The following is a 72089-nucleotide window of genomic DNA, read 5'->3' as shown; positions in this document are numbered from 1 at the left end:
CGGGGAAATGAAATTCGTACAGTGAAGGTGCTTTGGAACGAGGAAACCCAAGAGATGACATGGCAGCTAGAGGATTATATGATAAAAGAATACCCTCATTTGTTTGAGTAACATCTTAATTTTCGAGGACGAAATTTTTTTTTTAGGGGGGTAGAATGTAAGACCCTAGAACCTCAAGAATTTACCAAGTTGTAAAAAGTTCAAGTTATAATGTAAAATGGAATGCTGTCAGGTTTGACATGGTTTACTATTTTAATTATAACGTTTTTTAGAAAATATCAATTGAGTTGATTCTTGTTTTATTGGAAACTAGACTCAAAGAGCTTCAATTTGACTACTCATACGCATATTTTGGACTTCGGGAAGGGGTCCAACCGAGCTGGGGAAAACATGACAGTGTTGCTGTCCAGGGGCTAGCGTCCAACCTTAATTTTAGGTGTATTTTTACAAGTTGCGATTTTTTTTGGAGTGGGTAAGTTGTGTTCTGCACTAGGAGAACATTTTGGGACCCTTTGGAGACTTTCCTACCATATTTTAGGGCTGAAAAATGGTTTAGGATGGTCCATTGGTTGTTTATTATTGCTAAGGTAATATTTTTTACCAAAATAGTACGGTTTATGCCAATATTACCTTAGCAATAATAAACAACCAATGGATCATCCTAAACCATTTTTCAGCCCTAAAATATGGTAGGAAAGTCTCCAAAGGGTCCCAAAATGTTCTCCTAGTGCAGAACACAACCTACCCACTCCAAAAAAAATCGCAACTTGTAAAAATACACCTAAAATTAAGGTTGGACGCTAGCCCCTGGACAACAACACTGTCACGTTTTCCCCAGCTCGGTTGGACCCCTTCCTGAAGTCCAAAATATGCGTATGAGTATTCAAATTGAAGCTATTTGAGTCTAGTTTCCAATAAAACAAGAATCAACTCAATATATATTTTCTACAAAAAGTTATAATTAAAATAGTAAACCATGTCAAACCTGACAGCATTCCATTTTACATTATAACTTGAACTTTTTACAACTTGGTAAATTCTTGAGGTTCTAGGGTCTTACATTCTACCCACCTAAAAATAAATTTTCGTCCTCGAAAATTAAGATGTTACTCAAACAAATGAGGGTATTCTTTTATCATATAATCCTCTAGCTCCCATGTCATCTCTTGAGTTTCCTCGTTCCAAAGCACCTTCACTGTACGAATTTCCTTTCCCCGTAACTTCTTTGTTTGAACTTCTAACACCCTTATTGGTCTCGCTTCAATAGTAAGATCTTCACGTACTTGAATGTCATCTGTTTCCAAGACATGAGTCGGATCGGAGACATACTTCCTCAGCTGCGACACGTGGAACACATTATGCAAGTTCGCCAACTGTGGTGGTAATGTTACCTCATATGCTACTGGTCCAATCCTCCTAAGAATATCGTAAGGACCAAGAAACTTTGGTGACAACTTCCTTGATTTAATAGCCCTACCTATGCCGGTAATCGGTGTCACACGTAGAAACACATGATCTCCTTCGTTGAACTCAAGAGGTCTCCTTCTCTTGTCTGCATAAGATTTTTGTCGACTTTGTGTTGCACGCATCCTGTCTTGTATCAACTTGACTTTTTCTGTTGTTTGCTGCAACAACTCGGGACCTACTGAAATTGTTTCTCCATCCTGAAACCAGCACAAAGGTGTCCTGCACCTTCTCCCATACAATGCTTCATACGGTGTCATTCCAATGCTCGCATGAAAGCTGTTGTTGTATGTGAATTCCACCAAAGGCAAAACCTCACTCCAACCTCCCAAATGATCCAATACACACGTTCTCAGCAGATCTTCCAATGACTGAATAGTCCTTCCATTTGTCCATCTGTTTGAGGATGATATGCTGAACTCATTCTTAACTTTGAACCCAAAGCCTCTTGCAATTACTGCCAGAACCTTGACGTAAACCTTGGATCCCGATCTGAGACAATTCTATTTGGTACACCATGCAATCTCACTATTTCCTGAATATACAACTCTGCCAATTTCTGCATTGACATTCTCAGGTTGATTGGCAAAAAGTGAGCACTTTTCGTTAATCGATCAACTATCACCCAAATGGAATCATGACCCTTCCATGATCTTGGTAAGTGAGTTACAAAGTCCATTGAGATGCTGTCCCATTTCCATTGGGGAATATCCAACTGTTGTAACATTCCACCTGGTCTTTGATGTTCTATCTTAGCCTTCTGACATACCAAACAAGAAGATACAAACTTTGCCACATCCTTTTTCATCCCACTCCACCAGAAAGATTCTTTCAAGTCTTTGTACATCTTAGTCATACCGGGATGTATGCTAAGACGACTCTTGTGTCCTTCTTCTAGAATCATCTTCTTCAACTCATCCTTTGCTGGAATGCAGACTCTATTCTTAAAACGAATAATACCATCTAATCCCAAACTGAAGTCTTTAGCTTGATCTGTTCCCAACAAGTCCACCGTATCTTGTAGACTTGTGTCTTCCTTTTGTCCCACCTTGATCTCTTCCAAGAAATCATTTGTGATCTTTAAATGACAACACCAAAGGTGATCTTGGCTCAGCTGCAATCCCAAGTTCATATCTCTGAACTTCTCTATTAATTCAAACTCCTTCACCATCAAAGCTGACATATGTATTCGCTTCCTACTCAAAGCATCGGCTACAACATTTGCCTTCCCTGGATGGTACTGTAACTCAAAATCAAAATCCTTCAAGTACTCCATCCACCTTCTCTGCCTCATGTTCAACTCCTTCTGATCGAAGAGATACTTCAAACTCTTGTGATCACTAAAGATTTGAAAACGTGATCCGTAAAGATAGTGCCTCCAAGTCCTCAGAGCAAAAACCACAGCCGCTAATTCGATGTCGTGCGTTGGATAGTTCCTTTCATGCACCTTTAACTGTCTCGATGCATAAGCTACTGGTCGCTTCTCCTGCATCAATACACAACCGAGCCCATGGTATGAAGCATCACAAAACACTTCAAAAGCTTTAGAAGTATCAGGAACTGCTAATACTGGAGCACTTGTCAACCGTTTCTTCATCTCTTCAAAACTTGTTTCACACTTGTCGGACCATAAGAAAGGTTGTTCTTTACGAGTCAATTGCGTCAAAGGACCCACTATCTTGGAGAAACCTTCGATGAACTTCTTGTAGTAACCAGCTAGGCCCACAAAACTTCTTACTTCTGACACCGTCTTTGGACGTTCCTACTTTAGCACTGCCTCCACCTTCGTTGGATCTACAGAAATTCCTTTGGCAGAAATCACGTGGCCAAGAAACTGTATTTCCTCCAACCAAAACTCACACTTAGATAATTTCCCAAACAATTGATGCTTCCTAAGAGTTTCCAACACAATCCTCAAATGTTCTGCATGTTCTTCATGATCCCTTGAATATATAAGAATGTCGTCTATGAACACAACAACAAATTTATCTAGCCACGGTCGAAATATTCGATTCATGTAATCCATGAATATAGCAGGAGCATTGGTCACTCCAAACGGCATCACCACATACTCGTAGTGACCATAACGTGACCTGAAAGCCGTCTTCTGACTATCCTCTGATTTGACCAAGATCTGATGGTAACCAGACCTCAGGTCAATTTTTGAAAACACACCAGCTCCTCGCAACTGATCCAACAAGTCATCAATTCTTGGCAGTGGGTACTTGTTCTTAATCGTCAACTTGTTCAGCTGTCGGTAGTCGATGCACAACCTTGAACTACCATCTTTCTTCTTTACTAACAAGACTGGAGCTCCCCATGGTGACACACTCGGCCTGATAAACCTCTTCTTCAGTAGTTCCTCAATTTGTCTCTTCAGCTCTGCTAGCTCTGTCGGAGCCATCCTATACGGAGCCATAGACACTGGTCCAGCCCCTGGTACCAAGTCTATAGAGAACTCCACTTCCCTGCTCGGTGGCAACCCTAGTACTTCATCTGGAAAGACATCCTCGAACTCTTCCACTACCGAAATACCCGTTGTCTGAACCTCAAAACTTTTCTTCTCTTGAGCTACCAGTACAAAACACATGGCCTCATCACTAACATCCTTTAGAACTTCTTTGGTTGAGATCAACTCTAAACCATTTGAGTCTGGAAAAATTAATCGTTGTCGTCCACAATCAAGAAGAACGTGATTGGCGGTCAACCAATCCATTCCCAAAATGACATCTAAGCCTTGGAGAGGTAAGGAGATTAAGTTCACTTTGAACTTGCGTCCGAAGACTACAATCGGGCATCCAACACAGATTGAACTGGTTGAAATCTGACCCGATTTTGGTGTAGAAACCATCAATTCATACCTTAGATTACTCACCAGTATACTTAAGTCTTTCAAACAAGTAGAAGAAACAAAGGAGTGCGTAGCTCCGAAATCAAACAATACATGCACACGTTTACCAAATAAAAGGCATGTGTCAAGGATGAGATTACCTGGCTTTGCAGCCTCTTCACTGGTTAAAGTGAAAACCCTTCCAGTTATCTTGGGCTTCACGCCAGAAGAACTTGGTTGTTGTGGTGCATGTGCTATCTTCTTCTCTGGACAAACATGAGCGAAATGTCCTGGCTTGTTACACACAAAGCACCTTTTCTCTTCAACCTTCACTCCAGAGAGCTTAGGACAATCCCTCTTGTAGTGCGCACCACCGCATTCAAAACATTTCACGGCTGTTGGCATAAGTTGTTGGGGTCGCTGATATGGTTTCTTCCATTGCTTTCCTCTAATAAACTTGTTCTTCTGAGTCTTGTCAACTCGGTTTCGGTTTATTTCCAATAACTCTACCTTTTTTGTCTTCTCAACTAAGGCTGGAAACTTCTTGATTTCAAGAGGTACAATCATTCTTCGCAGGTCATATCTCAGACCCTGCTCAAATCTTTGACACTTCCACCCTTCCGTCATGTGCTGACTATAAAAACGGATGAGATACTCAAACCTATCGATGTACTCTTGCACCGACATCCCATTTTGACGCAAGGCCAAAAATTCTTGCTCCCTTTCGATCTTGGCACTATTAGGGAAGTACTTTTCCAAAAACTTGTCCTTGAAACTGTTCCAAGTAATAGCCTCTTCATCAGATTCCATCAGTCGTTTCATACCATCCCACCAGTACTCTGCTTCCTCTTTCAGTATGAAGGTTGCGTAATCTAGTTTTTCCTCATCTGTGCACTTGATCACATGAAAGATCTTCTCAATGTCCTTGATCCAAGCATCTGCTTTATCTGACGTAGTCCTTCCATTGAACCTTGTTGGGTCGTGCCTCAAAAAGTCATTCAGCCTCGAATAAGTCCTCGGTTCCTGAGTGGTATGCTGCCTCTCCATTGCGTTGATCATCCGATCAACAGCCCGATTAAAATCATCAATTGGAGGTGTTTGACCAACATTGTTAGATCGACGTGCCATGTTCTACCATATACGTCAAAAGAAATTAATTTAAACACAAGTCAAAACAATGCATATCTCTACCTCTCAAACCAACGCTCTCCAAAAGAGATACAAAATCATCACAACAAATCACAGAGTCACACAACAGAAGTTAACGAGCTCACTTCACAAAAGCCCCAAAAGATTTTTGAAAACCATTGCTCTGATACCAAACAGTGTAACACCCCAAATTAGGCGTTACAGTTTATGTTCCATAAAATACATATAAATTTTTTTTTTAACACCAACAAAATATTACGTTCTTTATTACAACACAAGTCTTCTGAAAATAAAATTGCACACAGTTCATAAACTTCTGAAATTTAAAATTTCACACAGTTCGGAAATTCAAACATAGATTTATTTTAGAAATTCCCCCTGTCTCCTTTTTCCCCACAGATCTCTCATGTTCTAAGCAAGTCCAGAACCATCTGCTAATTCATCTGAAATAGTTTCTGCTCCCGTATAATATCACACATTATACGATCATTGCATTCACATATACAAACACAAACAGTAGGGTGAGCTAACCAACTCAAGAAATATACATTATCCACAATCTTACTAATATCACAAGTGTGGCAATCAGTCCAATACATGCATCTCGAACATACTCAAGAACAGACTATTATATTGATACTATATAATATTTCTCAAGTCAGAACTATCAGTACATTTACTAAAGTCAATGCAACATATTATTAACCTGCCTACTTACCAAAGCAAAGCAGTCAACAATCCTTCTGTCTACTTACCAAAGTAGTATAACCATGTGATACTGACTACTTACCAAAGTAATCTAACGAGGTGATCTACTTACCAAAGTAGTACAACAAGGTGATATTGTCTACTTACCAAAGTAGCACAATAAGGTGACATCTACTTACCAAAGTAGTACAATAAGATGATATTGTCTACTTACCAAAGTAGCACAATAAGGTGACATCTTCTACTTACCAAAGTAGTACAATAAGATGATATTGTCTACTTACCAAAGTAGCACAATAAGGTGACATCTTCTACTTACCAAAGTAGTACAATAAGATGATATTGTCTACTTACCAAAGTAGCACAACAAGGTAATATTCCGCCTACTTACCAAAGTAGTACGGTTTATGCCAAATTAATCTCTCATTATCACACCTACTTACCAAAGTAGCGTCCGACTTCAAACATCTTCCCTCCCGACTTACCAAAGTCGTAGGAAAATAAATAAATTTCGAATTTACAATTATGACAATAATTCTTATACTACCCATCAAATTTTACCATAAACTTATTTACAATTCACGATTTAACTCAAATAATTATTACCAACTCAGTAATATTCAATATAATTTTATATTCTAATATAGAATATATTATATTACTTATCTTCAACTTTTCAAAAATACAATTATACATCCAATTTAAGAATATAATTATTCAAGAATTTATCCAATACAAATAAATTTACTATTTCGTGGAAAGATTACTCTTCACTCATAACAATAATTAAAATCTGAACCAATCAGACTAACAAACAATATGTTTAAATCATATGGTAAAATTTTCAGTCCAATCTAATGGTTAATGAGGCGGAAATCACAATTTATGTATAAATGATCCAAAAACATAAATTAAGCAGTATTGAGATCCCTGAGAAGATACGAAACTGATATCTATAAATCTATATCTCCGATTTAAAATCTGAACGGTCCAAGTATGACACTATCTTTTACAAACAACATATTAGAATTTCAGGGTAATCCAACGGCTAAATAACTAGATATGGAGGTTTTACCGAGGTAACTCAGAGACAGAAGTTTAATTGGTTCTCGGTTAAACTCAAAATGCAGAATTAATTCCTCTAAGCACAGACATCCAATTCCAAATCTGAACGGTCAAGATCACCTAATATGTCTTATGGACTACATACTAAAGTTTGGGCTCAATCTAACGGTAAATGGAATATATATGAAATATTTACCATTATAAATTAAGAATAGAATTACAGTGTTCATCAAATATTTCAAACTTTCGAAATTTCTTTCTCTAAACATAGACCTTCAATTACAAATCCGATCGGTCAAGTTATAGTAATATGTCTTAGGAATCATATATCAAATTTTTAGGTTGATCTAACGGTCAAATAGGTCAGAATCTATATTTTACCGAGACAACTTAGTAACAGAACTACAGGGTAACTAATTTACTCAAACTTGAAGGATTTATTTCTCCAAGTACAGACTTCTATTTTCAAATCCGAACGGTCAAAGTTTAGTAATAGGTCTTAGGATTCACATATTAAAATTTTAGCTAAATCCAACGGTGAAAACAATTAATAGAAATTTTTCACCACAGTAACTTGAAAATAAGAAATTATAATCATGAAAACCAAATTTTACACAAGTCAATATATAACTACCATTACCAAATTTTAACACATTCATACTCATATTCATGATCATAACAAGAAAGGATTAGCTCCCCTACATCAAAATCAAGCAATTGAAACCATACTCCTAACCACAAAATTCTAGAAATTAAGTTGAGTTAGCTCCCCTTATCTCATGAAGACTAAAACACCTTAAACTCTTCTTCAAAGAGAGCAACTCCTCTCCTCCTTGCTATACCAAGTCAGTCTCCACACTTAGGACACTTAGGATTTTCATTCACCTCCCACCAAGGACCTCTCTACTCTCCCCCAAAACTCCAAATCTGATTTGGAATTAAAAGAAGATGCCTTAGACAACTAAGGACCCATGCACTTGGCACTTAGCAATAATAAACAACCAATGGACCATCCTAAACCATTTTTCAACCCTAAAATATGGTAGGAAAGTCTCCAAAGACATGTGACACCTGAGCACTGACGAGGGCGGGGAGTGAGGCCGGTGCAGGGAGAATGGTGCAGGGGGCACAGACAAGGAGCGGCTCCTGGCAGGCTTCTAGTGGAAGGGGCACATGGATGAATCGAACATACACCGGAATGAGAGGGATCTGGAGACTGTGTAGGTATGGGACTATACGGTTGAAGGATAGCTTAAAGGGATTGATTTGGCTACTCACATCACCAAATGCATTTGCTTTTCGGTAGCCTGACTCATAAGAACTCCATGGTTAAGCGTGCTTAGCCTGGAGCAATTCTGGGATGGGTGACCTTCTGGGAAGTCGATGGTCCCTGTGAGTTGCCGGGACATTACAGATGGTATCAGAGCCTAGCCTCTCCCAGTACGGTAGACAAAACTTAGGATTTTTATACGAATTAGAATATATTATAGCGAAACTTGTTATTTATTAAGTTTATTGTTTCACCGGCTATCAAACTCTATGTTAATGTTTAGTTTTACATTTAAGATTATATGTCTTGACCTAAAAAAGATATTTTAAAAATTTCATATCAACTAAAGAAAAGACCAATTTATAATATACAAGTACATGAAAATCTTTATAAGTTATTTTCTAAGATTAAATTACACTTAAACTATTTTTAACAAAGTACATGAATCCACTAAAGAAAGGAAAAAAATAATAATAAAAGAATCAAAAGTATAAAAGAATCAAAAGTAATATGTAAAAAATACTCATACATTTTTATTTATTTATTTATTATTTCATAAACGTAGAAATTAGAGGTTGTTTACTTTATTTTAAGTGATAAGTATAATTTAAGACTTGAAATAAAGTTTCAATTAAAGTTTAAATATGTAAAGAATCTCAATCAAGCAGAACAAGGTAGAAAGGAAAGCATCGAAGCATAGAAAGTGGATTTTACTTTCAGTAAAAGACTGTGCCAAGCTTGGATCTTAATTTGAATTTAAATTTTGAATTTGTTTACTATTTTTCTTGAGTTTGGACGAAAAATATTGAATATAAGTAATTATCTTGTGTCTTTGTAAAACATTTTAAATTGAATTAAAAAATTGTAAATTTGTGAGAGTTTTGTCTCTTAAGAGCGTAGTTCTTTCTTTCTTTAAGTCTTACTTTAAAGTTTTAACAAATTAAAGTAGTAATTTATTCTCTCACTTATCTTGAGCCTAACTCTAATCACATGTTCACCAATTCAAAGCTTCAGCAGGAATATTCTTGTGTAAATGGAGCGGAAGACTCATTAAGTTTGGTGCTTGGTTAGATACCAAGATGATAAAAGAACCAGATACTTATAAGGTCATTGAGGAATTTTGTTGCATGATGACAAAGACTCTAAAAGAATGGTACCACAATTTGGGAACTGTTAGAAAAAATTAGTTCCATGAGCTCAGACAAACATCAATAGTACTTGAAACACTCCATGAAGAATTCATTGTTGACGACACCATCATTAATAAAAAACTGAGACAAGAATTTTTTGAGATGAAATGTTGCTTAGTCAAAAACAGCAATTTAGAAAAACTATAAAACATTATCAAAGGAAATTGTGTATGAAAAAACCAAGAAAAATCAAGAAGACAAGCAAGAAAATAAATGGTAAGAAAAGAAGGTTAAGCATTCAAAAGGATTACTTAAAGAAAGGTACTAGAGTAGATGTACAAAAGCAAAAACTACTAGAATATAAAGATGGTGCTTCTTGTTTATGGCAATCTTTAAGCAAATGGAGCATTAATCCACTCTTTTATTTAGCATCTTTAGCGAGGACTTTAGCTGTTGTAAAGTGCAATAAAATGCACAAAACAGAGATCAAAATGTTCAAAACAGATTCACCAATCAAAATAGTGGTAGTGGTCAAATGCACACAAATTTTCAGCACTTTTCTAGGCTCTCTTTGATACTTCTTTTGAGGCCTTTGCTTAAAAGCTTTTAGTACTTCTTTTTTCACTCTTTTAAGTGCAAAAAAAAAGGTGAAATATTTGTTTTGAAAGCTCAAATAAAAAGAAACACAAAATAGAAGAAAACCTACTATAATCAAAATAAAGTTCGAAAGTTCAACATGACAATAGAATTCTTTTTATGAACTTACCAATGATCTAATGGAAAGTATGAACCTAAAACTGTAAAGATAAGGCACTCAAAAGATTGTACATGATGTAGTTTTGAAATTCAAGTTGTATATATTTTTTTGTGATTTTTCAAAGCACACACTAGACGTAAATGACAATAAAAGAACTATACATGACTTTAGACAGAATGGGTGGATTAAAAAATAAAAATGACTCAAAATGTTGAAACTGACCAAACATATATGAAAAAAAGACTCAACAAAAAACTTAAAAGCACACAAACGGTAGCCTAAACTACCAAAAATATTGAAAACGTTGATGACAACATTATGCCAGTTCTGACCTTTGTTGACTATTTTGATCATAACTTTCTCCACAGAACTTCAAATGAAATGATTTTTTTTGTTTCTCAAAAGACTTTAATTTGACTATAAATACGTATTTTTTGGACCTTTGAGCTAACTCTAGTTTAATTTTGAAAATTGTAAATGCTAACTACAAAGTAAAGACGGTTGATTTGGACCATTTCAAGATAGTCACAACCAAACAATAAGGAGAAAACATGAACAACACAAAATTTAAACATAAAGATAGAGACCAAGATACTTAGCTCTTGAAGAACCTAAGCTCTTGATACCAAACGATGACAATCCTCTAGCTAGGATGAACCAAATCTAGAAGGAAAGTCATTAAAGATGACCATGGATGAAGGGGTGGAAAAGTGATTTGGATTTCAATGGCTAAGGGTCTTGACCATGGGTGATTATATGGTGTTGGATGATGTTTTTAGGGGTTCTCTAAGAGAGGTTGGGCCAACTCTTAGAGGAAGGTGATTAAATGATGAGTTGCTCTAGCCTAAGGTGACCTAATAAGAGTAGTATGACTCAAGTTTGACAACATAACGTTACTCTATTTCAAAGGTAATTACATAAAGGAGAGACACCTCTATTTATAGGATAAGGTGTCTCAAAATGGATAGAAACTTAAACCTAAAAGGTCCATCTTGGTTAGCTTGGAGAAGAAGGAGAAAATCCTCTCCATTAAGAGAAGGACAAGTGGCAAAAATCCTCTCTAATGAGAGGGGGACATGTGGCCAATAACTAGGAGGAAAAACTCTCCAAAGGAAGAGTGACAATGACATGGATGACTCATCCCTCCTTGTCCACCAAGTTAGATGAAACTTTGACCCCTTGGTCAACAAGCCTAAAATCATGTCCCACTTTGGTCAACATTAGGTCTTGGCCCTTTGTTGACTAGAGGGGTCAAAACCCCATTCTACTTGGCCCAAAATACAAGGCCCAAATAAATCCTACACTACTAGGCTCATAATACAAAGCCCAAATATATCCTAGACTACTTGGCCCAAAATACAAGGCCCAAATTTATTCTTACTCTACAAGCTTCATGATGGCCCAAGAGATAAAGTTTAGGCTTATCTTCCATAGATGAATTCAACTCTTCTTGAAAGTATTTGATCATGCCTAAAGGGTATGCTATCAATGTCTATACTCAATCTCAATTATACTAATGAAGTTGAACCCATCTATTATGAATAAAGTTCTATAGATGAAGAAATTGTTTTTCCACTCACCACATATTTTTAAGAATCTCTCAATTCAGATTCTTGGATAAGAAACATTATAGTATATTCTTTTCAAGAAATGCATCCTATTTAGGCTTCACCACCACAACCTTGCATAGAAATCCAAATTCTTCCTTCCAAATATGATAAAGCCATTAAAGTCATTGTTTATTTAGATACAGGAGCACAAAAATCAATGGTGAATCCAAATATCATGCCTAAAGAATTCTAAAAGAAAGAAGTATTTTATTTTGTTGTTGTTGATGGAAAATTTTCAAAACTAACCTTACAACAATAACTCCCATTGAAATCAAGTTCTTCCTTGACTATATTGTCTGGTCAAAGGTAATTGATAGCAAACTACCAAACAAACATATATTAGTAGGAATGAATATCTATTATACTACCCACAAACTTAAAAAAATTCATTATGCCAACATAAAATTCAAAAGGGAGTTCAAAGGTAATTCGATAGTCTAATGTTTGTTGATGCAGCTGAAACTAAAGTTTGAATTGCAATTTTGAAAAAGAGAGAAAGGGCTAAAGTGTAAATATAGGAAATTTTTGGGCTTCTCTGTAGTTTTGGAAAATTAAGAAGGGCGTAAATGAAATTTAGGAGACAATTCAGTTGATATTTTAAAGACAATTAATTAAATCTAGAAATATCAACAGAAAAGATCTTTTAAATATTTTTACAATTATCTAAATCTTTTAATTATTTGAAAGATATAAGATAAAAGATCTTATCAATAGAATATTCAGAGTTCAAGCCCAATCAAGTCCTATATAAAGAGACTAAGAGGAGACAAAAATCATAACTCATTCATTCTCTCAAACTCCTCCATTGGAAGCAATCATCCATCACTCCTCTCATTTTATTTTACCGTGTGTTTCACTAAATTCATGGAGGACTAAACTTTTAGGGTTATTCCACTATAATTTCATTATGAATTTTGAGGTTAAGTTGAATTAATGAATTTGTTTTTTTTTTATTATTGATTTGAGTTATTCTTCTTCTATGTCTTTCATCTCTCAATCATATTAAAAGCAATTATTTTTGCATCATAAGGTGTTTGAATCTACATGCATATTAATCATATGAGTTCAAGGGCTTCCAAGTTTGATTGAGAATTTACTTTGATTGAATTTAGGAACTTTCATATGATTAAATAGGTTTTTGCTACTAATTGAGAATGTACTTTGATTGGTGGTAAGAATTTCAACTATAATTAATTAAGAATTTACTTTGATTAATTAGCTTTTAATTTGATTAGGAAATTTAAGAATAGACATGGTTAAACACAATAGGATTTGATTGAGAATGTACTTTGATTGAATTCATTGTGAATAATTTAGAAAGGTCTTGCATTTGATTGAGAATCTACTTTGGTTGATTGTATGATCGTCCTCAAGTTAATTAAGAATACACTTTAATTAATTTGAAACTCGAACAATAATCAATTGAACAATGATCTGTGGATAACTGATGATGAATCTATCTTGGAAAAGTAGTAAAATTAACCTATTTCATTATAATTATTTCTAAGTACTAGTTCTTTACTTAAACTCAAACATTCTTCAAACATTAATTCCATTAGCATAGTTTCTCACTTTTATTCTTGAGCATTGCATACCATTCATAAGAGTCAAATATTGAAAAGCAATTATGTATTTGTTGGGAGACGACTCAAGGTTACTTTCACCCTATCTACTTTCTTTACTACTAACTTGACAATACTGAAGTTGGCTTGAAAATTAGTATTAATTTGATAGCTTCAACGACAGTGTATCATTACCAACATAGCAAGGCTATTCTCACTCATAGAAGTTTCATGTGATCTAATGGGCATAAAAGATAAATTAGCCATTATGTGTGTGGATAATCATGAAGAGTTTTCTCATCTAAGACCTTTATGGAAAAATTCAAAATTCTTTGTTCAACTTCATTTTAAGCTCAATGAAGATGTCAATCCTACAAAGGCCACTCATCTAGGAATGTCCCTTTTAGATCTACAACTAGCCATGAAGGAATGAAAGAGCTTTTGAAACATGGCCTAATATAACCTACTCGGTTCAATTAAGGTTGTTAGGCTTTATATGTTGAGAAAAGATAAGAAAAACTTTGTGGGTAGAAGAGGTTAGCTATTGATTATAAACCTCTTAATCATTTTCTTAAATATGATAAGCTTCCTACTCAAAAATCATCATCCCTAACCCACCTTACTTAAAGAAGCCAATCTTTTCTCCAAGTTTGACCTAAAATATGGATTTTGGCAACTAAGGATTGGTCCAATAGATAGATATAAAACAACCTTTTTCCTTCCTAGTATCTAATACTAGTGGAAAGTAATGTCTTTCGGGCTGAAAGTAGCTTCATTGCTATTTCAAAAAAAAATGAAAAAAAATTTTAAGCCTATTTTAGATAAAAGCATCATATACATAGATTATATTCTCTTGTTCTCCCAAGATATGAGTTTCCCACCAGAAATTGTTAGAAAGGTTCTTTGAGATAACATATTAGCATGGTATTATGATCTCAAAAAAGAAGATTCACCTAGCCTAGAGAGAAATGGATTTTCTAGAAACGCAGTTCTCACAAGGAACATATTAACCTCAACCTCATATTGTTGAAGAACTCCTAAATTTTCGAAATTAGAATTTGATTATCAAACATTTGGGTATGATAAGCATTAAGCGCTTAGCTTTAATTCTCTTAGAAGTTTTAGGCATAACAACCATTTAGCACAACGTTTGGGTGTTTTTCTATTGTTTAAGAACCTAAGTGTTTTCTTAAGGTTTTCTATGTTAGGGATTCAGGTTCTAAGTTTTGTGTAGGTTTTCTAAGTTGGAGATTCAGGTTCTAAGTCTTATGTTTTCATCCTAAGTTATTTTCATATTATTATCCAATTCTAATGTTATTTGGTTAAACTTCAAAATATGAGAGCATTTAGGAACATAGACGATTTTGTCTTAACAATAGAACCTATGGATGTTTTTCATATTTTGTTGGGAAGACCTTGGTTATTTGAGAAAGAATCCTTACATAATGGTCATACCAATGAAATAATCATCTCTCATAATAGAAGAAAGTTTGTACTTCATCCTGTCACACCTTCTCAAGTGGAAGAGGATCAAGAAGAAATGAGAAGAAAATTTGAAAAAGAGAAAGATAAAAACAAAAACAAAGAAAGTTCCAACAATCAACGTTTTAAGTGCCAAGAAAAACACAAGTCTAAAGATTGTCCCAACAAAAGACTCATTATGTTAAGCGCCAAAGGCTTGTGTACAAAAACAAAAGAGGTCTTATTACCATCTTCCTCAAGAAGCATGGAAAGACATGACTAAATAAAACCTTGTGCTGAAATGGAAAGTCATTTCAAAAACAAATACAATCAACACAAGGCAAATAAGAGATTAAAAGGAAATGCTCCTAAATTCCATTATCTTGATTATTCATTTGATCAAAGGTGTATGATACTTGGGAGCTATATGCTTTGGATGATTGTTATAATAACACTTACCTTGTCTCTTGGTTTTTATAGAAGGGTATTTAACCAGGGAGAGAAATCCAATTATCTCCCAAAAGGATGTTCGCATAACAATTTGAACATTTGAGGACAAATCCTTTTGAAGAGGGACGAAACAATGGCATAACATTAGCCATGGACCAAGCCCTTTCAAGAAGAAGCAAGAGTCATCTATTCAAGGTGAAGCAAAGTTCTTTCTCATAGGAAATCATGTAGGTTGAAGAGTAGTGTAGGTTTCTCAGGTCATGTATTTCGTCCAAGTAATGTAAGTTTCTTTAGGCCATGCATTTTGGCCAAGTAGGTAGGTTTATTTAAGGCTTCTTTTAAGGCCTAGTTAGTGTACGGTTTTTCCTTAGTTGGACATCCAAACCATGTGGAAAGTACGTGTGATGTGTCATGCTTCCATTGAAGAGGATTTTGCTTTAATAGTGACCACATAACACTCTAGAAATGGAGAGGATTTTGTTTTATGAGATAGCCATATGTTCTCCCCTCATTGGAGAGGATTTGTGAACACTTGGCCACTCCTTAGAGGGCCTCATTTTTGGCCAAGGATTGCAAGGTAGGGTAGGCATGCAAAGTTTATGCTTTTAGGGTTTTTAGGAGACACCCTTAGCTTATAAATAGAGGTGTCTCCTCCCTTGTATTCATATTTGATGTTGAGTAATGTTTTCTTGTCCATTTATGGCCATATTACTCTTCTTAAGATTAAGAGTAGAGCAACCCATGAGACCCATTTAATCACCTTCCTCTTAGAGTTGTTTTAACCTCTCTTTGAGCCTTCAAACACCACATCACCATAGTTTTCGCATTTCTTGGTCCTTCCCTACCATATTTTTGTAAACACTCACCTAAGGGACCTAACCCCACAACTTCTCTTCTAGCTTGGACCACCTTTGTTTAGAGGGTTGCGATCACTATGGCCTTGGTTCTACTGAGAACCGATGCCAAAAGAATCCCGAAATATTTAAAAATAAAATTTTTGGAGCTACTTTTGACTTTTGGCTCACACCTTTGACCTTGGTTCTTTGTAAAACCAAATCAAAAGGGGTTTATGGCACCGATTCTCTAAACAACTAAGGCCATATGAGCGCTTCAAAATTTGAACAGTCTAAAGTTCATTCTGCAAGGTACAAAGTCAAAACCCTTTGACAGTAGTTCTACAAAGAATCAAAGCCATAAACCTATTCGAAATGTAAAAAGTTTGACATATTTCTCCACAAGAGGTATGTTAGGATCCTATGACATCAGTTCTAAGGTGAATCAATGTCATAGATCCTAATCAGTGTGTTTTGAGTTGAAAAGTTTAAATTATTTATATGATCCACCTTTAGGCTTCGGTTGTTTAATAACAGAAGCAAAAAGGAGAATATGACATCGGTTTTTTCTAACCAAGGCATATATGTTTGCAAAATTTGCAAAAATGTTACTCCGCCTTTTTATGCTTCATTTTCATCAAAACTGAAGTCTAATAGACGAGTTAAAAGTCATATTTTGTACTAATGCACAATTTAACTTTTTGTTTTGTATTTCTTAACATCTATTTGGTCTAATTTGTGCTCTTTACACTAGTGCAGTCAGGGGAAACGACAACGGTTATTTTCGCCAATAGGCAACAGTTCTTGAACCGAGGCATATACAAGCGAGGCAAAAAGTAATAGACTTTTTGCCTTGGTTCTAAACCGAAGCATAAAAGGGTAGGATTTTGCCTCGGTTCATAGTTAACTGAGGCAGTAGATTTTTTATTTTTTTAATTTTTTATTTTCGTAGGACTTTATGCCTCGGTTCCCTCTGAACCGAGTATGTCCCCCTCTACTGCTTCGGTTGGCAGCTTAACCGAGGCAATAGAGTCCTTTTTTGTTTTTTTTTCTTCATCCGCCAGCCTTTCTGCCTCGGTTGTGACCTTAATCGATGCCATAGCGGTGTTTTATGCTTCGGTTATGGTCTCAATCGAGGCATATTTCCCTATTTTTTTTAAATCCAGGTCTGTTTCTACTACATTCCCAATTGCAGCAACAGACCTGCATATAATTTTACAGCCATAATAGTCCAGAATAATCCAGAAGCGTATATTTTGAATGAAAATTATATTAAAACATAAATACATTCAATGTAATCATAAATCAACTTCTTAGAAACATAAATCAATCCAATGTAATCATAAATCAACTTTGAAGCATAAATCAATGCAATGTTCAAAGTTAAACTAATAATAATGTACAAAAGCATAAAACAACTTAGAAACATAAACTTATAACTTATTATATCCTAATATCTACTACATACTATTATATCCTAATATATCCTACATACTATTATATAATTAATTACATATTTAGCTAGTATTTTCCTCACGAGTTTAAGTGACTTATCTAGAATTGGAGCAGTCATATTGAATATATGCATAAAACACAATGATTTCAATTAGTGTATATGAAATCTAAACTATAGAGAAAATAAAATAAAATCGTAAATATTACCGTTTGCCATCCACTGGTGTAATGTGCACGAATAATGGTCATCATCCAAAATATGACGTAGTAACCACATTCATAAAATGTTAAGTAACATCATTGGAATGGAACAAAATGTAAGAAAGTATGAACTAAAATACCAAACCTTAAGGACAACCCATGCAAGCTTTTTAGATGTAGCAGTAGATCTCCCAAATAACATCATATGTGTTGCAAGGGAACTATTAAAAAACATTGCTTTAACATACATTTATATAACAAAGAAAGTTGAAACATTGAGGTTCTTACTAATCTACTACATGTCTAGGAGGACTGGGAGGAAACTTGTGTAATGAACAAAACCAAACAGCAGTGTTCTCTAGTATGGAGATCACAAGTAGCTGCCAATGATGCCTGAAACGGGAAACTAAGGCTAAGGCTAATAATTTTTTTATTGAGTCTCAAACGGGAAACTAAGGCTAATTCAAAGCAATAATATATTCAACCAAACAAATAATTACATATGCAACCTACAATATATTCAAGCATAAGAGAAAATTTTAAGAATAGAAACCTGGGAGCGTGAAAGCCGACCAACTATAGAGAATATCCGCTTTTAAGAAGCCGGTCAACTATACAATATCTTGACAAAAACAAACAACATATTAATTACTATCATGATTCCTAAAGTTTATTTCATCACCAAATCAACCAATTTAATACAAACAATTCAAATTTCCATTCCCCTAATTTATATATCTCTAATTAAATCCTCTCCATTTAATTTAATCATCTACTTTCTATCATCATTGTATATATTCAAAATCACTTTTTTCAATTTTTTATCTACAATGTGACAAATTTGAAGTTTAACTTATTCATTGTACACCAAGTCATCATGATGAGAAAATTCACATTGTACACCAAGACATCATACATAATTTAGAATCCAAACCAAAACATCCATGTGTTCAAACATCATACAAAAGTAATTTATTTAACAATTACATTAACTTAATTTAAAATTTTAGCACATGAAAATCATCTATGCCAACATGCAACCTAAATTTCATCCATGTGTTTCCCACTTCCCCAACACGCAAACTACTTCACCAACCCAATATTAAATCAAAGAATAAAGAATAGGGGAAGTAAAGTACTTGGGAGCGTGGTAGCAAATGGCCGACGACGCAACAAAGCTCGCGAGACAGAAAATGGAGGCAGCCGCTTCTAAAATTGAAGCAGCAATGCGGGACAGAAATGGAACTACCAAAGCGCCAGACAAATGGAGGCAGAGGCAACAACGAACCCAAAACCGAGAAGCACCGAGACGGCGATGGTGGCCCCAATGCGCGAAATGGAGGCAACGAGAAAAACCTAGCGCGAACAAGAGCGAAAAAAATGAAGGAAGAAGAGTGCGAGAGCAAAGGAGGAGGAAGAAGAGTTCTACGAGAGCAATGCGACGAGGATGAGGCACAACGAGGAGGAGGCATGCCTGCGACGCTGACGAGGAGGTGCGACGAGGAGGAGGAGGCGCGACGAAGGTGGCGGCACAACGACAAGGAGGCGCGACGAGGGCATTGGGGACAGCGAGAAGGAGGCACGACGAGGCTGGTGACACAGAGTGAAGAAGGCTGCGACAATGGTGAGGTGTTTGCAGGGAAGAAGAAGATTGTTCATCGAAGGAGGAAGAAAACTGTTCGCGCTTCAAGAGTAGTAGTGTAAAAAATGATATTACCCTGGCTCCCTCTCTTAACCGAAGCAATACAACCCTATTGCCTCGGTTCCCTTGCTCACCTGATGCCTAAAGGTTTCAGAAAATGGGAATTTTAAAAATAATTTCAAACTATGCGCCTCGGTTCGCGCTTCACCCGAACCAGAAGCACCATACGACATCGGTTTACCTCGAACCGAGGTAGTATCGGTTGATGTTTTATTAATTTAGAACCTTCAGCTACGTGGCTAGACATACTACCTCGATTCTGAGCATAACCGAGGCAATACGCCTTCTACTAAACACGAGACAGTGATAGTAGTGAATAACAATGATTGTAGAGGATTTGGTAGGGCTATATGCCTCAAGTACTTCTGTAAACCGAGGCAGTATCCGCTTTCTCAAAAAGGTGTCAGTTGATAAGTCAGACCTTTATGCTTTTTGTAGGGTTATATCTCTCGGTTCCCCCTGACAACCGGGGCAGTACATTCTTTAGACATCGGTTCTTTGTGAACCGATACATATATGTTCAAAAAAATTACAAGATTGCCACCGTGTTTTTATACGCTTCGGTTTGTCTGAAACTGAAGTGTAATGTGCAAGTTTAAAACGTCATTTTTTACTAGTGTTATGAATTCATTATTTTTGTTGTTATTTTTTTTATAATCAAATTGTGATTGGAATAATTGACTTAAGTTATTATTTGTATAATCTGCTTTCATTATATGTTTATATGCCTCCTAAACTTTTAAACTTTTAAGCATCGTATCATAAAAATGTTTGAAAAAATATATATAATTATAGATGAAAGAGAAATGTTCAGCATAACCTTTTGTCACGCATTGGTAATGTTTGACAAAAACATCACCTTTCCAATGTCATTCACCAAATCACATATCTAACTATTGGAGAATTATAATTAAAATAGGATCATAATTCATTTTTAAAGTAAGTTCATATTAAGATATACCACCATCATCATTGAATATAAAAGACATCACCGTAAATATTCACTATTTATATATGAGAACATATTGATTGGTAAAATTAAAATATGTCAAAAACCTATGTCAAATTAAACTTAACGTGTACTTTGATACTTAACAAATTGAGTATCATAGTTGTATTGTTTTTTTAGCTAGTTTAGCACAGGGACAAGATAATAAGAAATTGTTGTTGTTTTGGTAATTAATATGAAAAGAAACATAATGCATAAAACTTAATTGCTAGGTTGTGAAGAAAGAAAAACATATTATCGTGATCCTCTCATTAAACTAAATTTATTTAACATTAGACTATTAGTATAAATATAATATACATAGAAGAGAAAGGAGACAATACGATAAAATAAATTAATTATGATGATCTAACGGAGAGAGAAGATCTTCTTATACCAAGTGAAATAGTTAAAATTTAACATTTATAATATTTATATAGATATTTTATATCTTCTTATCTTATGACAAATTTAATGTGTGTAATTATTTTTTTTCTCTTGTATGTATGTTGATTTATTAAAAAACGATTATAAATCTTTTTTTGTGAAAAAAGTTATTTATGCATTAGAATAAATAAAGGGGGTATGATCTCTTCCATATTATAGAAATTAAAAATTTATCATCAAAGATATTTGCCTGTTTATAAAAATAAGTCATTAATGTATATAACTTTTGGATAACAAATTTTAACTATTGCAAAATTTCCTCCCTTATTTGTTGAAACGAATTATTTGGGCTTTAGAAGGTGATTGAATATAAGATATAATACCTCTAGAAATAATAATACTAACGTTATATTTTACATTTTAACATGAACAACAGTAATGTTATTTAAAATTTTAACAGTTTTTCTGTATTAATTTTTATTGAAATTATTCAACGCGATTTTTTAACTCTTTTTTCATGTTAATGTTATCTTCGATTTTGTTAAAATCAGTGATTTTATAATTAGTACTAACGTTATAACAAAGTAAATAACATATGACAGTGTAAATTACACTTTGTTTGTAAATATTAAGGATGATTATTATGTGAAATTTTTATGTTAGTATCACTTTCTAAATAGTGTCAACATGTCAACATCAATTTAACAAAAAAAAAAAAAATACAAGAATGCTTATATTTAAAAATAAAATTGAAAATTTGTATTGAATAATTCTGACAAAAATTTGGAACAAAAAAAATTATTAATACCTGAATTAAAAATTGTTATTTCAAAAATATGAAAGTAAGTGTAATATGTAACATCTCATTTCAATAGTATAAAACTACCAAAATGAAATGTTACATAGATACTACAAGAACAACTAGGTAAAATAAACCTCATTCAAAGAAGAAATATACTTCTATAGATCTATCTAACAACTCATCTGTTTCTCCCTCACCTCTAGCTTGAATAACTGAAAAGTTGAATCCCTAAGTTCACACCATTAGGTGATCATCACAAAAGAGAAACAAGATACAAAGATAGATAACAAAAAAGCAAAGGTAAGCTAGATACAAAACAATACATCATAAGTTTAAAGCAATTCATATAAGAATCATATGTAATTTAATCCAATCCAAACATCTTAACATGCAAAGACCTAAGTCGACTATCCAGACTTAGAATGAATATCAAGCTATGGCGGGTTGTGCACTTGTGGTGACCTCTACTGCTTTGCAAAGCCATTGCCAATGGATTTCACCCTACTACCCACACAAGGTTAGTCTGTTACCGCACAATAGGCCTCCAAGTAGCGCCTACGCTAGGACTTCCTACTACTCTCACCACATGTATCAATCCTCTCTATTTGAGAATGAAAGATCATTAGAGTGTTAGGATAACCCCCAATACTGAGCTCCCTGTATTCATTCTAAAACACTTTAAACCGTATTGAAGGAGTTCCTCCGTCGAACCCATGTTACCAACCATGAAACCATTTAAAACCAACTTAATCATGCATACTTCCACAATTGAATCAACACACATGTTATTAATAATCCTATAATATCATAGATACATTCACACCATTTAAACAATCATAAAATAGCTCAAGATTAACTCAAATAGAAACATTAGAAGAAAAGGTACAAATCTATTTGCTGAGCGACCACACTCGCTAAGCAACCTAAGAGCCTTCTCGCTAAGCGACTTAGCTCGCTCTACGAATCCACAAACAGTGTTTCCAGACCCCAACCTCTCGCTCAGCGACCCAACTCGCTGTGCTTAAACAGAAACAGTGGGTTATGCTCACTCACCTCTCGCTCAGCGCATCAAATATGTTCGCTCAGCTAAAGCCCATTCGCTCAGCACACCAATTTTGTTCGCTCAACGAGACTGCATAATTCTGCAGCACCAAAATTGCTGAATTTGCGCATTTCAATCATTCCTGACCAATTTTAAGCACCTTTTCCAACTTCTAGCACTCCTAGATTGTATTATACCATCAATTAGACTTACACAACTTCATACAAACCATCCTCAACTCATTTTTAAGTGACTACTACAAGGTTCTACTCCATAATTGACCAAAATCTCACTTTATAGACCCAACTTGGATTCTACTGGTTTTAGATTGTTTTTAAACAAGTTAGGGACTCTAACAAGTCCCAACACACTCAAGAACATTAACCAAAATGACTAATTACTCACAAAACCCTCAATTCAAGGTTTCACTCCACTTCCTAAAAACAAGTACTAGACTAATGTAAACTATATCTATACAACCCATACCTTCTTATAACAGATTTCCTCCCAATTTGACACTTAATTATGATCCAAAATAGCTCTTAACCAATACCAACTGCAGCAAAATAAATACATCAACCATTTCTCACCATTTCCCTATCAAAATCTCAAATTTGAACCAATTAACCTACAACCAAGATTACCCTTTTTCTTCCAATAATACAATCCGCATCAAACACTTCCTCAACACAATTTCCACATCTCAAACACACATACACATAGAATCAAATAGTTTTACAACATACATCATCACACAAATCATCAATATTACCCAATTAACTCAATTATCACTAACATCAAACAACATTTTCATTCAAACAGTTTAATACTCATATACTATCAAACTTACACCACATACTTCAATTAAAATTAATTATCTAGCTTCCCTTACCTCTAAACCAACTGTCAAACCTCACGAAACGCTCCGCTGATTACTTGAACCGTAAGGAATACCTAGACGAACCTATGAAACACGAAATTAAAAACGGATAGAGTTCTTAGAACTCTAGATGAATCAAGAACATGTAGGAGATGCATGATTACACATGCAACACTACAATATTCCTCTAAAATAGATTTAGGAACGAAAAGGAAAAAAAGGGAGTCGAAACTTACTTACTCTATTGAAGAAACAGATCGGTTAGATTTGTAGACCTTGTTGTCGTGGTCGATTAGGTACTCAGGAGTTAAAACTCTTAGAGAGAAGGTAGATAACTCTAGAAAAGTAGTTTCTAGAGAGATAATACGTTTTAAAATAATGAAACTCGTTTATAAAAAAACTATTTATAATAACACTGTTTAATAGTAAAATAATTGAGTCTCACTATTTTTAGACTACCACCACTTCTAAAAAATACCATTTTATGGAGTTTTACATAATATCTCACGAAAATAAGATAAACTGTGTAATTGTTTAGAATTTCAATTTAAAAAAGTGAAAAACTATTTTTTTAGAACTAAAATGCCGCCATGCTAAATGAGATACTATTCAGTAATTTAGATAATGACAGGTTATTTTGTAGAAGAAAAAAAAAACTTTTTTTCTGGAAAAAGAATGTGTAAATTAATGTGAATGATGCATTCAACTATTGGGCCATGATGAGTTGATGACCAATGCAATTAACAGTAGTTTCAACATATGGTGGCAAGAAATGAACCACTTTTATGAATCTAAGCCTAAACCTAATCAAAAAGGGGAAAGAGTGATGCACCAAAAGTAAAGCAACTTAGAAGCACTCCAAAATTTTCTCAACATTTTGAGAGTTTGTGATAAAATCTATTTAGTTGGTGTCCTTTGAAAGTGGTCAATAATTGGTGTTGAAGAGAAAAAATTGGTTGAAGTTGATTAGTGGATAGTGGATAAAAAGAGGGTCCTTCAAAGATTGACACTATGATGAATAAAAATCCCTTTTTTCTTTGGTCTATTTAGTGGGAAACGTGGCTCCATGTGAGAAGAATGGCCCCGTCAAAGGGATATAATTTCTCCATTCCTTAAAGTAGAGAGATGCATTAATTCGGTGCCTTCATTTCTTTCTCATATATACAAAATAGTGTTGTTTTTTTCTTTTCTTCTCTTTTTAAAGACAAGTTTAAACAAATTTTCTTATCAACACTTTTAAAAAATAAAAAAATAGAATAATTTTATGGATTAAAAGGTTGTAGGAGATATATTAAATTTTTGAAGTAGAAATATTGGAGAAAGTCACTACGTAATTAAGAAAATTTAAATAAGAATAGTCATTTTTTTATCTTCACCTAACGTGCAACTCCGAAGATTTGGATTTGATGAATTGTGAATTCATCGATAACGTCAAAACCTTAAATCAATATATTTGTATATATTTGTAGATGTTTCTCCTTATATATTACTTATTTGATCTATCTTCACTTAAAAATTGAAACTTTCCATACCAAATTTTAATTCCTTACTAGATAACTTCTACAAATTATCTTATACCAGAATTAATTTCAATTTGAATTTAAGAAAAGGTTCACTTTATTTTTTTTTCTACTTTTTTTTTCTCCAAAATGTCTATAAAAAAAAATTCAAACATATTCTTAGTTTACGATTTGAATAACTCATTAAAACTATTAGATTAAAGGTTGCCAGGGAGAAAACTTATCCATAAACAGAAAGAAATACCCAATCAATTTCTTAATAAATTAAAATTAATTTATATACAAACATTTAAAAAAAACTAATAGAAAATATGTTCTACAAATTAGCTTTTAGATAACCTAAGTTTAACATTTTGAAAAGCTTACTACATTTTTTTACTTTATATATATATATAAAGATTTGTCTAAGCATATACCCTATTGTGAAAAGTAAGTTTTTAAAATTATTTAGGACAAGTTTGATGCATGATATAATTATTATGCCTATTATATGTATAATAGCAATAATGTTGATTGAGGTGGAGATGTTGGCATTTGAGCATCATGGCATTTGCAAGTGAACCCAAGGAATCTTATCTAAATGCATATCATTTGTTCGACAAAAGGCCAATATGATTCCTTACAATGCCATTGGCCATTGACACACATGCACTCTTTTTATGGAAGTAACTTTTTTGTTTTCTGTTTTCTGTGTTCTTTTCCTCTCCATGGGTTATGGAGCAAATGGCACAAACAGGTTTTCATTTCTTTATAAAAATATAATTCTTTTTTTTTTTCCTTTTGGTGTTGATTGAGAAATGCAAATAGTAGGCATATTAGGCATTGGGATTTGACCTAGGAGATGCAATGTTTTGGTGTTTGTCCCCTAAAGTGTGAACAATTCAGCAGTCAAACCCCACTAAACTTTGAATTTGGGTGCCCCACCTACCTTCTCTGTATAAATCTCCCTATGCCTATCTCTCCCTCACTTTCTATTCTGTGTCCAGATGCCAAAACTATCACTTTCCTCTTGCTTGTTGCTTTCCGTAACCCCACAATTACCCACTGCATTCCCACAATAATGACAAAAAACCTGTAGAAACAAAATTCTATTTTGAATAAAATAAGATATGAATATAGGTTTATATACACAAAATACCTCTTTGATAAGAAGCTTTTTAGAATGATACCAAAAATAAATTCGCGAAGATTTAATCAAAACGCATAATATCTTACTAGTATAAAAATATGTGTATATTGAATCTCCTGAACACCTCCAACATCTTCACCGTTGCATTATACAGGAAGAAGAGAGAAATTATAGAAAAAAAACACTCATTCCGAAAAGTTTTTTCAAAATGTACTTCATGTGTTTTGGAACTTATTTCATATAGTGGCAATCTGAAAAACATTATATGTGTTTTTATTATAAGTATATGTAATGTAACATTATTTGGATTACGGTAAAAAACAAAAAATTTCAATTGCGTTTAATTTCATCTCATGTAAAATTATTGAATGCAGTAAAACCAATATCATTTTTGTAAAGTTTATTAAAGAAATCTCGTTTCTAAAAGCTTATTCTAGAACACAACTCATGAGTTTCAAAATTCTATTTTCAAAATTTTGTTCCAAAAATCTCGTTTCCAAAATTTTGAAATTTCGGAAGCGTGTTCCAAAATTTTTTCAAAATATGTAAGGAAGTTACTTTACAAAAAATAAAATGTTATTTTGAAAATTTTAAGGGGTGCATGAAGAAACTGTGGGATTGCAGAAAGTAAAAGATTTTCCTCTTTAGACTATCATTACTAGCCCGTTACGTTGGTCCAGTTACCTACACAAGCCCACAATTGATTACAATAAAAGGAGGCTTTTTAAGGTCAATTTTTTACAACATGGAAGTAAGAAGCAATTTACAAGCTCGAAATTAGGTTTCACTTTTGTAAGAGAAATGATATTTTAGGTTTGATTTTTATGAGAGAAATGGAATTTTCACGCCGAAAAGTTAAAAAACTGAGTTAAGAAGGATTAAGAGGTTTAAGTGTGATTAAGTTCAAAATTAAGAACTAATCCTAAAATTAGGAACATTGTTTGTGATTATACATCTAAACATTGAGAAGAGAAAAGCCAAATTTTGGTGTTTGAGAAAATAAAAAATATAAAGAAATGTTAATTACGACAATAAGAAAAGTGTAAGAAAGAACTGAAAATAATATATCAATAATCACAAGTTTGTTAAATTATGTCAAATATTTTATTAATGGATATTAGATAATCAAATATTGTGTTAGTAATAATTTGTGCATATTTATGCACCTGTTATTTCTTTAATAGATGAGAAATTATAGGACCGTTGTATGTATATATATGTTGCCTTACTCTTTAAAATAATATATCAGAATTATTCTTTAAACCTTCTTAACATGATATCAGAGTTATGGTTAGAGTCTATCCTAATGATATTTGTTGTTTGTTGCGCATGTTATTTCACCTCCTATCGGGCTGTTATCGGACCACTCATTAATGTCTAGTCTCACGCTCGAGATGATGTTTATACCTCGGCCTGAGGGGGGTGTTGGAAGTCTCACATCGACTAGAGATAAGACCAATTTATAATGTATAAGTGGGTGCAAACCTCACCTTATAAGTCGGTTTTGTGAGGTTGAGTTAGGTTTAAAGTCCACTTCTTAATATGATATCAAGAGCCAAACACCAACATCCTCTACAATATATGAATTGGTTCTTTTTTATTGAATCTTTCTGATGGCTTCTTCCGATAAAAATCAATCGGAGAAACATGATTTTGGGACTTCCGCTGCTTCTAAGAACCATATTTTTACTACTGTTGGATTTATGACCAAGTTAGGTATATCTAACTCTGCTCTTAATCTTTCTATTGTTACTAGGGGTAGTGATTGAATAATTGATTCAGGTGTTACTGATCATATGACTTATAAACCTCATAAATTTACTAATTTTCCCCTAATTATTCTAAAAGTGTTATTATTAATGCCAATGAGTGTCATCTCCTATTGAAGGTGTAGGTACTATATCCCTTTCACTGTCCTTATTGATTCTTGATGTTTTATTTGTTCCTACATTGAACTGTCATCTTATCTCCGTCAACAAGTTAACCAAATCACATTCCTGTGTTGCTTTGTTTTACCCAACCCATTGGTTTTTCTAGAACATCCATTCCAAGAAGAAGATTGCCAGTGGTAGAGAGAGTGAAAGACTATATTGTCTTGAAAATGTGTCACAACAAACCCATAAAGGAGCGTTGGCTTATCTTGCAAATGATCACATACAAGATAAAAACAAAAAGGAAATTTGGTCATGGCATAGACGATTGGGACATCCCTATTTTGGTTATTTAAAAAAATTATTTCCATCATTATTTCATAAATGTAATATTTCTGAATTTTTTTTGTGAAACTTGTGTTAAGGTAAAACATCCTTGTGTTGTGTTTCCTTTAAGCAAAAAAGAACCGATTTTCCTTTTTCATTAATTCACACAGATGTTTGGGGTCCTGCCCCACAATCTACACATAATGGAAAAAATGGTTTATCAGTTTTGTTGATTATAAACCACAAAAAAATGGAGTGGCTGAGAGGAAAAATATACATATATTAGAAGTGACAAGATTACTTTTGATAGATGTTAATGTCCCATCTAATTTATGGGGTGAGACTGTGAGCTTTGTCGTTTATTTAATTAATCGAACCCCTTCTAGTGTGCTTAACTTTCGAAGGCATTTCGATGTAATATCTGATCATTGTATCCCCCTCCCATAATTTATTTACCACCTCATGTTTTTGGATGTGTCATATATGTTCACTTACACACACATCAACGTACAAAGCTTGAAGAATGAGCGATCAAATGTGTTTTTGTTGGGTATGGGTCAACTAAAAAAGGTTATCATGCTTACCATCCACCATCAAAGAAAATTTATATCTCTATGGATGTGACATTTAATGACCTTTTTTGTTGATTCTCCACTTTAGGGAGGCAATGAAAGTGAAGTGCATAATCATGATGTTGGTATGTTTGATATCTTAGATATAAATTATATTGTGAAGATAAATTATCTTGTGAGGATCATTCTGTAGGAAGTGAGTCAATCTTAATATGGACACTTCTTTTCCAGATAATACAGTGTCTTTTGATCATAACCAATTGGCTCAATCTTCTCCACAAGTTCGGCTTGACTCTTCAGAGGTATCTTCTGATCCTATCTCTGATAATACTAATGTAGATGAAACTAATCATGAAATTATTTCTCTTGGTTCTACCCTTGATATTACTAATTTAGATGAACCGATAATGAAATTGATTCTTGTCTGCATGAGACCACCAACACACTAAACACTGAGTCTACTACTGTTCAATATCATCTTCCACCCCGTTCTAATCGTGGTCAACCTCCAAGCCAAAGTGAACTATCCCATTAGTAAATATGTTTCATCTCACAAGTTATCCTAGTCATCTGCATAATATTTATCTTAATTATCTTCAATTTCTATTCCTAGTAATATACAGGAAGCTTTGGCAGATCCTAGATGAACTAGAGCAATGGGGTATGAGATGACAACTTTAGAAAAAAACAACACTTGGGATGTCCTTACCAAGAGGAAAGAAAATTGTGGACTGCAAATGGGTATTAACAATTAAGCATAAAGCTTATGGAACTATTGAGAGGTATAAAGCACGATTTGTGGCTAAAGGTTACACTCAATCTTATGGTGTAGATTACCAAGAGATGTTCGCACCAGTAGCCAAGCTTAACACTGTAAGAATACTTTTGTTGCTAGCTGCAAACCAAGATTAGCCTCTTCTACAATTTTATGTGAAAAATGCTTTTCTACATGAAGAAATTTATATGGATTCTCCACCGGGCATGACATATTCAATTAGAATGAAAGTTTTCAAATTAAAGAAGGCTCTATATGAATTAAAACAATCCCCAAGAGCATGGTTTGAAAGGTTTACAAAGTCTATGAAGTCTTTTATTAGCTATAAAGTAAGTAACTCTGATCACACCTTATTTTTGAAGAGAGGAAAAAGAAAAATTACAGCGTTGATTATATATGTTGATGACATGATTGTTACAGGAAATGACGAAGATGAGATCTCTAGTTTACAACAATACCTTGCATCTAAATTTGAGATGAAACAACTTGGAAACCTCAAATATTTTTTGGATATTGAAGTAACTAGATCAAAACATGGTATTTTCCTATGCCAAAGAAAATATACTATTGACTTACTATCGGAAACTGGGTTGCTTGTGAGCAAACCAATTGATACACCAATTGAACAAAATCATAAACTCTTTCGATGCTCAAATTCAACAAGCATAGACAGAGGGAGATCCAAAGACTGGCAGGAAAATTAATTTATTTGTGTCATACACGTCCAAATATCACCTATGTAGTGAATGTTGTTAGTCAATTTATGCATGACCTACGAAAGCTTCATATGGATGTTGTTGAGAGAATTTTGAGATATTTGAAGTCTGCTCCCGAAAAAGGAATTTTGTTTTCAAATCATGGAAACTTAAAGGTAGAAGGGTACGCTAATGCAAATTAGGCAGGTTCAAAAGATGATAGAAGATCTACCTCTGGATACTTTAGTTTTGTAGGAGGGAATCTTGTAACTTGGAGGAGTAAAAAAAAACTTGTAGTAGCAAGATCTAGTGCTGAAGCAGAATTCAGAGGCATGACACTAGGTGTATGTGAACTTTTTTGGATCAAAAATGTGCTATCAGATTTGGGCTTTAAACCAAATGAAGCTATGAGTTTGTACTATGACAATACGTTAGGTATAGTTATTGCTCACAATCCTGTGCAACATGATAGAACAAAGCACGTGGAGATTGATAGACATTTCATCAAATAGAAGCTTGAAGCTAGAATAATTTTCTTTCCTTTTGTAAGATCAAAATTGTAATTGACTGATGTTCTCACCAAAGGAGTGTCAACAAGATTGTTTAATGAGTCTCTATTCAAGTTGGGAATGTGTGATATCCATGCACCAACTTAAGTGGGGGTGTTAAGATATGCCAAATAGTGTATTAACGAATATTAGACAATCAAATATTGTGTTAGTTATAATTTAGATATTATTGTAATTTGTACAGATTTGTGCATTTGTCATTCCTTTAATAGATGAGCAATTATAGGAGCCTTGTATGTATGTGTGTGTGTGTATATATATATATATATATATATATATATATATATATATATATATATATATGTTACACTACTATTTGAAATAATACATCAAAATTATTCTTTAAACCTTTTTTATAAAGTTAAATGAAGAAAGTAATGCTTTGCAAGTGTATTGTCATTTAAGTTGATTTATTAGAGGAATCCTAAAGAAAACTGTGAAAAGAATATTTGACTTGAATATATATATATATATATATATATATATATATTAAAACTCCCTTACAGAATTTTAGTTATGTGTACAAGTGTGATTAACTTTTTTAAAAGTATTAGACTATTGCATATATGATTATTAGTAACAATATTTTTTTTATTAAATTATGAAAAATATTGCTAATATGATTTAGTAACATTATATTAAATGTTGGATATATCATGTGTTGCTAATGATTTTAACAACATTTTTATATATCAATTAAGACATTGTTACATGTCTAATGAAGAAGTTCTTTATAATGCTTGAAGTCAAGAGTTGAAGGCTTTCTAGACCAAACTGTTTAAAGAAATTAGAAAATCATAAACAACATCGAGAAGAAAGTGTCTCTCATAGAAATCTCTCAATAGACTGTATGAGCAAAATAACTTAGCTTCTTATGACAGCAAAAATCTATAACACTAAGGTTAAAAGAAATTTCTATTCAAATATAGTGTTATATCAAGAAAATCTTTCTATAGAAAACACAGTCTGATAAGTGAGCAATACATATGATGGACGAACGCCCGAGGAGACGACAAACGTGCGTGTTGCGAGCTCCTTCGAAGCTTCTTCCAGATGTGAACGCAGCGGAAAAAGACAAAAACTCGAAGAAAAACAAGAAATAGAGGGTTAAATTCGATAGAAACCCTAGAAATGGAAGGAAACCCAATATTAACCGATTAATCGGTTCAAAATGAAGATTGAACAGTGGAAAATGGATTGATTCGGGAAACAAGGTGTTTAATCGGTGGAAATCGAAAGAATGGTGAAGATGAGGTGCAAATATGGAAGGAGATGTATATTCATGAAGAGAAATGAAAACTTACGAATGACGAGATGTAGATCTGTGATGGTGATGCACTCAAGAAGAAAACCCTAACTGATGAGGTTTATTCGAAGTGGAAAATGAGAGAAATGTGGTAATGTTCTTACGGGAGAGGAATGAAGGTGAAGCGTGAAAGATGTCACGAGTGAAGAAATGAGAGGCGTGACGCGTGCAAAGGAGGTGGCAGCGAAGGAGAGATAGCGTGGAGAATGAGAGAGAAAACACCGTGGAATTTTGGAGAAATGGATTATTCTGATTTTAGAAATATAATTCTCATTCAGCTCAAAAGTCCCAATACAAGAGAGGAGTTGGGTATTTATAGTAACCCATGCTCCTTAAGAGCTAAGCTAGAAAAGATAAAAATACAAAAGGAAGACTAAGTCAAGTAGGATTCCATCATGCCCTCCCTCTTAAGAAAAGATTTGTCCTCAAATCTGGCAATCGCCTTATGAAGAAGCTCCACACAATCTTTGGGAGCATGGCCATCTTGGAGTGGCCTTATTCTTTTAGATCTAGTTTTCTTCCTCCTGGATCAAACACGAATCTGCAATACACATCAAATATATCTTCGGTTAATATTAATCCAAGAAAGAATTTTTCTTTAAAAACAAGAGAATAAGAACTTCTAATACTTTGATTTGTAATCTTTGAAAATTTTAGAAGTCCAAATTCAATTTTATCTTGAGTTAATTGTTTTCTTAAAGATAACAATAACTCAAGATTTGAATTGTCATATTTTGAAAATGTTTCCATGACAATTGGTTTGAAAGAGAGGTCAAAAATTGAAAAGTAATCAATTATTGGAAAAGAAGTAAAGATTTGGAAACCTTCCCTTTTAGGTCCCACAGTCTTTGAAAGAATAGGATTTGTCATCAGTAACAATTTCTCCTTTTCTTTCTTCTCTCTTTCTTGCCTTTCTCTCTTTTCTTCTTTTCTCTCTTCTTCTCTTCTTAATTCCTCTCTTCTTCTCTCTTCTCTTTTCTCTATTTGTTCTCTCTCTCTCTTCTCTTCTTCTTTCTTTTCTTCCTTTTCTTTTCTCTCAATCTCTCTTTCTCTTTTCTTATCCTTGATCTCCTTAAGTCTTGCCCCAAATTCTAATTCTCTACGAAGAAACCCATGATCATTTAAACTCTCAAGAAATAATTTTCCATCATTAATGCAATCCCTAATTAGTTCTAGGTTTCTTTTAATGCTTGAAGGCACAAACTTTCTTCTCATGCAAGCTTTTAAATCATGCCAATCACGTATGGAGGACTTTCTACCTTTCCTAACATGATATTGTCTTTCATCCCACCACTCACTTGCATTTTCTTCTAACTTAGAGAGATATATGCTAAGGACATAATATTCACTCTCTTCATAAAACCAAGGATTTATTTTATCAATTTCTTTCTCCCAAGCTAGGTATGTTAATGCTCCTATGTCTTTACCAAATGATGGAAGATTCCTAGCTTGTTTAAACATTTCATCAACTTTATCTAACCTAGAAGACCTATATGAACCATAAGAAGACATCTTTGTTTTTAAAAGTTTTCTTAATCTAAAGGGTTCAAAACTTTCACTTAGACAAATCCCAGGTAAGAGAGGTGAGCTAAAGAGCTGCTTAAGTACCAAGTCTTGCCTTGCCAGAAATGTCTTAGGCTACTAACTAATCACCCCTTAAACTAAAATCACCTTTAGAAACAAAGTACACAACTCAAACAAACACATACAATTAAGCACAAATAAAAGACTAGACTCTCGGACTCTAATGTGTGAAAAGGCTTAGAGTTTAATCTCTTTTAGCCTAAGTCACCCCTAACCGTGAACACAAAATTAAACAAACACAACACTTAAGAATCCAGCGGACTCTAATGACCCCTACGAGAAACACAAATCAAATCACACATTCATCTATCTACCTATGCTAAATTTAAAGCAAGTAAAGTTGCCAAGAGTTTGAAAGAGCACCAAGGACTCTTCCAAATACTTGGACTTTATAAAAGGCCTTTTTACAAACAAAAATGAAACTAAAAGAAAGCTAGCCTATCAACCTATTACACATCAAATGGAACAAAAGAAATACAAAACATGCCCCCTGCGACGGTCCTGTCCACTTCATTCAGCTTTGTTGTTCCACTTTGTGCTTCTGGAATCTTCTCTCTTGAATCTGATTCACCACTCCTGCAAAACAGTTTGCTTCTTGACAGCTTCTGGAATCAAAACTTTGGAATCTCCTGGCCAGTATAATCCTACAATCACAATTCACAATTGTAATCAATGTACCTTATCTACACACAGATATCAAGAGGATTAACTTCACACAATATAAAAGATTCTTCCCTTTCTCCTAGTCTCGTGCACTTGATGCAGCTATATAAATTTCTTTTTGCTCTCAAATGACAAACTGCAATCAAATATTCCCACTCAATTCAGCAAAGCAACCATCAATGCTATCACCAGCTAAGACAGAAACACTTAAGCAATCTAGAGGTAATAAAGTTAAGCAACTCCCCTAATTAAATGGTTGGTCTAGCTTGCTCTAAACTCTACTGAGATTCTGCTGCTGCTTAAAATTCTTGACTCCAAATATTTATCAACTCTGCACACAACAACACACATATTCTACACTTTCTCCCTACACTGATTCAGTTCAATTCTGCACACAGAAATTATACCAATTCCAGCAAAATACACATAAACATGGATATTAAACCAGCTGCAAATGGGTGTAATTCAAGGCAGAAACCAAACTGATTAAACAATAATTCCAAATTAATCAAACCTGATCAAACCAATGGACAAAGAGTGATATGATGTAGTGCAGAAAATTCAGCTATCATTAAACAATGAATTTAAACAGAATGGAAATCTGCACAAATAAATCTCAGCCGCTTAAGCTCTCAAATCATTTCATTGAAATTCTGATATGCACACATAGGTCAATGTACTCAATTTTCATCAGATTCAGATATATGAAGTTCAAACCTTAGTCCAATTGATTAGACAACCAACACAAGCTAATCAAATCAATGGAGAAAGATTAACATGATGCAATACAGAAATTGGCAGTTAAAACAATGTTGATGCACTTCCAGAAATGCTCATAAAACAATCAGCACATTATTTGAAAATCCTATGCATCTACCAAGTTCCCATAGGTCTTATCAAATCAGAATCAACATTCAACATGCCCAATTAAACCATGAAATCACAATTCATTTTCAAAACAATGAGTATATCAATGAATTCAGCAAGCAATGTTTTAACTAAAATGAATGCAATGACAGTTTAAAGATTCACAAGCACAAATAACAGTTCCAGGAAATCAATAATCAATTAAAACAACAGTGATTGCAGTTCCAGTTGCAACAAATCACAGTTGCTCTAGTTTACTCACTCAACTCCTTTTCCATGCACAATGAACAATTACAACAGTTAGATTAACAATGAATTCTCTATTTCAAAGTGCCAAGGAATTAGGCCAAATTAGCCTCACGAAACTCACTACACTCAGGCTTCACTTTGAAAACTTAAAGCACTCAAAATGGAAAGGTTTGGAAGGGAGATTCTCCCTTGGCAGTACACAGCTGGAGAATCTTTCAGGCCACCAACACCTAAGATGCTACCAAGCACACAAACCTCTTTCATACTCCATAAACCAAAGTGTAAGAACTTCTCAATTTTAGACAAGGCTATGCTAAGGCAAAGTAATGGACAGAACAGGACAACCACCAAGAATGTAAGCACCAGATAATGAAACTGACAACACAACACAGAAACTGACTCAAGATCAGATTATGAAAACAAACAAAAGCTCAATTAAAGAACAACAGAATAGAATGCACATGTATTGAGACAAAACCAGGAAAGTCAATCAAGACAATCAAGAAACAAGGTAATGAATAATGTGAGCACTCAAACAGGATCCTAAGATCAGTTCTAGAGTAGATGTTAAAAGCAATAAAAAAAAAACCAAACAAGTTGCATTTGCACCAAATTCAAATTCAGTTCAGAATTGGTTGAAACTGTTCCATAAAATGCCTAAGAGAAAAGGCTTTTCTAATGCATCAGCTTTCATAAAAGTCAATTGCATTGGTCTGTCAGCTTTTTAGAACTATATAAATGTTTCTTTTGAATTGTTTTACATTTAGACAGAATGACCAAGCTTTTTGCTGCAATGACAACTCAATTTCAAATGCACCAGTTCCACAAATTTCAGAAAAGGCAAACAACCAGCAACTTGTGAATGAAAAATGCCAAAAATTTGGTGGTTTAAAGAGTGAAAATGCTTAGGGTAGCTATAACTCGTGGTTTCTTTGCATCATCAGTTTCAAATATCTAAAAGAAACTTGTTTGTAAAGCAAATGGATGCAGAAACACACTATCTCAAAATTTGACTTAGTCAGCCCCCAAATTGCTCAATGTAAGCAACTTAACCACTCAAATTTTGACTCAAAGATTCAAATAGCTTTTTATCAACTAGCTAAAGTCAAAGATATCAATTAAAATTCAAACAAGACACTAAGAAGTTAATGCAAGATGTCCAGCAAGGATCTAATGCTAAACCAGATTAAGAAACGCAAAGAACATAGACACAAGCAAAGTTATGCAGATCGGCCAACTGCAAATGAGACTCTATTGGAGTTTTCTCAGTGCAACCAAGCTTTGCCAAAGCAATTCATTGCTTATATGGTATGCACATGGTACTGGCTCAATCAATTAGATGCATCTCAATCAAACAAAATCAAATACAGCTTTGAACACAGAATTTATGACAAATAAGCAACTGAACATGACTTTGACAAAAACAGAATATGATTCATCAATGAAAATGACTCAAATGAACAAATGGACCGATTTAAAATGATGAAACACTGACTCAAACACAGAAAAATGCACAGATGCACCTAATCAGAATATAAAACTCAAAACAAAAACAATGAAAGAAACAGAAATGCGAAAATAAATGAAGTTAAACGCACAGCGTTAAACCAGAACACTCAAGACAATGAAGGAAAATGATGAACACCTCAGAAATGAAAAGAAACAACACAAAATACTCAAAATCAAAATCAATCCGAGACAAAATAAGATGAATGAATAGAGACGCGAAACAACGCAAGAACAACAGAAAACTCGAAACAGAGACGCGAAACACTTAACTCAGAATCAAAACAAAGCGAAAAGACACAAGGAAATCGATATTTATCTTCGAAGCGTGTTCGACCTTGCTCTGAATACCACTTGATGGACGAACGCCCGAGGAGACGACAAATGTGCGTGTTGCGAGCTCCTTCGAAGCTTCTTCCAGATGTGAACGCAGCGGAAAAAGACAAAAACTCGAAGAAAAACAAGAAATAGAGGGTTAAATTCGATAGAAACCCTAGAAATGGAAGGAAACCCAATATTAACCGATTAATCGGTTCAAAATGAAGATTGAACAGTGGAAAATGGATTGATTCGGGAAACAAGGTGTTTAATCGGTGGAAATCGAAAGAATGGTGAAGATGAGGTGCAAATATGGAAGGAGATGTATATTCATGAAGAGAAATGAAAACTTACGAATGACGAGATGTAGATCTGTGATGGTGATGCACTCAAGAAGAAAACCCTAACTGATGAGGTTTATTCGAAGTGGAAAATGAGAGAAATGTGGTAATGTTCTTACGGGAGAGGAATGAAGGTGAAGCGTGAAAGATGTCACGAGTGAAGAAATGAGAGGCGTGACGCGTGCAAGGGAGGTGGCAGCGAAGGAGAGATAGCGTGGAGAATGAGAGAGAAAACACCGTGGAATTTTGGAGAAATGGAAAAATGAGAGTGTGCTTGGAAGGTGGCTAGAGGGAGTCTTTGGACTCTCTAGCCTATGACTTTCAAGAGAGAATTATTCTGATTTTAGAAATATAATTCTCATTCAGCTCAAAAGTCCCAATACAAGAGAGGAGTTGGGTATTTATAGTAACCCATGCTCCTTAAGAGCTAAGCTAGAAAAGATAAAAATACAAAAGGAAGACTAAGTCAAGTAGGATTCCATCAACATACTTTAGCCTTTAGAAAGCATCTTCTATTTATACTATCTGATGAACATACATGTGATTTGTCTTACCAAACGATGCATTTATTAATGAAATGACAAATTATAAAATGTCTTGAACACATTACATTGTTTAACGCTTATCAACATTCAAAACGTTTAATGCATGTACGAAAAAGTATTTTGGTGCATGTATATTTTGCTTGATATCCGTGCAGATCAATAAAACAGAAATATATGATCATAATCCCGACACCCAAAAAAAATACATTGTGAGAGAAGAAAACCATTTTGGGAATGTTACCTTGAAGCCATATGCCTTGTCACATCGTACAAGCTGAAGTTTCACTCAAGTCTATGAGAAAAAGCTCTGAACCTTACAAAGTAGACTAAAGTCAGACTTCACATCCAAACGCTACAAACTTTTCAGAAGTCAACTTCTCGGTCCAACGATCATCTTTCAAGAGAAGCTATATATAGAAGAAAGCTTGAAGAGAAGTGATAGAAAATCATCAAGAAATCACATTGGACCTCTTACTAGAGTCATGGCAAGGAAGATTCAAGAAGAAGAAGGATCACCTAACATTTTACTTCTATGGAAGGTTACTTATAAAAATCCTTCTTCTCTTAACTAAAGCACTTATACTTTGTTTTGTAGGAACTAATAAATCTTAGAGACCATGATTGAGCCATCCATGAAGTTAAATCAATAAAGGCAAGCAAAGGAGCCAAAAAGGGAGGTGCTTGCGGAATGGGAAATGCACCAGCATTTTTCACCCGAGAGAAGACCAATCCACGTGACTTGGCTGATTTGGAATGAAGCATGCACCTTACTGGCTGAGCTGGAATGAGACATGGACCTTGCTGGATCAAAATGAATGTGCCTCCTATGCTAAATAATTTGAATTTAGGAGGGAATTAAATCAAAAATTAGGCTCCTCTTCACCTATAAATAAGAGGGCCTTTTCTTTGTATTTTCTCACTTTTGAGCTTAATGATATGTTGCAGAATTTGCTTTCCAGCTTTTGTGCTCTTAAGTCACCTTTGATTTACTACTTCTTCTCCTTTCCTCAAGCTTCCTTCCTCTGTAGGAAGGCCCTCTGAGCTGTGAGGCTTCACTCATACACCTTTCCTCCATTAACACACCTCAAATACTGCACCATTTCATCAATCCGCTGCACCATCATTCACTACTGGTTTCTTCTGGTCTGGAGCCTCTGTTTGCACGTTTTCAGCTGGGATTAGTTTCCATCAAGTGGTATCATGATCTTAGGTCATCCATGCACCAAGAGCTAAGCTATTTCATCCATTTTTATTCCAATTCTATTTCTGTTTTTGCATTCTGTCCAGTTTTTGTTCCAGCACTGTTTCCATTTTGTTTTGGTTCTGTTCTTCTTAATTTAGTGTGTTTAATCATTGTTCAGTGTGCTTCCATTTTGTTATCATGTTTATCCTTTATTTTAAACGGTGAATTTTCTTTGTTTGAGTCATTTCCAACTTTAATTTTCAATTTCAGTGTTGTCTTGGTCATGTGAAAGTGAATATTGCAGTTTTAATTTCTGTCACTGCTTTGGTATTCTTTTTTGGTGGTTTAATTCGTTTTGCTTGAGTTCAAGTGTTAGAAAAGCTTTAAATCAACCAAATAAGGCAATGAGAACATGTTCTAGCCTTGGTGAGAGAAGCAAAAGCACTAGAAACTAATTCTGATTTCAAATCTGCTCAAGAAATTCAAATATGGTTTCATTTCAGTTTTGAATTATGATGCAGAATTCTGTTTCTGATTTTAAATCTTTAAACCTGTTTTCAGTTAATTTCCTTTGATTCTGAAGCATTGTACAACTTTGTTTGATGTTGTTGGACATGGCTAAAAGTGTAGCAAACCATTACAAGCAATGAAATGCAATTTGCATAGCTTGGTTGTGCATAAACACTAGCATGTCAGCTTTATTCTAGCTTTTCACCGTGCTATCATTCTTTGCTTAGTCCAGTCTGAGTTTATTCATACTAAGCACTTTAATTCTAGCTTAGTTCAATGTAATAACATTCTCTGGAGTCATTGTGTGTGTTGTCCAGCCTTATCTCCACAAGTTTCTTAAATCTGGTGCAGTTTTTGTGGGAATTTGCTGCATAAATAGGCTATAGCAAGGGTGAATTGTTGAATCTTGCTATTTCTGTGCATTTACAACATTTGAGCAAGTTTAAATTGTCATTCCAAAGTTGTTTGTACTGTTCATTTGGTCATTTTCTAGCCTATATGCAGATTTGCCTTTTTAAACCTTAAAATGGCCTTTAAAATGGAAGTGCACCAGTGAATTCACATTGCAATATGTTTTCCAGCTGTTTCAATGTTTAAACATCTTTAAAATGATGATACAAATTTGTTTGATGCATCAATTGAACTGCTGAATCACTTCCAATCAATTTTGGGTTTAAAACCACCATTTCAGTCCACTTTTTCTGATGCAGAAATCATTTTCCAGCAACTGTTTTGGTCATTTTTGTTCAAAATCATTTCTGGATTGTAGTAAGAGCTGGTTCATTATTTTAAATTGAAAATAAATGATCAAAATAAGTCAGAACAAGTGTTAAAAAGCCTGTTGAATCGTGCAATCCAGTTTCAGGCAGTTAAAAACCCCAAAACACAAAATCTGGTTTTCATTGGGGTATTTTAACAAACACTTTGGTAAAATATCAAACAGTTTGGTCTGGATGAGTTTGTGATCTGCTATTTCTGTTTTTGTTGCTTTCTTAATTTGTTCTAGTGCCATTATTAGGTTCCTTTTGAGTGCTTTCTGTTATTCCATCCCTGTCCCCATTTGATTTCCCCATTCTTGGCTTCCAAATTGTCAAACATTCAAAAATCTGGTTTGAAATTCTGGTGCAGTTTGCTAATTCTGTTTGGTGTGTTTTGAGTGGAATCTTGAGGTGCTGTGGTAACTATTGTGAGGCATCCAGAAGCAGAAACCTTCACCTACTGAGGTAGCATATTAGGAAGTGAAAAGGGGGCTGAAGTGGGAACAAAAAGGGAGCTTTTGAGCAGCTGTAACTCTGCTGTTCCAGCAGCTAAAAATACACCAGAAAAGCTTGAAGTGCAACCTGTTTTGGAGTAGCAATCTACAGCAGCAAGAGAGTGAAGCTTACATTAGTTTTAGGCCTTCTTTTAAGTTTGTTTACACCACATATCACGGAACCTTTGCTGTTTAAAGTTGATTTTCATTTCTTGGCTAAGTGACTTGGGAAAATGCTCTTGAAGCAATTCCAAGATCACATTTAAACATTGTAATAGTGAAATTTCGTTTTCTTCGTGTGGAAGTGTGTCAAGCGGCTCCAAGTGTCACTTGCACTTTCACTTAGGCCCGTCTAACATTTACATTTTGCATCTTTATTGTTTTCTTTAAATTGCTTGATTGATTTTTTATTTTAAGTCTCCGTGGTGTATAGGATTGTATAACATATAACTAAACCTTCTTTTGGTTTATAGGAGCATTTCATTATCATTTGAAAATATTTTGAAGAATTTCTACTTAGAAACTAAGGTAAAAGATAACTCTAAGGAAACTCTGGCTAAGGAAGAACTTGGTTTCTAAGCTTGTCCAATTGTGACTCACCTCTTCTTCTTGGGAGCTACTTGGAAACAATTTTTTACCTCTAGAATCTTTTTAGAAATTTTTCACCAAAAGCAAGGAAAGTTTGTGAAAATCTTTTCACTCATTACTTGTGCAAGTCTTTGAAAACCTTGTGAAAATAATTTCTACCTACTTGTCAAGAATGAGTCAATCTAGTGTCCAAGGAAGTGTAAAACCTAAAAGTGAGAGCTTACAACTAAAAGAGGAATTTGAGCAAAAGTTCCAACAAAGGGACAAAGAGATTAGTGAGCTCAAGGATATGATTGGTCAACTTTTGATCAATCAAGACAAAGGTAAAAAGAAAGAAGGGTCTACACATAGAAAAAGTGAATACCTTGGAGATACATCCTCTCCACCTAGTGAACCTGAGCATTATAGTAGTCATCACAATGATGACCACTATCAAATACCTCCTAGGAGAAATAATAGAGTGAGAGAGCATCACCCAAGGGAACCCAAAATTGATCCTCCTTCTTTCCATGGAAAAGATGATGTGGAAGAATATTTGGAATGGGAGATGAAAGTTGAGCAATTGTTTGAGTGTCACCAAATAGATGATGAGAGGAGAGTAACTATGGCCTCTTTAAGCTTTCAAGGCTATGCCTTATATTGGTGGACAACCTTGGTCAAAGATCTGAGATTGAGAAACCTACCTTCCATTAGGTATTGGAATGAGTTAAGGTTTGCCTTAAGAAGAAGGCATGTGCCAGCTTACTATGATAGGGAGTTAATGGACAAGCTCCATAAACTCCAACAAAGAAACATGAGTGTTGAAGAATATAGGAAAAAAATGGAGTTACTCATGTTGAGAACTGGGATAAGAGAGGAACCAAGGATAACAATTGCTAGGTTCCAAAGTGGACTTAATTATGACATAAGAGATAAGGTAGAACTCTTACCTTACAATGATCTCAATGAATTAGTCCAACTTTGTGTGAGGGTGGAGCAACAACTCAAGAGGAAAAGCTCCACTAGAAAGGACTTCCCTACTAGTTCTAAGAGAGAATACAAGAGGGAGGGTAGTCTATCTAAATCAAGGTATGATGGGCCTAGGGAAAGAGAGAGAGAAAAAGAATGGGTTAAAGAACCTTCAAGAGACCATAAAAGAAAGGAGACTAAGTGCTTTAGATGTGGGGAAAAAGGACACTATGCATCTGAGTGTCAAAATAGAAGGTCAACTTACATTCTTGAGCATGAGAGTGACAGTGAGGGTTCTTCATATAGTGAGTCTGAAACATCCATTTCTGAAGAAGAAGAAGCTTTACCTTGTGATGGTGACTTACTCATGGTAAGGAGACTCCTTGAAAATAAACATGTTGAGCTAGAACAGTCACAAAGAGAGAATCTATTCCACACAAGGTGTAAAATTTTTGAAAAGACATGTTCAATGATTGTGGATAGTGGCTCTTGTTGCAACTGTTGTAGTTCAAGAATGGTATAGAAGCTAGGCTTAACTACTCCTCCTCATCCTAAACCTTATAAACTTCAATGGATCAAAGAGGATGAAGGAATAATAGTTAAAGAACAAGCGAGTGTACCCATTTCCATTGGAAAATATGAAGACCAAATTGTTTGTGATATAGTACCAATGGAAGCTAGGCACATATTACTTGGAAGGCCTTGGCAATTTGATAAACAAACTTTACATGATGGAGTCACCAACAAAATCACTATTCAACACAAGGGCAGGAAAATTGTTTTGTGTCCTCTTACACCTTCACAACTAAGAGAGGACCAAATATTTCTTAAGAAGAAGTTGGATGGAGAAAAGAAAAAGGAAAACAGGAAAGAGAAAAAGGAGAAGAATATGAGTTTGGTAAACAATGCCTCAACCAAAGAAGTTGTCCAACCTCAAACTTTAAAAGTTTCTAAAAATCTTTTGCTTGGACAACCTCATTTTCTTCTCTAATGCAAAGAGGCCCTTGTTTCAGTAAATTATGAACTTGGTTCTCTACCAAAGGGGTTGAAAAAACTTTTAAAAGAATTTGATGATGTATTTCCTAAAGAGGTACCAAGTGGATTACCACCTGTTGAAAGGCTTTTAGGTCGCACTAAAAGTCAACAAACCCTAGTCTCCACTAATGTAGTATAGGACAACCAGGGAATCAATCCGTAGACTCAGTGAAAATCAAGCTTAGAAAATGTAAAGTTAGATCTTGTATTATTTATTAACTACCTAAACTAGGTGGGGACATTAAATGAAATTAAAAGAAAGGAAACTAAAAAGAAAAGAGAAAAGAAATCTGTTTTAAAAAGAAAAGAAGAAAATAAAATGTAAGAAAACAAAACCTATGCTAAACTATAGAATCTATATATACAACTCTAAACAGTAACGAAACTAACCTATAAATGCTATGAAACAATGACAAAAGAAGACTAGAAATAAACTGGCTATGAAATCAAATTATGTATGAAATCAATTCCGTGAAAATAAAAGATATGTACGCATAACAAAACCAAATGAAAGAAGAAAATCTCATTATCTAAGCTAATTTATCTAATCTATATTCATAGGAAAACGAAAAATCAAAGAAACACTAGTTAGAATAGAAATTAGAATCAAATCCATGTGGATCAGTGCAAAGAATGTTTGATCACTTTTCAAGAAGACATCTTGGGAAGTTAGCCCATCACAGAGTCTTAAAGTTCATTTGATGAACTCAAAATATGTAATCTTCCAATCAATTCACCAAACCACAGTAAATCCAACTCTAACTTTTGTTTCTAACCAAGATCAGATTCAGAAATATTATCAACTAAAACTGAAATTAACAACTAAATGGAAAGCCTAAGAAAATATAATAGAATCAAGGTCTATTACTATCAAGACAATTAAAATCTCAAAACATAATTGAATTCATAGGTGAAATGAACATTGGAGTGAATAAAAGAGTGTTACGAGTCTTAGGAAGACATCCTGTTAAGGTGAATCCCACCATGGGGTATTCTAGCTCATATTTCAAAACCTAATTTTGACTATTTCCACTCATTTATTCCACCAATATACAAAACACCTCTGAACTAAATCAACCAGAAATCATGAAGCAGAATCAAAGAATGCTATTTCTACAAAAGTAAAATCATGTGCAATCAAAAGATTAACAAAAGTATAGAACATAATAGAAACACAAATTCAAATGAATCATGCTTTGGACTCATCTCCGACTCGAGAAGACATCTCGAAATGAATGCTCAGTACGGAGTCATTTGATTCCAAAAAGGAATTGCAAATATGCAGAGAATCAGAGTCCAATTCAATTTCTCAAACATAACAAACACAGAAATCAAAAACAGTGAAAAAAAATCAAAACGCAAACAAGAATTGAGAAAGAAGCATGAAATTGCACTTTTACACACTACCGGATTCAACAATGCACTCACGGTCTGTCACTCACGCAAGCTTATCGGCGAAATCCAGCAACCAAGAACTCTACTCCTACGAAAGCGTAAAAGCCCTAAACTAAAGATGGAATGTAAAATTGCAGAGTATGGAAGTGTGTAAAAGTATATGAAGTGTTCTCTATATATATCCTCTTTACATGGTGAAAAACCCCTTTTATATAGGGTTGGAGAACGAAAAGAGAAAGGGAAAAAGAAAATAGGAGAGGGGAACCTTGCTGTGACGCTTCGAGCTCTCCACGTGGCAGCTCCGATCATCTTCTCCAGGCAGGTCCGTTAGAGTCGCAAACTTCTTCTTCTGCCCTAGCTCAAAGGTTCTACTCTCTTCTAAATGAATGTGCTTGAGAGAATGTTATTTTCTCAAATGAGCTGCTCTGCAATGACCCCCAAAAGCTGCCTCCATTGAAACTCACCGTTTCACTTAAGCCCATACCAGCATTGGCAGCGCAATTATCCAATCAGCAGCAGTCTTCCAATTGCAGCACCATTGTAGCAGGCCAATGCTGCCTTCAATTTCACTTGCAGCAGCTTGATGTTAAAACAATGGCCCAAAACAGCGGCCCAAATTCAATCCAGTAGCTCATTCCTTTTCATATTTGCATCAAAGGAAAAAAATTAATACCAAATTAAAGAAAAGAAAAAAAAAATCTAACAATTAAAAAGAAAGATTTTTATTAAAGATTTTCTAAAAAATTATTACTTTCCTACTAATTAAAAAAAACTAAAAATTACATCTAAAAACCTATTTTTAACTAGAATTTTATAAAACTAAAGAATTAAGAGAAAAACATAAAACTAGCCTAATTCTAAGAAATTAAAAACTAAAGAAATCTAAGAAATGATTTTTAACAAAGAAAAATATGTAAATCTAGAGTATTATCACCACCTTTGAGGGGAATAGAACATCAAATAGATCTGGTGCCTAAGGCAAGCCTTCCTAATAGGCCAGCCTATAGGACCAACCCCATGGAAACAAAAGAGATAGAGAAACAAGTTAATGAATTATTGAACAAAGGGTGGATCCAAAAGAGCTTAAGTCCTTGTGTTGTGCTTGTGCTGTTGGTTCCTAAGAAGGATGGATCTTGGAGAATGTGTACAGATTGTAGGGCCATCAACAATATAACTGTTAAATATAGGCACCTCATTCCTAGATTAGATGACATGTTGGATGAATTACATGGAGCAAACATTTTCACTAGAATTGATCTCAAAAGCGGATATCATCAAATAAGAATTCAAGAGGGAGATGAATGGAAAACCGCTTTCAAGACCAAGTTTGGTTTGTATGAATGGTTAGTCATGCCCTTTGGTTTGACCAATGCTCCAAGTACATTCATGAGGTTGATGAATCATGTCCTTAGGGAATGCATAGGGAGGTTTGTAGTGGTCTACTTTGATGATATCTTAATCTATAGTCAAGGTCTTCAAGAACACCTTAGTCATGTTAAACAAGTCTTGTTTCTTCTTAGAGAACATCATCTCTTTGCCAACTTTGATAAATGTACTTTTTGTCAAGAAAGTGTAATTTTCCTTGGATTCAAAGTTGGAAAAGAAGGTGTACATGTTGATCCTGAGAAGATCAAGGCTACACAAGAATGGCCAACCCCTAAAACAGTAGGAGAGGTGAGAAGTTTCCATGGATTAGCCAGTTTTTATAGAAGATTTGTAAAAGACTTCTCCACCCTAGCTGCTCCTTTGAATGAACTAGTCAAGAAAGATGTTCCTTTTCTTTGGGGTGATAAACAAGCTTTATCTTTTGAGACCTTGAAAAATAAGTTAACTCATGCACCTATTCTAGCCTTGCCTAATTTTTCCAAAGCCTTTGAACTAGAATGTGATGCATCTGGGGTAGGGATAGGAGCTGTTTTAATTCAAGAAGGTCATCCCGTAGCCTACTTTAGTGAAAAACTTAGGGGACCTACTTTAAACTATCCTACCTATGATAAAGAGTTATATGCCCTCATTAGAGCTTTAAAAACTTGGGAGCATTATTTAGTAATTCGAGAATTCATCATACACACTGACCATGAATCTCTCAAGTATATTAAAGGGCAAGCAAAGCAAAACAAGAGACATGCCAAGTGGGTGGAGTACTAATGTTGTTGCAGATGCTTTATCTAGAACACATGCATTATTAGTAACTCTAGGCTCACAAATATTATGATTTGATGATATAAGAGAACTATATGAAAATGATGAAACATTTGCATCCACTTATTCTTCATGTCTTAAGAAGCCTTTTGATGGATTTTATCTTTCTGAGGGGTATCTTTTTAATAAAGGAAAACTTTGTATACCCCAAGGATCCATTAGAAAACTTCTTATCAGAGAGAGAGTCATGGAAGAGGACTCATGGGCCATCATGGAGTTGATAAAACTCTAAACATTTTGAAAAGTAAATTCTATTGACCACACATGAGAGTAGATGTTCAAAGGCATTGTTCTAAATGCATAGCTTGTTTACAAGCTAAGTCAAAAATTATGCCTCATGGACTCTATACACCTCTTCCTATAGCTAATACCCCTTGGGAGGACATAAGCATGGATTTTGTTCTAGGATTGCCAAGAACTCAAAAGGGGTATGATTCTATATTTGTGGTAGTAGATCGTTTTAGTAAAATGGCACATTTTATACCCTGCCACAAAGTAGATGATGCTAGCTATATATTTAGACTCTTCTTCAAAGAAATAGTGAGATTGCATGGCTTACCCAAAACCATAATGTCTGATAGAGATGTTAAGTTCCTAAGCCATTTTTGGAAAACTTTATGGGAAAAGCTAGGAACTAAACTTCTATTTTCTACCACATGTCATCCACAAACCGATGGGCAAACTGAAGTAGTAAATAGATCTTTATCTACTTTGTTAAGGGTAATATTAAAAGGTAATAATAAAAGTTGGGATGATCATCTACCTCATATTGAATTTGCTTATAACAGAGTAGTTCACAAGACTACTAATCTTTCTCCTTTTGAGGTTGTTTATGGTTTTAACCCTATTACACCTCTTGATTTACTACCCCTTCCAGAATCATCTTCTTTTCTTCATAAAGAAGGTGTATCTAAAGTGAAGTTTATCAAGAAATTACATGAGAAGGTTAAAACCCAAATCGAAAAAACAACCCAAAAATATGCAGAGTATAACAACAAAGGGAGAAAGAAAATAGTTTTTGAAGAAGGAGACTTAGTTTGGCTTCATTTGAGAAAGGAAAGATTTCCCTCTCAGCGAAAGTCCAAACTTAGTCCAAGAGGAGATGGTCCTTTCAAAGTGGTCAAAAAGATAAATGATAATGCATACATATTAGACCTTCCTGAAAGTTATGGTGTCAGTCCTACTTTTAACATCTGCGATTTAATTCCTTTCACAGGAGATGATCAACAGGATGAAGCAGATCTGAGGACAAATCCTTTGCAAGAGGGAGGGTCTGATGGAAAACCATCAAGAAATCATATTGGACCTCTTACTAGAGCCATGGCAAGGAAGATTCAAGAAGAAGAAGGATCACCTAACATTTTACTTCTATGGAAGGTTACTTATACTAAAGCACTTATACTTTGTTTTGTAGGAACTAATAAATCTTGGAGACCATGATTGAGCCATCCATGAAGTTAAATCAATAAAGGAAAGCAAAGGAGCCAAAAAGGGAGGTGCTTGCGGAATGGGAAATGCACCAGCATTTTTCACCCGAGAGAAGACCAATCCACGTGACTTGGCTGATTTGGAATGAAGCATGCACCTTGCTGGCTGAGTTGGAATGAGACATGGACCTTGCTGGATCAAAATGAATGTGCCTCCTATGCTAAATAATTTGAATTTAGGAGGGAAATAAATCAGAAATTAGGCTCCTCTTCACCTATAAATAAGAGGGCCTTTTCTTTGTATTTTCTCACTTTTGAGCTTAATGATATGCTGCAGAATTTGCTTTCCAGCTTTTGTGCTCTTAAGTCACCTTTGATTTACTACTTCTTCTCCTTTCCTCAAGCTTCCTTCCTCTGTAGGAAGGCCCTCTGAGCTGTGAGGCTTCACTCATACACCTTTCCTCCATTAACACACCTCAAATACTGCACCATTTCATCAATCCACTACACCATCATTCACTACTGGTTTCTTCTTGTCTGGAGCCTCTGTTTGCACGTTTCCAGCTGGGATTAGTTTCCATCAAGAAGACGTTGTTAATGAAAAGTGCAAGAAAGATAACATATGAAGAATAACAACTTGAAAAGCAGTGTGCTTATATCGTTTGACGCTAAATATATTTTTAGAGAAACACTTTCAAGTGTTAGAGATTGTATTGTATTTGAACATATATCCTCTCGCTGAGAGTTATTTGCCTGTACCTTTTTAGAAAATCCATTTGTGGATTTGTTGTAAAATTTGAAGAGAACTCAAATACTTGGTTGTTCAACTCATGTTGAGTTGAACTTCTAGACAATTGTTTAGGGTTAAATCTTGAAGAGGCTAAACTCGGTCTAGTTGTGTTGACTAGGACACTAGGAGTGGTACTAATAATTGTTCTAACCAAGAGTAGTGAGAATACTCGGTGAGATTCTAGACAGGCAAAACTCGTGTAATATGAAAAGGTTAGTTGAACCCTTAAGAGTTCTTAAGGGAGAACTATGGTTTACTGTTTTCCTATTCAAAATGCTTTCCATTTACTCACATTATAAAAATTAGCGTCTTAACATTTCAAAAATCCTTACATATTTTCTTTACAAGTTCGTAGAAGCTATCTTGCGAAAAGAATTTAAAAACACTAATCACCCCCCTCCTTCTACTTTTTTTTCCTATAATTTCAATTTCCATAAGAGCTTACCTCAGGAGTGAGTTCCTAACAGAACTTGAGGAAACGATCTTAGCGGGCAATGGAAAATGAAGGATATGCTGTCAACAGCCGTCCTCTATTCAAAGGGGAAAAGTTCGAGTATTGGAAGCAAAGAATGACTGCATTCTTTGAATCCTGCCACATCGACATGTGGGATATAGTTGGAAATGGTAACTATATATCTTTGGATAATAAGGGAGAGCCCTTATAGAAAAACTCGTGGTTCGACGAGCAAAAATACAAGTATCTACTTAATTTCAAATCTTGAAACTCGTTAATGTGTTCTTTGTCTGAAGAAAAATACAGGAAAGTACATGCATTCAAGGGAGCAAAGGAAATGTGGGACACCCTAACTGTCACATATGAAGGATCAAATGAAGGCAAAAGAAACAAGTTCAGTTTATTAACGTGTGAATATGAGTTATTCACCATGCTAGACAATGAAAGCATCCAAGCCATGTTCAACCATTGTATGCTATGAATGCAAGAAACCAGGTCACTTCAGATCTGAGTGTCCTAATCTTGAGAAGATAAAAAGAAAACCTGGCGTTTATAAATAAGGGGGAGAGAAAAGCATTGATGAGTACCTGTGAGGATCTACACTTCTCAAAATCTGATGAAGAAGAACAGGAACACTAGTACGAAAATCGCGTACAACGTCGAATATTTTGGGCTTTTAACGGCGAATTCACGAACGACGTCATATTAGGAGACCATAAATTTACGTCGAGTTTAAAAAATTTGATGTTAAATTAACGTCGAATTTTGTCAATATACGACGTTAAGTTAACGTCGAATCTTGTAAATATACAACGTTAAGAAATTTTGTTTTTGCTTTTTTTAATTAATTGTGATCCTTTTTTACAACTCTACGGGACCTGAAAAGCATAAAAACAACAAATTTCAGTTTTTCGTATTTTATAAAGCAAGAACTATGAACGTAGTATTAACAACATACAACAATAACCAACAACAAATAAGTTCAATCAAACAACAACAATAAACAAGTTCAATCAAACAACAACAAACAAGTTCAACCAAACAACAACAAACAAGTTCAACAAAAAAGACAAAAAACAAGTTCAACAAATAAGTTCTTCAAAACGAAAATGAAAACTAATCTTCAAAATGTGGGTTCGTCGAAATAAAGTGTCGTCACCAGTGACAGAGAAAGAAAAATGCTCCTATGAAGGACAAAAGCACGAAAATAATCGGTCAAAACAAACGAAAATCATACATAAAATGCATTTGTATCAAATGAAAGAAAGATTACATGTTATGGTCGTCAAACTTCGTTCGAGAAAAGTTTGAGAAGAGAAGAGGGTCTCGCGTGCTAAGATATAGGGAATGAATTTTCAATCTCCCACTCAAATTTTTATTGAATTCACTAACCTTTTGACGTCTAACGTTGGGGCATTCGACGTTTTATATCCTTTTACATTGAATTACAATTCTAAATGACGTTTAATAATTGTATTTATTTACAAAAATGCCACCAGTCATTTTTAACGTTGAACGCGTAACGTTATACATTGTTTTTATACTAGTGGAAGCCAACTTATGTCTTATGGCAGATGATTACGAATGTTTGTTAGACAATTTTAACGATGAGGTAGATTTTACTGACTTACACTCTATCATTGAAGCTTATAATGTGTATTGTCAAATTCCTCCAAATTTTTATAAGTTTTTCAACTTACAAGAAAACAAAATAGAAAGATTTAGAAAGAAAATGAAGTTTTAAAAATTAAAATAACATCGTCTAATGATGATGTTAAGAATTTGTGAAAAGAAATTAACAACCTAGAAGGGTAGCTAAATGTTTTGAAAAGAGAAATGAAAAACTCATTTTGAAAAATGAAAAGCTTGTGGAGAATACAACCATTGCTAGAGATGTTAGGCGCATCGAGTCCTTGAACCAAGAAAATGATACTCTTCATTGAGTGTTGAATAGAACGTTTAAAGGAAATGAACGTTTAGGGCTTCTAGTCAAAGAATGTAGACATTCGTCTAACACATGCAGTTTAAGGTTTAATGACAACAGCTCTTATAGTAAATTTAAAGTTAAAGCTAACTATTTTGCTAAACCTAAAAGGGAAAGCTTCAACAATGCTCCCGCTTTTGAGAAAAGAAAAATAAATCAAACTAACAGAGCAGGACCCAAAGCAATATGGGTAGCTAAAGCCAAAATCATCTCTCTTGCAGATTTAATTGATGACCGCAAAGAGACCCCGATTGTGATACCTAGATAGTGGATACTCGCAATACATGAGAGGTCAAAAGTCTATGTTCCAAGAACTCAGAAGCAGAAGTGAGGAACAATCACATTCAGTGGAAATCAACATGGCAAAATAATAGGCATTGGAAAGATAAGTATAAAAACTTCCCCTTCTATTAATATTTTTTATTAGTAGATGGCGTAAAACATAATTTGTTGAGCATAAGTCAATTGTTTGGCAATGGGCACAATGTTACATTTTAAAAGGGCCATTGTAAAGTCCTAAACAATTAGGGTCTACTACTATTTACTGCAAACAAACAAGGAAACTTGTACAAAATAGACCTAAATGAAGTACATGCTGAAAAAGCCTCATGTATGATGTTAATAAAAGGCAATGCAATCTCATGGTATAAAAAATGTGGACACGCAAGTATGAGATTAATCTTTGGGTTGTTTGGGTAAAATTTTGATTTTAAATTTGTTAACCATTGGATTTGGCTAAAATTTTGACAGATAGTTCTTGAAATATGGTTTTTCACTTTGACCATTGGGATTGTAAATTAGAGGTCTATGGTTAGAAATATGATTTTCACCTTTCTGATATACTTAATGGAAATATTGTAATTGAATATTATGTTAATATAACAGAAAATAAATGATGAATTATTAACATGTAAATTGAAATAAATAATTTGTGATGAATGAGCTGTGTGATATATTGTTCTTTGACTATTTTCTTGTGACCGTGTTTACCAATTTTGTAATGTTTACAATGACTTAAAATTAATACGAATGGAATGATGAGGTAGTTATTCCAAGGGTAAGAATACTACAATAAGTTGGTTTTGTGTGGGGTCTATCAACGATAGACACTAAAATGAGATCATTTTGACTCTACAAGTAATTGGATCTATATATTAAAATAATTAGTTGTGAGAGTCAAAAGAGGTTCATATTTAGACACTAGTGCAGAATTGACCTTTAACGTCACCCCGTAGACGTCAGTCCACCAAATAACCACCACAAATTATTGACCGGTGGCATTTTCATAAATAAGTGGGCATATAGACGTTTGTTAGGAAGGGCCCCGACGTCTATAATATTATGACGTTTGTTAGATGTCGGTCCCTCACTAATATGACGTCTTTTTGATTTAAAAATTCATATTCGCTGGGCTTATAGGCGTCAATTTAGAGGGGCCCCAACGTCTAGGTGAACGTTTCACCTACCCTTTCAGGCATATAGACATCTGTTAGGAGGGCCTCCGACGTCTATAATATTATAGACGTCGGGGCCCCTCCTAACATACGTCTTAATGCGTGACAGGTAGGTGAAAAGTTATTTTTTTCCACCATATAGACGTCTGTTCAGAGGGGCTCCGACGTCTAGAATATTATAGACGTCGGAGGCCCTCCTAACAGATGTCTATATGCCTGAAAGGGTAGGTGAAACGTTCACCTAGACGTTGGGGCCCCTCTAAATTGACGCCTATAAGCCCAGCGAATATGAATTTTTAAATCAGAAAGACGTCATATTAGTGAGGGACCGACATCTATACTATTATAGACGTCGGACCCCCCAGGGCCCGACGTCTATAACCTATTATACAGGAAAAGCGAACCCGCGGGGAGTTACGCTCACTGTTCATCGTCTTCCTCGCGTTTTCTCTTTGAGGCGTTGCATTTCCATGTAGGTTTTCTCTCTTTTGGACCGTTTAAATTTACTTTTACTTTGATTAAATTACTCTTTGATGAAATATCTTCTATTTGAACGGATTAAAATTCGTTTTCGTTGCGTTTTTGTGCAGTTTCTGGCGTGTGCTTGGGCGGTGGTTTCTACTCTTTCTGGCCTACGATTTTGGGCGTGCCTTGCTCCATTGCTTTTTTAATTTGCTAAAAAGGTTAGCTGCTTTGTTGAAAACTTTTGTTGTATGCATGTTATTGCCTTTTGTGTAGGCATTTTATTGGCTTTTGCGTATGCATGTTTTTGGGTTTTAGGTACGCATGTGTTATTGGCTTTTGAATATGCATGCGATAGTTGTGTTATTATAATTGGCAAGTTAGATTATAAGTATGAAATCATTGAGTGAAACTTAGTTCCCGTTTGAAATTTAACACAAACGATTAATCTTTTAATCGTTTGTATTAAATTTTGAATTGTCCGGTTAGACAGTTTGGACAAATTATTTTTCAGAATTTGCTATAACATGTACGTTGGAGTTTATGGATGAGATTGATAAAATTTCGGTTCAGTATTTGTGTTGTTCTCTGGATGCTTATTTGATTGTGGTCATCCTTGACTACTCTCATTTCGTGTATTTCGGAGACCAATGCGAAATGCTACCGAAATCTTATCAAATTTATGATGTAGACTTCTTTGCATGTGTCTTAGCAATTTATGAAAAATAATTTTTCTGAATGGGTAGGGCCTAACCTTGTGAGAGTTAAAAAATTGAAACTGATGAAGTATGTTACGAACATAGTATGGATCGAAGCTGGATGAATGAACGTCGCATTAGTGAAGAATATGAGAAGGTTGTTTCGGATTTCTTGCAATATGTTGAACAAAATGCTAAGTCATTGAACGAGACATATTTTTGTACTTGTGTTCGTTGTCTTAATCAAATACGGCCAGACTTAGGCAATGTGAGTGACCATCTATTCATGTTCGGCATAATGAGAACTTATACCATTTGGACTTGGCATGGAGAAGTACTGGACCAGCCTACCACGTCACGAGGAACAGATTATGTGAAAGAATGGATGAGTGATCATTTAGAGGACATGATACGTGATGTGGGTGAAGATAATTTTAGAAGAACTAATTTGTATGATTCTCTTATAAATTATTCATAGCAACCGTTGTTCCCAGGATGCTCGAACTTTACACGTCTGTCTGCAACTTTGAAGTTGTTTAGTTTAAAAGTAAGGAATGGATGGACCGATAAAAGTTTCACAGAGTTGTTGGAGTTGTTAAAGAAGATGCTTCCAGAAAATAATACTCTACCTATTCATAATTACGAGGAAAATTTTTTTTTTATGTCCAATGGGTCTTGAATATCAAAAGATACATGCTTGTTCTAATGATTGTGTTTTGTACATAAAGGAGTTTGCTTCGCTAAAGTATTGTCCAACATGTGGTTTATCTCGTTTTGAAAAGAAATCTGACAAAAACACTACGGATGAAGGTAATGATGGTGCACCTACTAAGGTGATGTGGTATTTACCTATAATACCTAGGTTCAAACGTATGTTCTCTATTAAAGAAGATGCAAAGAACCTTAAATGACACATTGTCGGAAGAAAGTGCGATAATCTTCTTTGATACCCAGCTGATTCACCATAATGGAAGAAGATCGATGAAACATTTCGAGAATTTGGTGCAGATCCAAGAAACTTAAGACTTGCACTTGCAACTGATGGTATGAATCCTTATGGGAACTTAAGTAGCAAACACAGTTCATGGCCAGTTATGTTGATGATATACGATCTTTCTCCTTCGTTGTGCATGAAGAGAAAATATGTGATGTTGTCCATGATGATATCGGGTCCTAGACAACCTGAAAATGACATTGATGTTTACTTAAAATCTTTAATTGATGATTTGAAATTGTTGTGGGAAGAAGGGGTGGAAGTGTTTGATTCACATGTTGAAGAACAGTTTCGTTTGCGTGCAATGTTATTTTGCACTGTAAATGATTTCCCAACGTATGGAAACTTGAGCGATTATAGTGTTAAAGGTCATTTTGCATGTCCCATTTGTGAAGAAAACACTAGTTACCTTCAATCGAAGCATGGTCAGAAGACAATATATACAAGACATCGAAAATTCCTTCCTCACAATCACCCTTATCGTAGATTGAAAAAAGCATTTAATGGAAGTGTTGAGGATGAGGTTGTGTCTAGACCCCGGAATGGTGAAGAGGTGTACAATAAAGTCAAAAACATTGACATTGTGTTTGGAAAACATCATAAAAGTACCTTTGCAAAAAGCATTTGGAAGAAACGATCAATATGTTTTAATCTTCCATACTGGTGTAAACTTGATGTTAGACATTGTATTGATCTGATGCACGTTGAAAAAAATCTTTGTGACAGTGTCATCGAAACTTTATTAAACGTGAAAGGGAAGAGCAAAGATGGAATAAAATCACGACAAGATTTGGCTGACATGGGAATCCGATCTGAGTTACATCCACAGATAATAGGAAGACGCACCTATCTGCCCCCATCCTGTCACACTCTTTCTAAAAAAGAAAAACAAAGTTTTTGTAACTGTTTAAGAAGTGTGAAGGTTCCACAAGGTTATTCTTCAAATATTAGTAAGCTTGTTTCTATGCAATAGTTAAAGTTAGTTGGTTTAAAGTCTCACGATTGTCATGTATTGATGCAACAATTGTTACCAGTTGTTATTCGAGGCATATTACCTCCTTCTGTTAGGGGTATTCTGACACATCTGAGTTTGTTTTTTAATGCCCTTTTCAAGAAAGTTGTTGACCCTTGAGGTTTAGATCAATTGGAAAATGAAGGAATAAGACTACTATGTGAATTGGAGATGTATTAAAGCTAATAACAAGATTACCCAGGTTGAAGATAGCACCATTAGAACTATATTGGGATTTGAGAGTATTTGGTCTCCCCCCATGTGCCAGTATATATCACATTGACTGATGCATTGGAGGTAATTGGGGGAGACAGGATGTTGAATATTTCCATCATTCAACTATAGTGCATGTAAGATAGTTAATTTTGTCATTCATATTAGTTTTATTTAGATTCCTAGTTTCTAACAACTTAACTTTGTTGTTTTAGGTACATGGACACAATCGTTGTAGACCAAGGTCGGTCTTCCATGTACAAATTTGTTGAACCTCAAACCATTCAACCTTCTGGTAACACACTCGAAAGCAAACAACATTATTTGCAAACATGGATGGATGAGTCAAAAAGAGACGTATACCTTGTGCCATACATTGATGGGTAGGTGTTGTTATATGTAAAAGTTCATTAAAGTTTATTTAATTAGTTAACTAACTATTTGTGATTCCTGATAGGTCACACTAGCAGCTGATGGTCATCATTTCCAAACAATGTAAAATTATATGGTTTTGTTCGCTGCACAGGAAGATGAAAACTGACTTGAGAACCATGCTTCAAGGGTAAGTGTTTCTCCAAAAATGACTTTGAATTTGATGTTCACCTTAAACTTTTATGATAAATATAGTTATATTAATTTTACTTTGTGTTTTCAATCTAAATAGAGTTATTGGTAAATCCCGAGGTCAACTAGTTCAAATTTTGTATCCAAAGGTTGTAAGTCATTTATACTTCTAATGCATTTTCTATGTTATTGAATGATCTAAATTCTTGACTATTTAGTTTGTCGTTTTAGTGTAACAAACAGCTAGATTCATGAGAATGTGGCTTCTATGTCATGTGTTGGATTAAGACCATCATTCGAGTTGTCATTACAAATGACTGGAATGAGGTAATGATGCATACATTGAATACATTACAAATCAAATTCATCTTTAAACATATATGAAACCATAATGAATCTTTGTTTATTTTGCAGCGGTTCAAGAGTACATCTCCTATACCACAGGACACAATTAGGCAGATAAGGCAGGAGTGGACAACTTATCTTCTGCAAAGATGGAGCTAGGAACACTTATATTTCTTGTTGAACATTACTTTGGTTTAGTTTAAGTTTATATTTTGATAGTTTTGGTATTGGATTGTTTTTTGCATTAAGTAGAACTTTCTTTATATGAAATTCACTAGTGCAAAAAAGAACTTCAACGTCACCCTTTAGACGTTTGACCCTCGAATATCCAACGTAAAAAATGACCGGTGGCATTTTTCGTAAATAAAACAACTATTTAGACGTCGGTTATGGAGGGGCCCGATGTCTAAATACTCATATACGTCGGCTCCCCCAAATAGACGCCAAAACTAAACGAAAATGTTTAAAAAAATAATTTTTTATTCTATTTAGACGTTTGTTATGGAGGAAACCGACTTCTGAAGCACTTTAGACGTCTGTTAACTAGGGGAACCGACACCTAAAGGGTCCGACGTCTCATTAACGTCACCCATATAGACGTCGATAGAGATCAGATGTTAAAAGCCCAAAATAACAAACGTCTAAAGACCTTTTTGCACTAGTGATTATAGTATATTGTTTTGGGACAATTTTCTGTTTTTCAGGTGTGGTTTTATTGCAACAATAAATTAATTTAAAAAAAAACACCTAGTAGACGTCGATTAATGCCATGTCCAACATCTATTGACGTCTGTCAATGCACAAATCGACGTCCAATGAGTTATAGTGAACAAAACGTTTTAGGGCCTACAGACGTCGGATGTAGCTATATCCGACGTCGATATACACATATGTTATATCCAACATCCGACGTCTATATAGACGTCTGGTATACGCCGTCCGAGGTCTACATAGACGTCTGGTATACCCTGTCCAACGTCTATATAGACGTCTGGTATACCATGTCCGACGTCTGATTAACGTCACCACAAAAGACGTCGGATATGGATCCGATGTTAAAAGGCCAAAATAACAGACGTCTAAAGCCAATTCTGCACTAGTGAGAGTGTTGACAGTGGCTGAACTTGTGAAATGTGGAATTTACTCTTCCATGCTTTATGGAATTAGGAAAAACTCATACATGTTATATTTATAGCTCTTAAGAGGTAGAAGTAATTGACCAATGACAGGTACAAAGTTTTAGGGTGTTAGTCAATACACCAGTCGTTTTAGAGGGTGTTGTTTGTAGTTCTTATCATATGAATGGGGTATAGGAGTTTTTATGTTTGGATGTAGATTGTATGATTGATGTAAAGTTATGCAGTGATTTTTCTTATTGTTTTTATATATGCTTTCTTTTCTTCAAAACTTATAAGTTTTAAATTGCACTAGCTTACCCTTTTCAAGATACTACAATCTTGTTACAAGACAAGTTTTTTATATAGAAACATGAAATGAAGAACTCTGTATGTATAAAGAACTAACTCTAAACTAGAAAAACACTAAGCAAAACTACCAAGTCAAAAAACCTTAGGTTAAGTTAGAAAACTAAAAAAAAACACCAAACACTAGGATAGAAAGCCCTAAGTTAGAAACCAACCTTAAGATAGAAAACAGACACCAAACACTAAGGTAGAACATCCTAGATTGAGAAAACCAACCTTGAGCTACAAAAACACCAAAATAAAAAATGCTAGGTCAGAAAACCCCAGATTAGGATAGAAAAACACTAGGCTAGAAAGCCATGAGCCAGGAAGGTCTAAAGAAAATAACAAACTCACCAAGAAGAAAAGATTTAGATGAACGTCCAGGAAAAGTCGAACATAGAAAAACTAGACTAAGGAGCTTAGGATGAAAACACAAGACTTAAAACCTGAATCCTCAACATAAAAAATGTACACAAGACTTAGAACCTGAATCCCTAACATAGACAACCTTAGGAAAATACTTAGGTTCCTAGGAAATAGAAAAATATCTAGGTCACAAACACCTAGACACTATACTAAAAGGTTGTTATACCTAAAGCGTCTAAGAGAGTTAAAGTTAAATGCTTAAAGGTTATCATACCCAAAAGGTGTTCAATTTAGCTCTTGAAAATAAATAATGTCAAGACGATGTCTTTGACAAAACACTCCAAAAAATTAAAAGACTAAATGATAAAATACAAAAGAAAACATAAACAAGCTTGTTGAGATTGTTGATAGGTGGAGCACTGGTTTAGCTGAACCCATAATCTCAGTGATATATGAGTTTTTGATGATGACAACACATAATTAATAACACACATGTAGTTGATGTTACATGTTCTATGGTTACATGTTATATGTGTTTTTGAGAACATGATTTTGTTGTTTATGTTGTTCATTGCATTTCACTGTATTATATATGTGATTTTATACATGAATGCATGACATATGTTTATGGAAAAGAAAAACCACAAGCACTTTTGTTGAACTTAAATTGTGTAGCAAAACAACAGTTTTAAGTCAATTTCATTATGGGGTGAGTCGATTAAAACTCGTGTCTTTGCACAAAATTTTTCAAGTGTGTTGTGAGAGTTTTTTCAAAGAGAAATGTTTTCAAAACTGTTTTACTCTGTTATAAAGTCGATTACATGCGTATTGCATTCGACTGAGTTTGTTATGTTTTGAATAACTGTTAATGCTTGATATAACTGTCACAACGACTATATTTTTAAATATGTTGACCAAACATTAAATGAAATTCTACTGCATTAATTGTACATTCAATTAACTGCATTGATTGCTGCTAACTGCAATAATAGAATTGCTACATTCGACTGTATTAGTAGCTTAGTTGATTAAAATGCGTCAGAGTTGTGTTTAACTATAAATTGACGCGAATTTGATTTCTGTAAGAACTTTTGTGAATCTAACAGTTTGTGATATCTTTTGCAAAAAGTGCATTCTTACAGAAAGAAAGAAAGAGCTTCAAGAAACAAGAAGTGATCATGGTGATCATCTGCTTGTGGATTCTTGAAGAGCAAGTTAACTGTACGTAAAAAGGCTTATCGTATCTGCACATTGGGGGTAACTGAGAGATCAGAGGCTACAATCTTGTGAAGATTGGACTGAGGTTCCCTGTTGTGATTACAGGAAGAAGAGCGTGTTGCGTTCTTGACTTTGAGGGTGGCTCAAAGGGTTTAGACTACAGGAGAAGGGATTCTTGCTGCTAGTTTGTTTGTACACTGTCTATATTTTGATTAGAGGGTTAGAGAGGTATTTTATATTTTTGACGTGTGGTCGCTATAAAAGCCTTGATGTAAAAACCTTGATCATTATAGTGCATTGGCTTTCTGTGGTTGGAAGGACACTGGATGTAGGCTTGGCTAAACCAGTATAAAAACTTAGTGTTTGATATTTTTATCCCTACACTCTTTTATTCAGTCGACTTCTTATTTTACTCAATCATTTTAATTTTCACTGCATAAACAAGTCTTTTACCTTGCGTTTCAAGAAAGTTATAAAGGCATCACTTTTGGTGAAAAAGATTTTGAAAGTTTTAAATTTTATACTTCACCAATTCACCCCCCCCCCCCCTCTCTTGGTGTGAGAAATTGAGTCATTTTTTTTTTAACAAAGCTAAATGCTATGAGTCTAAAGAAGAGACAAAGATAAAAAAAAGAGTTTACTTGCCTGAATGATACCATGAACTTAAACAATACTTCGTCCAAAGATGAGTCTTACTCAACGCTTGGTATCTTTAAAAGAAAAGCTTAATTCTCAAATGATATGGTAGAAAATCAAAAATCACTTTATTGTTCTGAGCAAGCATTAAATGACATTAAATGTTCAACATTCAAAAACAACAAAAGTGATATCTGATGAGTGGATTGTACATCAAAAATCCAATCAGATTAGTAGTAGGTGACAGGAAAGACATTCATGAAATGTTCCTCCTTTAGAAAATAATGATACATTAACCATGTCAAAACAAATCATGAAATCAATAAATAAAACGCCAACCAAGAAGTCTCTTACAGACTAAACGATATAAGCTAATCTCACAAACACAAAAACATTAGAAAACACAGAATCCTAAACAATTGATAAAAAAACATTCAAAAACACTAAATAGGACATATATGTTATACATGTTTTAATCTTGTGGAGGACATTTGCCACAAATGTTCATCAATCTTAGCTCATACATATCAAAATGAATGTTGGAGAAAGACGGAGTGAACAAGTTATCAAAAGTTGTACCAAAAGTGTAACACCCCAAATTTTGGGATGTCACTGGTTTACAAAAACTTTAAAAAATTTAACTCTGATACTATTTCGAAATACAGCTTAAATAAAAACTTCTATTTATTATAACCAAATTTGGGAAAAATTCATAAATCAAATGTAACTATAAAGCATTTATATAATCTCATTACAAAACTATTAATATAAAAATTAAAACCCCATAGTTCTCCCATGTATCTCGTCGCTCAACTTCGCTTTAGCTACATCTGTAACAACACGTACAAGTACGATCATTGCAGGTGGAAACCACAACCACAACACGCAAGGGTGAGCTAACATAAACAGGTCATATAAACATACATAAGCATTAACATCAACTTAGAATAAGATTATAGAATAGTACATATCATCATTCACTTACACACATCTTCACATGACAACACATTAAATCATTAACATCCGCACTACCAGAATTTCAAGTGACTAGCATATAACCACAAAATGATTTCGTCAAAGTAACCAATTCACACCCCGACTCCCTCGACCATTCACCAACCCATACCCCAATTTATTTGAAACCATTCATTATATATTGAATCACCACCGGTTACTCATATACAACATAAGGTCGAGTGTCACCTCCCACCACACTCTTAAAGAGCTTCACCGGGCCAGTACATTTTACCACACCATTACATAATGACATCTCCCACCACTCTCTGGAAGGCTTCACCGACAAATACACCACTTCCCACCACTCTCTTAGAGCTTCCCCGGGCAAGTATATGCTTTCCATCATCCTCTTGGACTTCACCGGACAAGTATACACCTCCCACCACTCTATTCTTAGAGAGCTTCACCGGAAAAAGTACTAGTGCTACTCCCATCACTATTCTAGGAGCTTCACCGGGCCCTACCTCACAAGAAATAAACAATATTATACTTTAGATAAAACATAAATAAACACACATAAAATTCAGAGGCGCCCTTCTTCTACCTTTTCTCTTTAAAACAACACAACTTATATTACTTCCTGCATGCCATTTTCCACGGTCTTCACTCTATCTTCCACATTCATACACACAATGTCCAAACTCGTTATACACACCACTAATATTGGTTTATAGACAACCTACATTTTGTACACATATAGCCACTCACGAATTTCCCAAACAAGAAGAAAATCCATAACCATTTTCTCGCTTAAACCCCAACAACTCTCCGTAGCCACATTCATGCACTACAACCGGCAACCATCATCTAATCTCGCTACTTCTTTCCTCTTCTCACATGCATCACAACAACATACCCTCACACACTCAATCCCCTCGGAACTCCGCTGGATGATCTCTCGGCCTCTCACCCTCATCGCAGTACTATCTACCCAAGATAGAGTAGTGGCACCCCAAGGCACCGAGAAAGTGTATAAGGCCTCACGGTGCTACTAGTCTCGTCGGGAACCCTTATCACTAGACCACAACTTTTAAATACAACAACATTATCACCAAAAACAATCAAAAACATAACACATGGATCAAAGGAAAATTACTGTACCCAAACCCACATGTGAAGAGTTTCCCTCATACATGTTATATCATTCATTTTCCACAAGTTTGTGAATCAATAACAACATTAAACACTCCTTAAGGACATCATCCAACCCGTGAAAACCTCAACAACTACAACATTATTAGTTTGCTCCCCTTACCTGGACTCCAGAGGTTTGTTAATTGCTTGTAAATCCTTCCCAGTATAAGAAAATCTTCATCTTTTCGTTAGTGCACTCTTCTTGCTCTACGGTTTCACAGCAATTCACTAGGGTGTGTGCTTCTCTCTCCTACGGCGGTTGTAGAAGTGTCCTTTTTTCTCTCCCACTTTACCTAAAAGAATGTGTTTCAAAATCCTCTACTTAAATGTGTTACTATCCTAAAACTATCTTTTGTTACGTAAAAGGAGGCCAAATATTCATGTTTTTATTTTCTCTCTCTCCAAACCACTTTTTCTCACGTAACCATGCATTAAAAAACTTTCTCTCTCTCCTCTCATTACTTCAAGCATGACCCTCCAAATATACAGTCGTTTGATCTTTGGCTTGCATGTGTAGGGTATGGAGTGGCATAGTTGAAGAGCTCTTGATGAATCTCTGTTCAATTAGAGTCATTAAGGTATTATAAGATCTTTGATCTAAGCTTTCCTTTTATTTGTGTTAGGGGTGAATAAAGCTAAAGGAACTATGTTTGCTTTTAAACAGGTAAGGGAAGTTAGCTATTTAAAAATATATTGTACCTTGATATAGATAACTTGATAAAATTGTAATTTGATTTCATTGAATATGATGTATGATTGAATTGGTTGGTTTCAGGAATTGTATGTTGTCTCTAGATAATTTGATCGCATATTTGCATGTATGAAAACCTGAATTACTAGAGTGTTGGGATTGCAAAGACTGGTAAATTTGGCTCAATTGGGTTCAAATAGTGTATTGGATGAGATGAAATTACTGTGATTTATAAAGAAGGAAGAAAAAACTTTTGAGATGTTATACCATGTTAAAATATTGATGTGAGAAATTGTGAATGATGATGATTTTGCTTCAAAGATTAGTAACTTTGGTTCAATTGGTATTAGAAGTTGTTTCTTTATCTTGAAAAAAATGAGTTTTTATGTTTGTTATGAGACCTATGATTGATTAAATTGATATAACATGGAGATCTCTTACAGGAATCTCTTTGTTTGAGTTGCATTGAGTGAAGGTTTGGGGCTTTGGGCGGGAATATGTTAACTTTAATAGATTGAATGATTTGTTGTTAGATACATGCATACATATATATATATACCTATATATACATATATACTTTTATATATATATATATATATATATATATATATATATATATATAATGAATAAATGATAGAAATGTTTAAATGTTCAATGAGATGATAATGTGTAGTTGTGAAGTGATGGATGTGAAATGACTTTCAAGGGAGAAAACATTCAACTCTTGTGGTAGGTGTATTGAGTAGCGGCTCAACAAGAGATTATCCCGACTCAACTTAAATGTTTTAAATTAATAATGTTTTGGTGTTACAAAAGATTATCAATAAATATAAATAATTTCATTAAAATTTTAAATAAGAAAAAATCACTTTAATAAATATTATTTTATTTAAATAAAAACTCTAAATAGTAAATAGTTAGGATATTAAAAGATAGATAAAAAAAATATAATTTAAACATTTTCTTTACTTCACAATGTTTGGGATCAATTGTTATATGTTTCGAGTATGGGTGGGGAATCACAATCAAAACACTCTTTCACACTTTTATCCAAGCCTCCTAACGTCGCCTTATAAAGTTCTACTAAGTCTGAAGTCAGTTATATGACCAATCGATTAACATAGTAAAGTTTTAAATTCACAATAAATGCAATCTCTTACCTTTTTACTTTACTTCTTTATTTATAAATTTTGAAATGAGCTGTTAATTAGGATTGACCTAATCACGGTGCAAAAGTTGATAAGTATACTTTATCTATAAATGTGTTCAATTTATAATGCAATCAACTAATGAATATTTAATCAATTGGTCATTCGCTCTTTTGGAACATTCCTCCAATCTGTAAAAAGTAAATAGAGATAAAATCGTTGATCCTCGTTCACCTAGTATTCATCTAGGCCGTATGATAAATAAAGGACCGAACACGGTCATCCGTCACATTATATATAATAATCGGATCCTATTCATGTTATCTCTATTAATTTAGATGTAAAATTTAACTATGCAATTCCGTCTTGCATTTGATCTTTTCGTAGTTAGTGTTGCTTTAACAACTTGTAGAGTGAAATATGATATTGTAATGTATCAAAATAAAAGAAAAAGATAAAAGTTATATGAAATTTGGTGACACGAGGAATAATGGCAGAGAAACCCATCACAAATTTATATTACAATCCCGATGACTTCTTTTGTTCCAAAAATATTCTTTATTTCACTCACCATTTTTTGGGCTTTTTCTTGCCTTCTTTATGGAGGAAACCGAAAGCAAAAATGTATGCATAAGATTCCATGTATAATCAATCCATTAGTCAGACTAAACAAATCAAATCATTGTTCAATCACATCCTGCACAATTCAATATTGGAATTTTGTGTTTACTATGTTGAGTGCTTCATTCATATTTACGATAAAATTGTTAATTTTTATAATAAATATTTTAAAAGCGTACGTTAAGATTATTTTTTAATTGATTGAATGCGCAATTTGATCGAATAATGTGTAAAAAATAACCAGTAATAGTCAGTTTAGGAGACAGAATGCATCCAAAATTGCTTTGGAATTTGTTTTCTTGTTTTCGAAGAATATGAGTTCAATAATGAAGTGACTTGAGTTGCTTTTGACTTTTGGTCAGCGATTTTAAAATTATCATTCTTTTGATGTTAATTCTTATCCATGTTCAAAACAGTAATGTAAATAGTATAATATGTACACATTTAATTAATAAAATAAAATTTATGTTTTCTTAAATACGATTTTATGTACAATGCCAAGATGAACACTGATGATACATTATGGACACATGATAAAAACTAAGGTCTTGTTATAGTAATTGTAAGTGTAAGAAATTAAACAATACTATATAGCTTTACTTGTTATTTTATGTTCATGTCATTTTAATTCCTAGATGCTTATGCACTATTCGAGGTTCCGTAAACTTTTGTTTCTTTTTCTTTGACATATATGTGCTTTCCATGTCTGGTTTTTCAAAACCAAAGATTAACATTTTAGGATATTTTTATGAAATTTCAATAATTTCACAAATTAAAGGCTAAGAGTAATTTAAATGAATTTTTTATTCAACTTTCCAAAATTTATATCAAAAACAAAATTATGATAAATATTTTGAATTCCACAACTAATAATATATCAAACATGGTGATTAATCTGAATGAATTTAGAAGTTCACTATGTCTTTTTGTTGTATAACCTTGTGGTAGTAAAACATAACTCATAGGGTTTTAAAGAAAAGGTCATTTTTACATTCATGTCATTCACTATTTTACCTTTAATCTTTCTTTTTAGTTTTTTTACAAATATAAAAATTGATTTCTTTATAACTATTTTATTCCCTTTAAAAATGGGTTTTCAAGTTGCTCTTTTGATATAAAAAAGGGTTAAATATGTTTTTAGTCCCTAAACTATTGACCGTTTCTGGTTTTCGTCCCTCTTCCAAAGTAAGGTACAATTTAGTCCTCAATCTTTAAAAAACGTTCGTTTTAGTCGAAAAAACGAACGTTTTGAGGACTAAAACGAGGACTAAAAACAAAATTTTGAGGACTAAAACGAACGTTTTTCTAAAGAATGAGGACCAAATTGTACCTTACTTTGGAAGAGGGACGAAAACCAAAAACGGCCAATAGTTTAGGGACTAAAAACATATTTAACCCTATAAAAAACCATTCGCCTTAAAAATGTTGAAGTTACAAAATGAAAGGAGAACAAAAGCAAATATTTACAAACTAGTACTATACTTAGTGATTCCAACTTCAACAACGAGGAAGAAACCCTGCTATTTCATTGACACGTCTTATAACTGGAAAATTCTGTTGGGGGTACCAAAATGTAACATTGTAAATTAAACACAGTTCTATACAATATATATATATATATATATATATATATATATATATATATATATATATATATATATATATAAAATAAATGAAAAAAGTGATGGGTACCCAAGAAAAGCTAACCATGAAGCATGGGACAAAACATCAATTAATGTTATCTGGGTTCAATCTCTTTGTGCCACTTAGAAGGACCCCAAAGAGCTTAACAGAACTGTTTGATTCTTCAGAAGAAGTGAACAAGGACTTGTCCACCAGCTTTGGAACGGCAGTGCTGGTTCTTTGTTCAAAGGGTGATGGAGGTTTTACATGGTTTTGGATGAAATATATGATGTCATTGTACAAACTCTTCATGTGACTAAGTTCTGACAAGAGCATGAAGTTCTTTTTCCTTAGTCTTTGGTTGTCTTCAGAAAGGGATGTTAGAATGTCCGTGCTTGGTTTTGGAGATGAAAGAGGAGAATCAAGCAAGCAGAGACTTTCATCTTGTTGAAGAATCTGGAATGGTGGCTGGTCATGGTAGAGTTGGTGATGTTGCTGAGGTGTTTTTCTTCTCTGTATTTCACACAAAAGGTGCTTAGCTCCTTTTTTGAAGTACTCATTCGCAAACTCCCACCTATCAGAAACTACCTTCTTGAAACCCTGCACACAAGAACAAAAACATTCATAGTTAATAACAGGAGGTATTGATAGAAGAGATTCACACTACTCTTTATTCAAAACCTTAAGACAATGTGTGAATGATGTTTTATCTTTATACAGTATTTTACTTTGTCATTTATATCCAAGGTGGAATTTGGACTTGGATTCCGAACATACTAATGATAGTAGGATGCTTACATAGGTGTTGAGTTGCCTAACAAAGCTTGAGAAGTTGTTGTGTTTGAAGTAGTTGGGAAGAAGATCTCTGGAAAAGTCAGGGGGTCTCCAGACAACAAATGTGGTTTGATCTTGACCCCATGAAACAATGTTGTCTGTGAGAGGATCATCAACAAGTTGATATGTCTTTGTGAGGAAAGGTGCTGGAACTGATTTCTGAGACTCAAAAGAGAACACCATCTTCTCCTCAAACCTCTCCACTGTCAAACCCATTCTACTCAACTTCACTCTTGTTGCACTCCTCTTCTCTCACTGATATATGCATACCAACTTAATTTCTCTCACCTTTCTCTCTCATATTATAAATTTCTTATCATGCAACTTTATAAAACAAAAACACATGATCATGTCAAATGGAGAGGAAAGAAAAATATTACTCTCACTTCACCCTTTTTCCATTGTAAAATCAGAAATTAGGATGGAACTTTTTTTTACTTAAAGTAAGACTAATTATTCTTACTTGCATTTCTAAGATATGAAAGTAAATAAGTAATAAGAATTTCAAAAGATTTTTTTTTATTTATCTAGTTTCGTATGATGCTCTAAAATTTTTGAACAATTTTTATTAAAAAATTTACAACATGAGAGATATAATCTTTTTTATATAAATTAATAGGTTTTGAGAACTTTATTAAAAAAAATCTATAAAGAATTTAAACATCCATGTAACTTTATATATTAGATCATTCACATTGTTTTACTATAATTTTTGTAGAATAATAACACATAGATATCCATTATTTTTATAGACCTAATTAATATATCATTTATATTTATTTATTTATTTTTCCTATCCCATCATAAATCTACATATTTTTCTCTCTAAATATCTGTTTTTTAGATGTTTAGACAAAATCTTCCTAAGCAAATAAAAGACTATTCTTTGCATCCTCTCGTCAATCTCTCCCTTTATATTACTAATTTTAAGATACATATGACCATGTCAGTGAAATGAATTATTTTTTCTACAATTTCTACAATAATAAGATTCAATAAGAGGTATTAATTACTATTGATTATTCTCTTGGTAGCAGTGTTGTTGGGTTGATGCCTCTTGAAAGAGGAGTTACCTTTTTGTTTGTTTTTCTTTCTTTTCAATATAGCTCTAATGGATGTAATCACCATTTTGTCCCTACTCAATGCTTTTATGTTAATGCCAAATTGGCTATATAAAGCAGCTTTCCATCATCACAACCCTGAAGAAGGCAAGTTTATAATGCAAAAAACCATTCAATTTGAGTTTAGAAAAATGTGTATGCAGAGATCTCTAAAATTCCTAGACTAATAATCAAATTGAAAGACAATGTTTTAGATTTGTTTTATCCTGCAAAAAGACATGTTTTTTTGTTTTTTAAGTATGTTTTTTCGTATGGAACTGAAAAACTTGGAAGGGTGTGATTTCTCAAAATCAACTGAGAAAATTTAAACTTTTGTGCATGTGCTTTGGCCCACTATTTTATCAGTTGTCAGATATTGTTCAATTGGTTGGTCCCTCCTCTCTACCCATATTATTATATTTTCCAATCTCAAAGATTACTATGTTTTGGCCTGTGTAACAGGGATCTAAATAACTGTTCTCTGACCCTTGTTTGTTTCATATGGAATTTCAATCATATAACATCATTTTCATATTTTTCATTTTGAATGAATGCAATATATATATAATCATATAAGCGTGCCAATATGAAAACTGAATGGCAACACAACATTTTATGCTTTGGTAAATCATCATATTATATCAAACAAGATTATTATTTATAGGGAGTAATACTGAATTTACATTTAATTAAATTTTTGTGAAATATATTAAATTTAAGTTTGGACACATTTTTATATTGTAAATTTATCTTTATTTTTAATTACAATAAAATCTCTAATACTTTTTTACGATGAATATATTAATAGTGATTCGGTATGAATAGAGTTAATAAATAATAAATCTTATTAAAATATATATTGGATGATTTTAATATTATTTTTAAAAAAATTAAATCCATCTCAATTTTAAGAAACTAAATTGTGAAACGAAGTTTATATCTATTTATATAATATAATCAACGTATAATATATATATATATATATATATATATATATATATATATATATATATATATATATATAATTGTAAAGGTATAGATTGATGAAAATCACGCACTTTTTTCTTTGTAATCTAAACTATGTTATAATTCTAAACTATGATTTTATTTTAAATATAAGACTATTTAGTTTGAAAAAGTTTAACAAGCTAAAGATTATTTGGTGTAATTTGCATTTTCTTTTGAATCTCATCATAACATGTAAACCTTTTTCCTTTACTTTTTCTGTTGAAATGCTTTTTATTCTTTATGAGGGTTTTGTTTAGGGATTAGGGGATGATTGTGGGATTGTGATATTGATGAAGGATCATTGGATCAACATTTTAATCTTTCAAAAGTGTAGCTAATTATGAGTTCAAAGTCTCTTCATTGCAAATAAAAAAAGTGAGAAACAAAAGTTCAATAATAGTTATAAAAACATAAATGCTGAAATGCTTAAATAATTAATTAGTATATGGTTACACCTTACAAGGGTGGAACATTCTGACGTTTATTCCTTTTTGTACAATCCAAAGCATGCCCGTGACCATGAGATGTTAAAATAATTAGTCCTTTTTATTCTTCAATGATAGAATAATGTACTAATACACTACATAATTATAAGTGAACCTTCTTAGGGTTCGTTAAAAAATTATCAGATGATATAGTAATATCATGATTTCTATTAGAGTAAACTAATTCATCTAAATTTTTTTTTTCAAAATATATTTGTTTTTGCATATTATAATAACCTTTCTTACATAGAGAGAAACTTTTATTTACTCTTTAATTTATTTGTACATTAATATTAAAGTTTTAACTTTAATATAAGTAATAACTTTATAAGTGTTTTTGTTCCGATGCATTTCAAATACATCCAAATAGTCGAAATTAAAGGTAGTTTATAAATATTCTCTTCTTTAATTTATTTAAAATTCTTTTAAAAAAGTGAAACACAATTTCAAATTTGGTAACCTCTAATAGACAGGAGAGTTTTCAACAATCTACAAATTGATTTAAAATCACTTAATAATTTATCTTTGATGAATATAGATTTTTAAAGTTAGCTACCTAGATGTACCCAAAAAGAAAAGTAATCTCATGCAAGACCTTCTAGCTATGGATTCCATTGTTGGAGGGGTCACATTCATCACTCTTTTTAAT

At 33.9% G+C, this 72089-nt stretch overlaps 1 protein-coding gene and 1 pseudogene across 1 annotated transcript; one reads left to right on the top strand and one right to left on the bottom strand.

Annotated features, from left to right (window-relative positions):
• Positions 1-42288: 42288 nt before the first annotated feature.
• LOC148192785 (uncharacterized) lies at positions 42289-44055 on the top strand (annotated as a pseudogene).
• A 23992-nt stretch (positions 44056-68047) lies between these two features.
• On the bottom strand, positions 68048-69119 carry LOC148192784 (heat stress transcription factor B-4-like). Its single transcript, XM_088099619.1, has 2 exons — positions 68812-69119; positions 68048-68613 (listed from the first exon to the last, which is right to left on the bottom strand). The coding sequence occupies exons 1-2, from the start codon at positions 69061-69063 to the stop codon at positions 68119-68121; spliced, it is 747 nt and encodes a 248-aa protein (XP_087955745.1). The 5' UTR covers positions 69064-69119; the 3' UTR covers positions 68048-68118.
• Positions 69120-72089: the final 2970 nt, after the last annotated feature.

This window comes from Vigna umbellata, chromosome 9 (assembly GCF_029865625.1).
Source record: "Vigna umbellata cultivar VRB3 chromosome 9, Vumbellata_1.0, whole genome shotgun sequence".
In the NCBI taxonomy this organism is placed as follows: domain Eukaryota; kingdom Viridiplantae; phylum Streptophyta; class Magnoliopsida; order Fabales; family Fabaceae; genus Vigna; species Vigna umbellata.
The sequence above is the reverse complement of the archived record's forward strand: the minus strand, read 5'-3'. Positions and strand labels throughout refer to the sequence as shown.

Bases quoted from the DNA above. Each gene is read 5' to 3' on its own strand.
- LOC148192784 (XM_088099619.1), bottom strand. From the start codon at position 69,063: ATGGGTTTGACAGTGGAGAGGTTTGAGGAGAAGATGGTGTTCTCTTTT. The intron at 68,614-68,811 runs GTAAGCATCCTA...TCTTGTGTGCAG, and splicing joins TTAGGCAACTCAACACCTAT to GGTTTCAAGAAGGTAGTTTC.